The sequence below is a fragment of the Equus caballus genome, chromosome 2 (assembly GCF_041296265.1).
Source record: "Equus caballus isolate H_3958 breed thoroughbred chromosome 2, TB-T2T, whole genome shotgun sequence".
Taxonomy (NCBI): domain Eukaryota; kingdom Metazoa; phylum Chordata; class Mammalia; order Perissodactyla; family Equidae; genus Equus; species Equus caballus.
In genome coordinates this window covers 15,497,230-15,553,824 of record NC_091685.1, presented here as the reverse complement: position 1 = coordinate 15,553,824, position 56,595 = coordinate 15,497,230, and the positions used below count along the sequence as shown (strand labels likewise).

Genomic DNA, 56,595 nt, shown 5'->3' with positions numbered 1-56,595 from the left:
GAATAGATAAATAACTTCTATAAATCAATAAGAAAAAGACAAGTCCATTAGCAAAATGGACAAAGAAATGAGGAGTATTTTCACTCAGGAGAAAGCACGAGTAACCCGTAAACACATGAAAAAATTTTCGGGTTCATTTGAAATCAGGGAAATGTAGGTTGAAACCACAATAAAATCCAAATTTGACAACCACCAAATGTCAAAGTTAGATAATACCAAATGTTAGCTAGACTATGGAGTAACGGGGGCTTTCAGATGTTGCTGATACTGGTGTAAATTGGAAAAGCCCCTAGGAAAATAGTACAGCATTACCTTAAAAAGTTGGACATGCATGTACCCTACAAGCTAGCAATTCTACTACTAGATAAATGTCCTACAGAGACTCTCTCACGTGCACACCAAGAGACGTGTAGAAGAATGTTTACAGTAGCATTGTTCACAAGAGCAAAACAAACAAGGATAACAAGAGTAACTGGCTTTATGGTTTTGAGATTTATCTTTATTGCATGACGCTGTGTTCTTTGACTTTTACTGCTCTATTGTACGAATACTATTGTATTAGAGGAAATGCCACAACTTATTTATCTAGTCTCTTCCTTAAAAGCAATGAAGTCAGACTGTTTTATTGGTGAATTTTTACTAGCCTTTCAAAGGAACAGATAATTCTTAACTTACACATGTTATTCCAAAGGGGACAAATTATCCAACTCATTTTTAAGAAGTTAATATAATATTGATGCCAAAACTATTTAAGAACAGTAGAATGGACAATCTCATTTGTGAACATGGATGCAAAAATTCTAAATAAAAATATGAAATTTTAAATCCAATAGTAAATTTAAAAATAATGTATTACAACCAAAGTACAGCTTATTCCAGGGATGTACGGATTTTCGAAAATTAGACACTCCGTCACTGTTTTTGGCTTCTTCACCTAGTCCCACTACTTCTTTGCAGGCAATAGCACAAGCCAGGAGAACAGTCAAAGCAGTCAGCGACGACAGTTACTCTGATCCAGGCCGAATTACATAGGGAACGAATGTCTGGCGTTCATTCACACAGCAAGGCTAACAATTTCAACACACAGATAAAATAGATGTGCAACCGCATAAGTGACTAACTTAAACTGACTAGATTGAAATCGACAGGAGACTTGACTGTTTTATAGATCCAGAACCCAGAAGCTCTCTTTGAGTGTAAAGACCTAAGATAATCTTTTCTTTCATGACATCATGTCTTTGTCTTCTGCGTAAATCCCTTGTAAGTGCCTCCCGAGACCTTCTCCCAAGGTAGAGCTAACTTCAGTGTAATGAATAGATTCAGGTAAGGATCATCAACGGATGCTAAAACCATTGGGTGAAAGATTGTTGCAGAACAGAATACTTACACAGAGTATCATTCCATAGGTTACTTGATTAACTACAAAGGGGAAAAGTTACCTTTAAAATTGGGACCTGAACCAAGTGATCAAACTTAACCATCCCCAACAGTGAGACAAACTGACATTATGTGCCTCACGATGTGATGTAATGAGAAGTACATAACATCATGTATGCAGTATTTTTGCCAAAAATGGTTAACTTGAATCTAATTGTGGGAGAAAAGTGACCAAATCCAGACTGTGGGACGTTCTAAAAGACAACTTCCCTGGATTCTTCAAAAATAGTAGAGTCATAAAATACTATCTATGTGTATGCGTGCACACATGCACATGTGTGTGTGTGCTGTTCTAGATTAAAGATAAAGATTAAAGGACACTAAAAAGGCTTGACAACCAAATGCAATACGGGATCCTTAATTGGGTCTTAGATCAAATAGGAAAAAAGTTATAAAGGTAACTTTGGGAATGACTGATGAAATTTTAGTATGTTATTGTATATTGGATATAATTATATTAATGTCATATTTCTTGGCTGTGATAAGGGTATTACAGATATGTAGGAGAATGTTCTTGATCTTAAAAAGTTACATGCTGTGTATCCAGGCATAAAATGTCATGATGTCTGGAACTTTCAAATGGTTCAGCAGAAAAAGAAAAAAATATATAGATGGATACCTACATAAATAAAATGTGGCCAAATGTTAACAACTGGCGAACCTAGGTGATGGATAAGCTATTAATTCGTTGTGCTATAATCTCACCTTTCCTCGGGATTATTTTTCAAAATAAAAAGTTCAGAAAAAACAAAAAGCTGGAAAATGCACCTATTGCAATTGGAAAGAGGAAAGGGCAGCAAAGAACAGAGGGGACGCAGTGCAGCATCTCTGAGACTTCAGTTCTGCTTGGTTAATCACCCACTGTGTTCCTGAAACCTTCACTTTTGTGGCCGCAAAAATGGAAACAGTCTGTAATTTTTCCTTGTTTTTTTCCTCTCTCTTCCAAAGGTCTGACTGATCTGAATAGTTTCTCCCAAATTTACTGACTTAATTAGTTTCATTTCTTTTAGTTAACCCTGATGCCTTTTCCTCCTCCTATATGATAAATTCCTCTTCTCAATTTCCCCTCTTTGATTAATACTGTCCTTTCAAAAGATGGAATTCATCTTAATAAAGGAGGAAAACCACATGATCACCTCCCTTGATGCAAGGAAAGCATGCAATAAAATTCAGTGCCTCTTCAAAAATAAGAAAAGAAGAGAAATTCCTGCATGTAAGAATGAGCATCTATAGCAAAACCTCCACCAAACTTCATACTTTAAAGTACAAGTATGCTTCCAAACCTTAGAGGTATTTCCTTTAACTTTGGTAGCTAAACAGGCCAATAAGATGGGGTACTTCTATCACCACTAATACTCACCATGATATTGGAGGTCCTGACCAACATAATAAGACCACAATATGAAAGAGGAAGTATAAAGATTGGAAAGGAAGAGATTTATTTGCAGATTATGTGATCATTTGCATGAAAAATAATGATAATAAGAGTAGTTAACATTTCTTGAGCACCTAATATGTGCAGGGGCTGTTCAGTAAGCATTACACATATGATGCCTACTTATTCCTACTTTTTTAAAAACCTAAGGCGATAGGTACAATCATTATCCCCATCTTACAGATAGTGACACTAAGGCACAGAGAAGCCAAGACATTCACTTGAGGTTAACCTAAGCAGTCTAACTCTAGGGCCTAAAATTTAACCACTGTTCTGTATTATAACTTTCCTATAATCAACACAATTTGCGGCAGACACGGAGAGGTATGAGAAGTGTTCAAGATCTGATGCAATAAAATTCGTATGTCTCTAGAGCTAGAGGAGAAGACATAACAATGGTTCTCAACCTTGGCTGCATGTTAGAACCACTTGGGGAGCTTTGAAAATCCTGATGCTCAGGCTGCACCCAGAGCAATTATTGGGAATTCTACAATTACATGGGAATCCTGGAAGAAGGGTGGAAAGGCCTCCGTACTTTTTAAAGAACAACTGCATTAAAATATCTTAGATAGCTCAAGAACCCACTCAAACCATGAGAGGTTTCCTCTCTTGCAACCTGGGTGAGGTTGCAAATTTGCACCAGGTGAATTACAGAGGGTGTAGTTTGAACCCAGGAGGAGGATATGGACTAGAAGTCCACACTTGTTACGGTGACTATAAAAAGGGCTCGTGGTATCCACATTCGGCTCAGGTAGATTCATCCTGGAAGCCTGCAAGGCTCAGAACCTGCTCCCCAGCATCAAATCTGACGGATAATGATCTTACTGTGTTAATAAACTGTCAACCCAATAGCCTCAGCTTGTTTTAAGACGTGAACCCCAGCCTTCCTGAGAAGGTAACTGTATCACCGCCATGAATTGTTGAGCCGGTCCCCTCAACATGGCCCCCCAGAGGTAACTCTATCACGATGGTGAATTGTTGACCCAGTAATCTAACTCCTTGGAGATGCTAGAACTTCTTTCTCAGTGAGCAAGTGGCTTTTCAAAACTGAAAAGGCTTAGAATTAAAATAGAGATGACAAGTAAATCAAACCTACCATATTAATGCTTTTGTGTTTGAAACAAGCTTGTGTGTGTGTATATGTGTGTGTGTTTGGCACTTAAAGTGTAATTCTGAAATAATATGGCAGATTGAAGAATCTGATAAATTAGCCTAATTTGATGGATTAGACCTGTGAGCTGTAAGAAAATTTAATTGTTTGTAAATAGTATTGGACTATTTGACAACTAGATCCACTAGATACATATGTTATTTATATATAAGTAACCAGTTTTTGTTAAGTCCTTGGGAAGGACTTGCTTATTCAGGATGAAGCCTGATTGATCAGGCATATGACAGGTGTGAAATGAAAAGGGAATATGTGAAATTTACAAATTCAGTTTAAAATGCTTAATGCAAGTACAGTTTATAAGTTTAAAAACGGGATCAATTATTTAACGGAATTTAGTTTGTTCTACCTAAGTTACTTGAACAATAATAAAAGATCCCCTTAAGCCTAATTATTATTTGATATAAATATAATCAACTTATAAATAGAACAGTATACTTGTAAAAACTGAACTTTTAAATCTTAAATAAAACCAGGGTTTTGAGTTTGTAGATGAAAAATTTAATATTGATTTAAAACCTAAGATGCTGTAAACAGTCTTTTGTGATCACAAAATCTGCCTTGAGACAAGAAAAAAAATCACATTGACGCTATTATTATCTTCATTTAACCAACGAAGAAACTGAAGCTCAGAAAGGTTAAGAAGCCAGCAGTCGACTCCATGCACGCCTGCCTCTAAAGCCTGTGCTCTTAACTAGTTCGTATGTGGCTTTCCTGACCAACCGACCCCATGGAAAGTCAAGTGGCTTCAGAGCAATTCAATAAAACATTTGAAGTGACTTAATCGATGTCCGCTAATATGCACTGCAGGTTGATTTTATAGCTAAGCAGTCAATTTCAGCTCAAGGAAAGAGACTATTGGCTCACGTAACTGAAAAGCCTGGCTTCAGGCAGGGTTCCTACAGACTCAAACCCTGCTTCTCTCTGGCCCTCTGTCTGTGTTGGCTCCATTCACAGACAGGCTTTCTTTCTCCTGTGGTGCAAGAGGACTGGTGCTATCCGTCTGGGCTCAAGTACAGCTAAAAACTGCGGCCTCTTTCCCAACTGTTCACACAAAAGAATCATTGCATCTCATTGACTCAGATTAGCTCACACGTCTCTTCTGGAACCAATCACTGTGTCTGGAGGAATGTGATGTTTAACCGGCCGTGCCTGGAGTCAACTCCACCACAAGGGTGATTGGATGACAGGCAGCAGAAACAGATGTCTACTGCAGCAGGCAAACTTACCTGTCTCACTTCAGGTTCTTGGGAGTACCTCCCTACATTACTCAGGTTTACTGCTAACTCTTCCTTTTGGCCCAGAATCACTATATGCTAGAACTTACTTGTGTATCCTTGATTCTTCCCATCGCTGCATTTTGAAGGCAGGGATACCTGTCTTGCCTTGCTTCAGTGACTGACATGAAAGCTGTTTAGGGACTGGTCTAAATGAACAAAACCCAGATTATAGGAGCCTGAGTTTGTTACCTCAGAAAAGAAAGGAAACTGAAGATGGAAAAGTGTTTTTATGTTATTATGGGTGGTAGCTATGTAGTGTAAGGATGGAAAGTCAAATTCATCAAACACTTATTGATAACTTCTGTGTGTTAGGCTGATCCCCGTTGGGGACACTGTTCTAGTGGCCTTTAAGGAGCACCTAATCTAAGGGAAGAGATACATGGAAGGTATTAGTTACTGTGATTGGTTTTGCCCCAGATCCAGGTTAGAATGGGCCACCATAGAGCGCTTGGTAATGGATTGAGTCCTATAGAGGATTGGGTTGTCGTGTGTGATGTTGGGTGGTTTAAGGTTGTTAGTTTGTGTCTATGGAGCACCCCCATAAAGTTCCTGATGCCCAAGGCCTGGGGCATGGGGATAGGCAGGTCAGAGGGCTCCCAGAATAGGTCCAGGTCCTGGCTCAGGGTTACTCCTATTAATCTGTTAACAATGTGAAGAACCTAGCCACAAATCGACCCAGATACCCACCAAACCATAGACATAGAGGGCAGACTGGGACAAATCCGAGACCCATGCTGCCAGACACCCTATGAAATGGAGCACTGTCCCAGAGACAGCACATCTGCAGACATGGAAGGAGTGCTGCTCAGTTCCAGGGGAGGGTGTGTGGGGTGCCTGGACTTGAGCCTCTGTGAAGTGCAGTTCCTGACATTTTTCACTTGGGCTGTGCAGAGGAAGGACATCTTCAACTGCACCCATTCCAAGAGCGTGGCAGTGACCACTCAGAAGCCAAGCCTTGCTTAGGAACAGGAGCAAAGCTGCAAGGGAGACATTCAGGCCCTAGAGAGAGCCGTTCATTCCATTTCCCTACCTCTCTGAAGTGAGAGGCTAGTGAGAGAAGACAGCCCACTGTGACACACTTTTCTCACTGTGTGTGGGTCTGAAATAAACATGGAGAGCTTCTTCTGAAGGTGAAGAGGGACCAGCCTACCCTCCGGCCAAACACAAACCCTGCTGCTTCTATATGTGGCCCTGGGCAGCTGCGTATCCTCATCACTCAAGGCCTGCCAGACGCTTCCCTTGACCTGCATGTCCCTCATTCAATATTAAGCACACCCTGTGAGATAGAGTCAGTTATTATCCTTATCTCATAGCGAAAGAAACAGAGTCTGAGAGGTCACAGAGTCAATATGCAGCATTACTTAGATTAAAACTCTGTGCTTCCTATTTCAAGATCATTTTCTTAGCCACCACACTTCATGTACATAAGTAGCTGCACTTGACAGAAAGCACGTAGCACTGCCCCTAGGGGTGATGATCTGACAAGAACAGAGCTGCTGGACTTCTTTATGTCTCAGTTTGTTCAGCAATAAATGGAAATAACTGCCTCTTCTTTTGGGCAGAGTAATAGGAGATAAGAAGATGGGTTTTCCCTCTCGATTTGATTGCCAAGGAGGCAGCTAAGCCATGATGGAAATAGGAGGTCGGTCAAGAGTGTGGTTCATGTTGGTGGCCCAACTGCAATGACTTCATCTACACAACGGGCCTAATCATAGTATCTCCCTCATAGGTTGTCGTTAGGATTCAATGTATTAATATATGTCGTGGATTTAAAATGGTGCTTGACAAATATCACTCACTACCTAAACATCAGCTACTATTGGTATTAAAGACAGAAACTTCGCCACCAGGGATCACTGTGGCCATAAATATAGGTAACCTCCAAGCAGGGATGGCAAAGCTGGCACTCACCTTGGCTTCCTCAGTAGGCGTTTAGTTTGGGAGATCAGCTAGCTATAATCTTGGCCAATAGAAAGCAGAGCTCAAAGACATGACAGGGATGGAGAAATAAAGTGTCAGGAAATAATAATAGCTCCTATTTTTACCATTTTTATGGTCAAGCACTACATTAAGAGCATATCAACTTGGTCTTGTCTAATCCTCATAGGCACCCGGGGTAGGTATTATTAACTGTGTCCCTTGTCTTAGCCTCCACTCCCACCTCTGTAAAAAGACAATAAGAAGTGATGAGGTTTTGTCCCTAAGCGACATGACCCAGAGCCCACACTTCTCACCTCTACCCTCACTGCTTTTTGAGGTCTACCACTGAGAACCAGATGTCAGGGCTGTAGGGGGACGGAGACTCACTGTAGTTACATCCCAACCTACACTACGGTGTGTGGAAAGAAATTATAAGCCCCGAATACTTTGATGGACCTTGTTTAAAATTAGATTTTAAATCCAAGGCAACAAGAGTCAACGGTACGTCATGAGAAACTTTGAGTAAAGCCTATTGGCACAAGCATTCTTGAAAAGACAAAGCACCAACAGATCTTGTACCCTCTGCTTGGAAAGAAAGGAGAGAGGTGAGAGAATATTTACCTACCAGTTTTTATAAAGTTTAAGTTAAATCTATACTTATTCTTTATACTTATTTTCGTCTTAGAGAGCAATTGAATTCTGAAGACTCCTTGCTAGAAAGGGCAACAAAATTACTGTAATAGTCAGAGGATTGTTTTCCTAATTATCTTCCATGGGTTGTTGTGACCTTACAGCTGTATTTTTATCATAGATAATTATATATTTTGAAATGCAAGGAATGGTGTTGGTCGCCTCAAAGGTGTAAAATATGCCATAGGAGGCTGGATTTGTTCACCAACCCTATAATAACGAACCTGCTGACTGTAACCGCTTATAATTAACACAAATAAAATAACAAAAGTGTCAAGTCTCTTCTTACCTTAAAAAACAGAACAAAACAAAAAACAAGGTCCTCGAGTGATCTACAAGGCCCTGCATGATCTGGCGTCCTGCCACCTCTGTGATCTCACCTACCTGTCACCTTGGTCCAGACGCCCTGGCCTCCTTGCTGGTCCTCCAACACACCAAACGTGGTCCCGCCTTTGGACCTTTGAATTTCCCGACCATCAGAGCCAGAGATGACCTTGGGAATGGAAGAGATCCCTGGGAATTCACAGAAATCTTGGGGGTGATTTTCTGAATAGTGTGGAAGGGGGAATATGGAGTAACTCCAGCTGATACCTGCACTCCACATACATTATCTTATTTCATATCACGACTGATGAGAAGACTGAAGATCAGAAAGGTGAAGTGACTTGCTCAAGGTTATTCAGCTAAGTAGCAGAGCAAGAATCTGAAATCAGCTCTATTTGACTCTAGAAACCATGTTCTTTCCAAGACAACACATAGCTTAGGAGAAAGATCGGCAAAGAGTGTACGTTAAGTGCTCAGTTAAGCAACAGTTGAAGGAATGAACAAATGCTTCATGGAGAAAGTGACAGTTAATTTGGTCTTTTTTAGATCAGACAGACTTTGGAGAGACCAAAGGCAGACCAGGAGAAAGAAGGAGCTTGAACAAAAAGTTTTAGGGTGAGACAGTTAGGTGAGAAGCTGTCCAGGGAACACTGAGTATGTCACTTGGCTGGATCTTAGGGTGTTAAAGGAGAGTATTGGGAGAAAAGGTCTCCAAAGACCAGAATGTGAAAGATCTTGACTGCTAGGTTAAGGAATTTGGGCTTTACCATGAGACAGTGGGGAGCATTAAGCCATAGAGTAATGTGGTCAGACACTGTTTTAGGAAGATAATTCCGGGGTGCCAGGGACAGGGTTTCCAAATGGATTTGTTGAAATAGTCCTAGTAAAGGGTTATCTCCAAAGCAATCTATTCTCTCTGAACCCCTGAGAGGTTGAGGTTAAAACCTGCTCTGACCTAAATGTTCACACAACAAAGAGTAGTAGCAGCAGTGTCCCAAAGAATGATGAGCCAGGCCCCAACTAGGAGTTTCCTCAGCCAACTCCTTAGGCTGTGATGGGATGTGATTACCTGGTGGAAAACAAGAGTAGCTGGGAGAGCAGTCTGTGTAGAGGGAACCCCAAAGGCTTGTAGGGGAAGGAGTACATGGAGGTCAGAGGACAGAGTAATCAATGCCTGGAAGATGGTTGGTGATGTGTATCAAGGCTGCCCCAGGGAGAGAAGCCCAAGGCATCCTGCCCTACATACCGATCTATATCATCCTCCGGGAAGCATAGAACGTCCTGACCTGATCTGACCTGATTCTTATCCAAACTTATAGGGCTACCCAATAACCAGACCCCACCTGCACTGATACCATTTTAACGATGTTTTTTATGATCTTTCCTTTGTCTTGTAAAGAAATAACTCACATACTATGCCTTATAAATTTAGCTTTACCCTCAACCCATTGCAGCTCGTCACTGCCCTGGGTCCTGTTCCCATGCTATTCTCTGAATAAAGGAGCACTACTACCAGACCTTGAGAATCCAGGAAATCTTTCTTTCGACTCCTCAGCTCACTGAGCCCGTATCATTTCTTCCGGTGGCCCATATGGGGATCTTGCTTCATCGGCTTGTGATCTTAAGTTCTGGAAAGTGCCCTTTTCTTCTTTGTGCCTTCCTCTTTTTTAAGGATGGATCTAAATTCACTTTTCCATCGGGAACCTTCTCAGACAGCTGTATGAATCCATGTTTGCTGCCCATGGCTACTCTATGGGGCAAACCATGGCATCCAGCTCAAAGAGAATCAGTACCTTAAGCATAAGGGTGATGAAGAATGAATTAATCCATTCCTTCCTAATCCTATCTCTAATATATAAATTTTACATGGGCACAGGTTGACCACTTAAGTCATTAGGACGGTTGCCAATCTCCAAGACTCCTGTGGCAGGTTTCTTTTCCTAAGGTTGGATTGGCATCCCTCCCTATGGCTCCTGACCACACTGAACTGTGGGAAAGTCCCAATCAGGACTCTGGTTCAAGGAAAGTACCAAACTCTAAACTTTGGTTAAGTGTGGGAACCCCTTCTTGGGAGAATGGGTCCAGGACACAATTGGGTAGAATATCCCCCAGATCAGTGGAAAATTCCTCACTGTTTTTCTCTATTCTTTTATCTCTGGAACCATTCACCAGGCACCTATTACTGCCAGGCACAATAGGGAAGACATACAAGAGATGCAATGCAGGGGGAGCCCCCCCCCCCATCACCCCTTGCTATAGGAACCCCACAGGAGGAACAATGGGTAGGATGCCACCCTAGGTTCAGGGAGGATTTTCAAGGTAATGGAACTTTCCTTTCATCTCTTAAAGTTACAGTGGCCATTTTGGTCTCTGTTTGAGCTTTGCAACCGAGAAACAAAGGAATCTTCAAAGAGTCAAAAGCTCCACCCCTGAGAGCTCCCACTCTGGTTTCTGGGCCTGATCACCCTGGCGACCCTAAGTGGGGCGCCCTCTCTTGGCAGTTGACTTGTTGAGTATTTTAGGTGCCTACTGAGTTGGTTATGAGGATAGGAGACCTGTGATTTATTCTGTGAACTGTCCTGCTGGGGTTGTGTGCCCCAGCATGGGAACTGTTATGTGACTCTTATCTTGATAACCATCGGGAAGAGGCCAGGAGGGGGAGGCCTGATCTCCTCTTTTTCTTTCTGTGTCTGTTTCATTCGTCACCACCTCTGTTGTCACCAAGTTGAGCTTAAGTTCAGGCTGGACCTGAGCAGAACCTGGACTTTCTTTAAATCAAAAATTTAAACCTTGTGCCACTATAAAAACTGAATGTTGTGTCTATATTCCTGACCACCATCAAAATATCTCTGGCTTCCTATCTCATATAAGCCACCAAATTAAATCCATGTCTGACCCTACCCTATCCCCAAATGATTGGTTGGACTCCTGGTCAGGTCAAGGCCTCTCGACTACTATCAAAGCGTTATTCATTGGGTTAATCACATTGCTGGTATTTCTTATTATAATTTGTTGTATATTTCATTGTCTTCCACATGTCAACAGTTTCACCTCCTGGACTCCTTCTTGTCAAATGATTCTCTCATCTCCAGAGGATCTGTATACCTTGTCAGCCTTGGACTCTGGATGCAACCTTCCTGTCCACTGAACTTTCTGCCTGTACCCCTATGGCCCCATTTAGGGACAGCTCTATGACTTTGTACAGCTGGAAGTAGTTAAGGAAGATTGACCATAGTCTATATCCCCAAAAGATTTCAGGGCCAAATGGGTTCAGGGGGGATTTTATGATGAGGATCAAGGCTGCCCCAGGGAGAGAAGCCCAAGGCATCCTGCCCTACATTCAGATCTATATCATCCTCTAGGAAGCATAGGACGTCCTGACCTGATCTGACCTGATTCTTATCCAAAGTTATAGGGCCACCCAATAACCAGACCCCACCTACACTGATACCATTTTAACAATGTTTTTCATGATTTTTCCTTTGTCTTGTAAAGAAATAACTCACATACTATGCTTTATAAATTTAGCCCTACCCTCAACCCATTGCAGCTCTTCACTGCCCATGGGTCCTGTCCCCATGTTGTGGCTCTTACTGCTCATGGGTCCTGTGCCCATGCTATTCTCTGAATAAAGGAGCACTACTACCAGACCTTGAGAATCCAAGAAATCTTTCTTTCTACTCCTTGGCACACTGAGCCTGCATCAATTGGGGTGGGGTCGTGGGCAGTGGTGAGGGATGAGGCTGCATCTGAGAGCTAGAAACTGATGGTGAATGGCCTTGAATTTCCCGGCTAAGGAAGCTGGACATTATCTTAAGGGAAATGGGGACCCAGGCAAGGTTTTAAGCAGGAGAGAGACATGACTAAATGTGCATTTTAGAAAGATCACCAAGAGTGCAGCGTGGAGAATGAGAGGAAAGAGACAGGAAGCAGAGAGAACAGTGAAGAGGTGCTGTAGTGGTCCTAGGAGAGATGATGAGTGGCTGCACTATGGCCAGCAATTGCAAAGGACAGAAGGGGTCAGATTTGTAGGAAACAAATAAAAATCATAGTTTGAGAGAGGGGGCATTAAAAATGTAGTTTTGACAGGCGAGAATGAATATTCTTTCCCTATTATTAAATACACATTCTGAATTGTTGGGTTGTCTGCCTAAAACCACCCTGAAGAACTCAGATTGTGGAACCACTTTGAGTCTAAATTCTCGTGCATTCATTCAACACTCCAGACCATACTCTGTGGTGGGAATTGGAGACAAAGGGATGACTTAGAAGTTGCCTCCCCAGTCTGGTGGAAGGACAGTCAACTCTTGTACAGTGTGGAGAGAGCTTTGATGGGGGAAACAGGACTCTTTGGGGTCCAGTGGGGGAACCTGATCTGGAAGGTTTCGAGGGAAAGGCGACTTTTAAGCCCAGGATATCAGATAAACGATGTCACAAAACTGTCACCGAACTTAGCGCTGGAAAAGATGACGACCTGGGAGCAGCCCCATTACCTATTCACCCCTTTCGTAAGAAACCGTAGACGTCACTTTGCGCAACAGGTAGCCCAGGTGAGTTACACTCCCCAGAGTGCTGGCGCTAAAGCAGCCACCGTGGCTTGCTCCTGGAGCAAACACATCTCCCAGAAGACCCACGTGCACAGTACCCCTAACAGCCAGCGCCTGGATCGCCGCCTGGGCCGCCTCCCGGAGCAGCGATTGGTGGAGGCCTGGAGCCCGCCCCTCGGCATCCCAACCGTGCGGCTCTGATTGGTAGAGACGCCGCATAGCTCCGCCCCTCCTGCGTGTGGACAAAGGGAGGCTCGCGATGTGGGTACGCGATTGCTGAGCCTGACGTGGAGCATGGCAGTTAGGGTCTGCGGGGGATGGATGATCGCTCCGGCCCCCAATCTACACCCGCGGTGGACTGCGGTCCCTAGAGAAAAGGCGTCAAGGGACCGGAAGCTGTGCCTCCCGGAGCATTGTGGGCCATGACTTGGGCGGGCCCCGGCTCCCGGCGCCTGCGTGCGCCCCGCAGTTTGGGAAATGGCCGGCGCTCGGCAGCTAGGTGCGAACCCAGTGCGGGGAGGGAACCGGGGAGTGGGCTCTCGGTACTTTTTAGATCCAGGTCTGGAACGCTGGACCGGGGTGGCGCTGGGGCGCCGCCAGGCTCTGCCCGGCTTCAGGGGCTCTGGCGCACGGGGGCCAAGTTGCGGCACGGGGTCTGCGCGCCATCTGCTTTGCATCCGTACGCTCTGGCGGCTGGCGCGCCCGCCCAGCCCTATCCCCGCCCCCGGTTTGTGTCTTTTCCATTCGGTGGAACAGCTGCCAGAGTGCCGCCATAAATTTTAACAGCCCCGAGTGCACCCCTGGCAGGCTGGGCCTGATTCTTCTCTTTGCACTGTCCCTCCGGGGGGCCCCCTCGTAAAGCTTAGAGATAACTCCTTTCAACAGAAGCTTTTTTGGGTACACGTAAGGCTTCCTCCGTCCCACCTGACCCCAGCCCTTCTCTAAACCTCACTCCTCACTTGTGAGATGGGGAGGGGTAACTCCTCAGATTCTTTGTACCTGATGATAATACACGTAGGTAATTACATTTATTAAATCCGTTTTCCCTTCTCAGCCCCTCCTTAAAACCCCACTTCATGCCAAGATTTTATAGTTTTGCTTGTGTGCAGTTATGAAGGCTTCGACAGGCAAATTACCGGTCTCCACCCCCCACCCCTACCATTGTCAGCCGAGTCTCGGGACAAATATCCTTGGTGTTTTATTACATCAAATATTTTCGGAGTGCTTGCTGTGTGCCAAGCTCTGCACTTAGTGCTGAAGACCCAGATGAACCAAAGGGAGACTTCTTTCGTGAAATTGAGATGTGGGAGAAATTGGGCCCTGCGATAAAGGGTGGAAGGGTATAGTGTCACAGGAAAGGAACAGATGAAGCGGTCTTGGAATTCAGGGGTGAGAGACAAGGGTCAGAAGTCTTTAAAGCGGAGGCAGTAACACATGAGCTGGAACCAGAGGGGGCATTTGCAAATGAAATGGGTGGGAGAAGGCAGCTTGACAGCTCACTGGGCCCAAGAAATGAACATGTTTCATTTTGCTTATATGGGGGTGTGGGGAGCAGCTGGATATGGGGTAGGGCTTGTGTAGCATAATTGCTAAAAGCAGGGGTTTTGGCTTATTTGCTGTGACACTTCAGGCACATAATCTCTTTGAACCTGTCAAATGTACATATAGTACTTACCTCACATTCAAGATAAGGCATGTCAAGGCCTGGGCATCAAGCTTAGCACATAGCTGTCATTTTTTGAATACCATCTATCATATGCGAAGGAAAATGGGAATGCCTTGAATGCCAAGATATTTAGATTTTCTCTGGGTAATAGGGATCATATAGCTTTTTGAGCAATAGAGTAGAGTACACCAAACAGAGGTGCCTGGAAGGGACTGGACCTCAAGTCAAAAAGTCTGAGGCCATTCCAGCCGTTGCTTCTCTCCCACACCTCAACCCACAAGCATTTCAAAACCACATTTCTAAAAACCAGCCATTTATATCTGTTTAGGTAAGTTACAGAGGGAGTAAGGTGGTGTATTTACAAGTTGGTTTGTCCAGAAATACTATAACTTAGTGTCTGTATTTAATATTGACAACCAAAAAAAATATATATATAAATATTTTCCATCTATACACAGCAGGGCAGGAGTGTCCATGTCTTCTTGAGCAGTGAGTTATCAGCCTCCCCGTGGCCCTCCTCTCATAGTGATTGATCATCTGGCCCTCAGTGCAAAGGAGACTAGAACCTGGCAGCCCATTCTGGCCCTTCCCCTCTCCTCCCTGCACTCCAGTGCTTCCAACTGGTCTCAGGCAAGGAAAGATTAATTCGAGTGGTTGGGTAGGAAGAGATGGGAACGGGCAAATCCTAATGGAGCCTGACCTCTAGGGTGGGGAGATCCAGGCCAACAGAAGGGAGCGGCCAGAGCCACCTCGAGTAGAAGCCTCAGTCCGTGGTTCGATTAGTGTGTCCTTGGTCACAGGTCCAGCCCTACAGATTAGCTTGGTGAAGAAGGCAAGTGTCTAGGTAGGGCTTGGTCCCCACCCATAGGCACTGAGCCATTCAGGGTGAAGCCTGGGGGGTGGGTACAGGAGACTCTGGCTGATAAAAAAATAATAACAAAATCAGTAATAAAAAAAATTATAAAACCTGTTGCTTGTCTGAATAGATCTGAGCAACAGTCTTGCTTTTGTTAAAATCCTGGAGCCATGAAAGTCCTGAATATTCTTCTGGACATCATTGCTGGCTGAAGAAAATAGAGCCCCAGGCCCGGCTCCGTTGAGATCTGTCAGTTTGGAAGTCTCATCCAGCTGCCTGTGCTCCGAGAGATACGTGGGGCTGCTGGGAGCAGGCCGGGCTGGTGGTGCGGGGCGCCTCACACTTGGGAATCAGCCCCCAGGGGGTGGAAGAGCTCCTCGGGTGTCTTGTCACTTTGGCTGGCTCCCCCCTGCCGGAAACCAGAAGCAATCTCATCGAAGGTCCGGCCTTTGGTCTCGGGAACTTTGAAGTAGGTGAAGATGAAGAACAGAACCAGGAGCACGGTGAAGATGATGAAGACATAGGGACCACAGAGTTGCTGAAAGACACAGACACACTTGGTTGGAGCCCTGACCCTGGATCCTGGTTGTAAGACCTTGGCTACATCACCTTACCTCTGGGCCTTTGACCTGAAAAAGGGAACAGCCACCCGCAACCCGGGAGTGCCGGATAATTGAGACCGCCTGCACCTGGCACGTACCAGGCTCCAGGGAAGGGTTCCCACTACAGAGGGGAGTGGGGACAATTCCAAGCTAAGGAAAGACCCCTGGAGTTGAGGTCAGGATTCTTAGCGATGTGACTGGGTTTCTGAGCCTCAAGTTCCTCCTCAGCATGATCCCAGTGAACAGCTAGGACAGCACTTTGCACAGCACTATGGGGGCCGGCATGCAGGAGAGACACGGTGAGTGTGGAGACAAGCGTTCTCACCTCCACGTACTGGAAGCACATGCCCACAAGGAAATTTGAGGCCCAGTTGGAGAAGCCAGAGACAGCAATGGCAGCAGGGCGAGGACCCTGGCTAAAGAGTTCAGCCACAATGAACCAAGGGATGGGGCCGGGGCCCACTTCAAAGAAGGCCACAAAGCCAAAGATGGCCACGATGCTCAGATAGGACATCCAGGGCAGCTGCTCCTGTTGAGGACAAGAGAGGGGAGGACAGTTAGATTGGGCAGTGATGGATTCTCAGAGGAAACAGAAACTGCAGAGGCAGCCCAGGGCGGGGCTAAGGGCTCTGGGCTAGAAGGCAGGAGGCCTGGGGCTGTTCCTGGATTTGCAGTGTGACTTGGGTACCCTGCACTAGGTCTCACTTTCCTCATCTGAACAAGATGATCTAAGTCCTGCAGGGTGACTGTGAGCTCAAGTCTACCCTCTGTGCAAGTGGGAGGTGCTAAGAGGTCCCTGTGGTCCCCTGGCTCTGGCTGCAGAGCAGTTGGCCTGCAGCAGGAGGATGTGGGAGAACATTCCTGGGGGTGAGTGTTAGAAGCCGGGAAGGTGCCCAGCTCAGGGCTGGCACAGAGGAAACCCTAGGCATGTGGTTCTGTACATAATCATTCTCCTCGAGGAGGCCACAATAGAAGAGTTACAGGCTTTGGTTCAGATCCCAGATCTGCTGCTCATCACTTGCCACGTGCTGGACCTCTTGGCAGTCACCAGATTTCCTAAGCTTTAGTTCAGCTGTAAAATGAGCACCTGAGTGTTTTCCTTGCCCTGAGGTTGGAGAAATGAGTGTTCATGCACATGAAGCACCTGGCAGAAGGTTATCCCCGAGGTTACAGTGACAGGCTTAGACCTGAGGTCGATTCCTGGCTTCGGCCCTTATCTGCTGCTTTACTAACCTCACTGGGGCTGTTTCCTCCCCTGTGAAATGGGAATACTCATTGACCTACCCTGCCAGTCGTGAGGACTGAATGAGATGGGGCATGTTTCCACGCCACTGCTGAGGTGGGGAGGAGGGCATTACTTTCTAGGGCTGTTCTGAAGATGAATTGAGGCTACAGATGAAGACTTTGAAAGGTTTGGAACTGGGCAAAGCACCTCCCTGGGGAGAGGGAACTTGGGGTCTGGGGCCAGAGGTGCTGTTGTGAGAAAGCCCCAAACAGGAAGGAGCCAGTTCAAGCCAGGGCATGAGTAGGGTGGAAGGAGACAAGCTAAGGAGACAAAAGGTCAGGTCCAGGCCTGGGGGGTGGAACTAGGTGGAGGGCAGCCCCACCTGGCCTCTGGGTGCTGCTGGCCAGGCTGGGGCTGAGACATGCCCTCTGGGATCTAAAGCCCGTGTGAGCTTTCCACCCACCCCCTGCCACCTCCCCGCCCAGAGCACGGCAACTCACCAGCAGTGCCACGGCGATGGTCATGAGCACAGCACAGCCCGCCATGCCACCCAGGCCTATGAGGTGCAGGGTCCGCCGGCCGGCTCGTTCCACCACAAACAGCTGTGGGTAGAGACGGTGTCAGTGCCACCCCTGCCAGGTGCCCCTTGGAAACACCCCGCCCAAAGGCTCACCCCAAGTGCTGGGAAAGCCATATGGCACTGCAGAGATGAAGGGGAAGAGGGTACCATCTCCTCCCCAGGGCTGGGCTTGGGGACCACATAGGATCCAAGGAGGAGAGAGCTGGCCCTGGAGCCCGACAGCAGTACAGAAGGGAGAGCTGGCCTTGGAAAGTCAGACAGCTGAGCATCCTGGCTGTGACTGTGGGCGAGCCATTGCACTTCTCTGAGCATCAGTGTCATCAGCTGTTTGATATGTGTAATGGACTTGCCAAGTTGTTGAGGGTGAAATAAGATAGCACTTATGGAGCGCATGGCTCACAGTAAACACTGCCATTCAGTCATGAGGCCCTGCCGCCCTGAGTTGGACCCTGGCTGTTGACTGGTGGGGGGCAATGACACCAAGACTCACCGACACGACAGTGAAGGCTGTGTTGACAATGCCAGCGCCGATGGTGGCGTACACAGGCTGCTGCACCCCCGCTTTCTCGAAGATGCTTGTGGAGTAATAGAAAACCTACAGGACAGAGGAGTCGTTGGGGCTCAGCCAGGGCCCTGCCCCTGCCTCTATCCCAGCGGGATAGGACACAGGATGAGTAGAGAATGAAGGGGACACTGCATAGTGCCCTTATGGGTTCAGGTTCTAAAGGAAAGCTTCTCCTTTGGCAGGGGCCACAGGAAAGGGTAGGTGGGGGCACTCACAGCGTTGATGCCTGACAGCTGCTGGGACAGCTGCAGCATCACAGCGATGAGGATGGGCTGGCGGTAGGTGGGCGAGCGGAACAGCTCCAGGATGGTGACCTTCTTCTCCCGCATCATCTGCCGACTCTCCTCCTTCATCTCCTGAAGGTCTCGGGTCACGTCTGCCGTTCCGCGCAGCTTCTTCAGCACTGGGGGGACCGGAGGGAAGGTGGGGGTGGCTCAGAGCAGGAAGAAGGGCAGGGCCAGGGGGTGGGGAGGAGGGCAGGGCCCTGCCCATACCACTCTTGGCCCGGTTCTCCTCATTGCGGTTGATGAGCAGGAAGCGGGGGCTCTCGGGGCAGAAGGGCAGCAGGACGCACTGCACCACGGCCGGGAGGAAGGTGATGCTCAGCAGCAGGGGCCACAGCTCCTCATTGCCCATGATGGAGTCCAGGCCGAACACCTGGGGGAAGCAGGGATGGAGGGGGGTTGGGGGGAGGTGAGGGAGAGTGGCTGTGAGCGCCCCTGCCTTGGTCCCCGCTCCACCCACAGAGGCCTTCACCTGCTGCTTTAAAAAAAAAAAGCCCCAGTTCTGGAGGCTCTGCCACTAATGTGAGGCTTAACTTCTCTGAACCTCAGTTTCCTCATCTGTAACAAGGGGAAAGCAGGACCTACCTCACTAGCATTGGTGGGAGGACAAATGACATGGCTACAAATGCGTTCAGCACAGGGCATGGGGGCTGCTACTGTGCCACAGGACGATTTTAGGGATGGGGAAGGGAAAGTCTTCTGGAGAGAGGGGAGTGTATCTATAAAGGTATCAAGGCCTGGAGGCCTGGAAGAGCCTGGCACGCTGAGGAACCAGTGGGATCCCCAGGGTGAGAGGAAAGGACCGGAGGCTGAGTGGCCTGGGATGAGCGGGTCAAGTCATCTGGACTTGCTCTCCAGCCAGGGAGACCCTGGGAGCACTGTGAGTGGTGGCGTGTTCTCTGAGCCCTATGCCTAGGATGTCTACTACGAGGCTGCCTTTGCAGGGATGTGGAAAACTGCATGAGGTCTAGTCAGAGGACTGTCTGGACACAGGCCCGAGAGCCACTGAAGCGGTGGGGTGGAGGCAGTGCTGGGCGAGCAGACCCGGCCCCTGCGTACCTGGGCGATGAGGATGCCGATGACGACACTCAACTGGTGCAGGGTGCCCAGGGCCCCACGAAGGGCCGTGGGGGACACCTCCCCCACGTACATGGGCACGAAGCCCGTGCTCAGGCCGCTGTACACACCGATGATGAAACGGCCCAGGATCAGCATCTCAAAGGACTTGCCCAGTTTTGAGAAGCCCATGAGCACAGCGGCCACGAACGCCAGCAGGTTCACCATCAGCATCGAATTCCGCCTGGGGGTGGGGTCACAGGTCAGGTGAGTCCCTGGATCCCCTGGGACTCCCTAGGGACTGGGTCCTAGGGAATACCCTGGAACAGGCAGGGAACTCTCCCCTACCTCCCACTCCCATCTGGGACTCCCTGGGCAGGGCCAAGACCCCTTCTGCTCACCGGCCAAAGCGGTTAACAAAAAGGCCCACAGAGAAGGCTCCAAGCATGCCCCCTATGGAGAAGATGGCCACGGAGAGGGACCAGAGCGTGGTGAGTGTGGAGGGCAAGATGGGCTCCCCGTAGCGGTGGATCCAGGTCTCGTTGTAGAATTCCTCGATCACCTGCAGGGGGAGAAGCAGCCTGGTGGGTGGGGCCAGGACCCAGCCTTCTTTTCCACTCGCCCTTGCCCTCCCCGCGCAAGCGCAAAGAAGGCCATTTCATCCCGAGATGCTGGAGAGGGCCCTGCACCCAGCCAGGCCTGGCCCCAAACTCACAGCATGTTCTTGAGCCAAGTCCCTCCCCTTTTCCCAGCCTCAGTTTCCCCAAGAGAGAAACACTGGACTGGGCTCCACCTCCGAGAGCGGTGTCAGCTCTCACGCTTCCCCCAGGTGTGGTTTCCAGTGCCCTGTGGTTTCACACGCTCGACAAGACTTGCTGGGGATGATGGCAAATGACCAGTGGTGGAAGTGTGGGCATTGAGCAAAGAGAGGTTCAGAGAGGAGGTTCTTCTTCCCACTTGCCCCTTTTCTCCTCAAGGTGCTTAAAGCCCCAGCTCCTGCTGCCCCGCCTTCTCCCCCCTACCCCCTCAGCCCCAACCCCCATGGCGGGGAGTAAATACAGCTGGACAGACAGGTTCTGCCATTCTGGAGGCCCTGGGAGACAGGGAAGGGTAGGTTCACTGACTGCACTCAGGGCCCGGTGTGACCAACTTGCACACAAGCCATGCCCATGGGACGCTGCTGTGTTCTGTCCCACAGGCCCAGCTCCTCGTCATGGCTGGCCAGGGAGCGCCACCTTAAAGGACCTCTGGCCTCCTCCCCTCTCCCAGGTGCCCAGCTGGGAGGTAGGGGGAAGGCTGTGGACAAGGAAGCAGTTCCAGGAACTGGAGACACCTGTCCTGACACGGGCCTGCTCGCCAGCCCTGCCCCCAGCCAGGGGAGGGCCTGGCCGGATCCTAGCAATGTGGCAGGCGGGCAGCACCGGTTCTGCCTGAGCACACTCACCCTACTCTCAGGCAACACAGACACACACCCAGTGCTATGGGACTGGCCAGACCCACCCAGCCATATGTGTCACTGGGCGCAGGCCCAATGTATTCAGAAACAGCTTCCTGTGTACACATCCCATCACACACACATACTCGTGCTCACATAATCAGAATACTCCTGGCTTCAGCCAGTCACAAACCTGCATGCCCCTCTTCCCCTTACTGTTTGCAGCTCAAGCTCAACTCCACGGGAACCCAGCCCATCCCAGACCCCTCCCCACACACGTTGCTTGGTGATGCACACACATCAGTAAGCAGTCACCTGTACAACCTCCACCATCACTGCTGTTGGTCCTCCCAAGCCCTCCTGAACCCCAAGGGTCTAGGAGAAGAGGAGGCTGTGGGTAGCCACAATTGCCAAAGGGGAAACTGAGGCCCAGTGCCAGGAATGCTCGTTGAGTACACTGGGCCTGGCCCCACAGCTGCAGTGGGTCCTTGGCCTCTAACCATCCTTTTTCTGCCCTGCTGCCCATCATCTGTCCCAGGTCTGGAGACAGCTGACAGAGGCCAGGCTCCAGGGGGTGAGGATAGGTTGACACGGGGATGGGAGGAGGGAGAGGCAGCCCTAACGATCTATTTGTCTGTCCCAGGGAAGCCAGACAGTGCAGGGGTTAGGAACCTGGACACAACCAAGTTCAGATCCCAGCTCTGCCACTCATCTCCAGTGTGACCGAGGGCAAATTATTTAATCTCAAATGACGACATGAACAATATCTACTTCATAGTGCTGCAGGGAACTAATGACACATCCTTACAGCGCTTACCCGGTGCCTGGCACCATCACTCAGCCCAGGGACCCCACCACATTCCAGTACTGACTCGAGGGCAGTGCAGGCCACTGACCAAGTCGAACCAAGCCTGCATCCCATAATTCAAAATCAAGGTTCCTGCCAGACAGCAGTCCGATCCCCCGACCTCCACCATCTCCACCTTTGCCCTTGGCACAATTTCCCCCACCCTCCCTGGTTTCTTGGCCTGGAGGGCCCACCCTGCCTTACCACGCTGAAACCTTTTGAGATCCAGCTCAAAGGGTCCCAGAAGTGTGTCCTCCCTGAGGGCAGGAACCCCAGTGGAGTCCCACCAGGGCCTGTCCCAGAGCTGGTGCCAGGGATACCTGGTGAGTAGAATTGAGGAGTCAATGAAGAAGGACCTAGGCTCCCCTCTTGGGAGCCCCTGGCTTCTGCTGGGGGCAGAGGGAAGGCAGATTTTAACAAAACAGAACACAAAGTGTTTGTGTTCTTCAGTGGACAAACCAGCCCCACAGGAGGGCTGGACGGGCACAGGAATGCCTCATGCATCGGGCTCTGCAGAGAACAAACTGTCCTGGGTAAGGGAGCTGTCCACACAGACGACACTCACCCTTCTGAGGGCCCACGCCCTCCCTGACCCATCCTCTGGGCGGAAAGTGTTCTCCCTCCTGTCACTCTCACTTCGCTGCCCACGAGCAGGGCTCCAGGGCACGGATGTCCTTGGGGCCCTCTGCAGGGGCAAGAAGGGGTGTTTGCTCCAGATGGCTCTTCATGTTCGCCTTCCGTAGTTCTCAGGGTCTGCCCTCCCCGCTCCTCCCGTGGTTCAGATGCTTGTCTCACAGAACTCTCCACGTATCCTATTGAATTTTGCCAACAAGTCAGCTAATGGAACTTGTTTGAATCGTGTGCAAGAAAGAGTCAATAAGTAAGGGCTGGGGAAGGGCTTACTGCCTAAATGAGCTTAAGGATGTGGGGTGAGGTTTCTGTTTTGGCAGTTCAGGTCTTTAACTCTCTTCTTAGGGTGGGCTGGAGAGGAGGAGGCAGCCAATAAGAGGACCGCGTGCTTAAGTGAGGTGTTACCAGAGCCCCCGAGGTAAGTCTCCTGCCTGTGGTAACAAGTCAGAGGGACCACACCTTGTCCAGGGCTTGCTCCTCTGTGGCTCGTGAGCCCCTCTGCTACTCAGACCACTTTATGGGGTTGAGGGGAGGGGAGCGGCCAGCCCCCTTCACCTTTGCCTCATCCTCTCCACACCCCTGTAGCACTTCCTGGCCAAGCCAGGGCTGTGCAGTGGGTTCCTCCCTCCGGATCTGGTGCTTGAGATTTCTGAGAAGAAGCTATGCCTGGTTTTCCATTCCTGCTGCTGGTATGGACGCTGTGTCTTCTCCCCACTGGGGGTCCATGCCCCATGTGGGGCTCAAAGCTGGCCTCAGGCCCAGGAGAGCAGGGAGTCCCTGGAGAATCAGAACCCTACATGGGGAGAAGTTCTGAGGTCACCTCTTCCGCTCAGTCATAGCCCTCAGCATCCATCCTAGCAGTGGCTGGGTACCACCCACGGGAAGAGGAGCCTACTTAGGTAGTAACCCCCAACAGGATCCCACAGAGCCCATCTCCACAGCAGGGATAATGGCAGCCTCCTCAGCCCCGTTTGAGGCCAGGGCTGGCACGTGCCTCTTCTGAACGCTCCCACCTCATGTGCTCATCACAAGCCTGGGAGATGCCCTTGATCCTGCCGCGGCCCCCATCCAGTCAATGACCAGGTCCTGTCGATTGTGCCTCCAAATTTGTCCTCCTCTCTACCCCTCCAGCACCTGCCCTGCGGCTCACCCGGGCTCTGACTCCTCCCATCCACCGAAGCCAGGTTCCACTTTTGACGATTCATTACTCCCCAACATGGCCGCACGTGGAATGCCCCAGGCGCAGCCTCCCTCTGCGTCTCTGCTGCCTTCCCAGCCCATCCCCAACCTCTCCACCCCGCGGAGGGTCTGTGAGGACATGCACGCTGGGGAGAAAGGAGGGGCCCGGTCAGTGTGAGGGGGGCTGTCACGGCGTCAGCCCGTGTAGGGTCGGGAGCTATTAGCGATCTCTCCCATCACCCCCTCACTGCACCAGAGGGCAGAGGCCCACTCAGCGACACTGTAGGGGCCAGCGTGCAGAAGCTGAGATCACGTGGACTGGAGGGTTTCCAGGAAAAAGCCATTTCTCACCCCGGCAGTTCTCCTGGGGTCGGGGGAGGAGGCTCACGTCCTGTCTGACTCCTTGGGAGTCTCCCACCCCCACCCCAGGCCACTGCGGCTGAAGGACCACACGTCTGCCTTCTGTGCAGGAAATTCCGACTTCCTCTGTGTGCAGGCTCTGGCTGCAGGGAGGCCCTGGCTGTGAGGCGGAACATGCTGCCCCGCATGGAGGAGGTCGTTACTCTCACTGCTGTTGTTCTCCAAGAGGGAGGTTGCCATCTTCCGAGGAGCATTACGGACAGGGTTTTCCATTATAAAATTGCTGGAAGACAGAGCATTTGCTCTAAGGAACTTATAGCCTAAGAAAGAACCTGAAGGAACTCGGGGCCTGCCTCAGGGAGTAAAGCTCTAGCTACAGACCCTGCCTGGCTGCCCCTGGCAGAAGGACCCAGAATTCTGCAAAGCTCCAGGGCACAAACTTCAGCTCAAGGGAAAGAGCTTTCTAGGCTTTGGAGGATGAGATTACCTGGTAGTGAGTTCCCTGTCAGTGGGAAGCATGCAAGTCAAAGTTATCTAGAGCAGGGACTGGTACACATTTCATATAAAAGGATAGATAGAAAATATTAGGGTATGCAGACCACATATGGCCTCTGTTGCTTATTTTTCTTCTTTTTTTTCCCTAATCTTTTAAAAATATAAAAACCATTCTTAGCCCACAGGCCATACAAAAACAGGCTGCTAGCTGGATTTGGCTCTCCTGCCAACCGTTGATCTAGAATTCTAGATTACTGCCAAGAGGCGGAGTCTATGTTTCGGAACCTCCGTCTGGTCTTGCCCTCCTTCCCTGTGGGCATTCCTCTATCCCAGGAGGCCTGGGTCTTCCAGATTACCCCAAGAGGGAGTCAGAGCCCTCTCGTCTCTCTCTCGTAGATGTTACTGTGGGGATAAAGGGGTTAAACAGCCACCTGAGCCTTGAGCGCCAGTTAGGAGGCAAGGCCAACCTGTCCAGTTCGGTCCCTCAGCCTGGCCTTGAGGCCTATTCCCTGTTCCCCGCCTTCCCCTCCCCACCAGCTGGGGCTGCCCCCATCCAGCCCAGAGCTTATGTCTCCATAGCAACCCTCAGCCACACCCCAGGGGCAGCTGGGAGTTCAGAGCCAGATGCTACAGGTGGGGCTGGACAGAAAGCCCTGCCTCCCTGGGACCTGGGGGAAGAGGCCATGGCAGCCGGATGGAGCTAGAAGCTGGGCTCCAACCTCACAGCAGAGGATCGGACCACCCAGGCTGCCTCTCCAGAAGAACCCTGAGGTGACTTCTCTCCAAACCCTGGCCAGGCCTTCTCTCCGGCCCCTCCCTGCTCCCTGGTCTCCAGGGCTCCCCTGCAGACATGGGGCTGGGGTCTTCATCGCCCTGTGCAGCCCCCAGCCTTCCCTGCCCCTACCCCTACCCTCAGGATGAAGTGGCTCCTCCCACTCCCACACAGCAACTCCCCCTTCCCCCCTGGGCACCTCGTGCCTCTGCATTTGCCCGCGTGCTGCTTCTTCGCCTTTTCCCTGGTGAGCTTTCCTTCCAGAGAATGCACAAACACCTTTCTGGAAAGTCTTCCTGATAACCACCCCTCCTTCCCTCCTGCAATGCTTCTCACACGGGGCGACTGGGCCCCCAGAGGACATCTGGCATCTAGTGGGGAGAGGCCAGGGATGCTGCTGAACATCCTACTATGCATGCGACAGACCCCACAACACCAAAGCACTGTCTGGCCCCAAACATCAATAGTGTTGAGACAAACCCTGCTCGGTGGGCCAGGTGCCTTCTCCCTCCCCTGGCCTGTCCAGGTTTCCAGCACTGCCCGGCGACAGTGAACTACAAGGTACTGTGCGCTCCCTCCAGACTAAATTTCAACATGGGGACGATATGAGTCATCCGTGTCTCTGGGTCCCAGCACAGGGCTGGGGGTAGAAAGAAAGGGCGGTCACTAGTTGATAAACAAGCCATGCCTCTGAGGGACTTACGAGATGATGTAGCTGTGACAGGGTGCAATGTTGAAAGAGGTTGTGCAACTGTTGAGATGTCTATACATGACTGAGCTTGACTCAGCTCAGAAGCCAGAGCGGGAGGGACTAGCTGGGCAGCAGGTGGGTGTGTGAAAGGGTGTTTCAGTGCCCATCTGACTCTAGGAATAACAGCCATTCCTTCTACAGTGGTCAAGGACGCAGAGTGGAGCCGGACTCCCTGGATTCAAATCCCAGCTCTGCCACTTACTAGCTGTGTGTCCTTGGTTTAATTGCTTAACATCTCTGTGCCTCAGATTCTTATAAAACAGGGATTATAGTGCCTACCTAATGGGGCTATTATAAGAAACAACTGCATTATGATTTCTAAAGCACTTAGAACAATGCCTGGCACACAGTAAGCTGTGAGGGTTGGGATTAGAGGAGATGGGTGAAGGGGAGAGGGGACCCAGGATTCCATGGATCCAGGCAGAGCTAAGGAGATGGTGCCCAGCTCAGCCTGAGGGGGCAGAGGCCTGGGCTGGGAGGCAGGCCCTACTTTCAGTATTTTCACTCACCAAGTGGGTCATCTTGGGCAGACCTCGTCTGCTCTCCAGACCAAGTCCCTCCTTTGTCAAATAAGGAAGGTTGAGCCAACGGACCATCAGGCCCTTTTTAGCCTAAGCTGTCTGGTTTCTGAGGATGCCTCATTCTCAGACATGCCTGACACTGTCCCTTGGCCAGGAATTCATGGTTTCTAAATGGGCTTTAGTCATCTCTGTTGGCAACTAAGCCACTTGCGGGGCGGGGGGGGGTGGGGCGGGGAGGCAGTTCTCCATCCACCCACTATGCCGGTCAGGATGCCCTTGTTCATTTATTCACTCTCTCTGTGGCTGGGCTTGCCTCCTCTGCCTCCTCCCCTCTCCCCGGGAGAGACAGGAGGCCTGGCAGGGGCAAGACACAGGGATGTCGTCATCACTCATGCAGTATGGGGCAGGGGAAGGAGGGGCGGGCGAGGAGGTTTGAGGCCCGGAGTCCAGTCTGCGAGCCTCGATTTCCTCCATCATGAGACAAGGAAGATAACCCCAGCCCCACCCGCCATGTGGGGCTAGTGAGAGGAGATAATTTATGGGGAGGTGCTTTGTAAACATTTAAGATAATGTTATGATTAATTAACCACTTCCAGGAGGAAGCCCTTTGGGGCCTGTCTCACGAGCAGACCAAGCTTCTTGTAATTAACAGCCGGACTGGCATCCTCACCATTAGTAGGCAGTCTCCTCGGCAGAGCAGGCCAACCCGGCTGGCCCAGCAGTTTCCTAAGAGAAAGTCCTTCTAAACAGACAAAGGCAGTCGGCGTGTTCATCATCCCGCATCAGCGGAACACTTCCTGCCGCTGCATCTCTGCACAAGCTGTCCCCATTGCCGGGGACACCTGCCCTCCTTCCCCACGAGGCCGACCCACCCTTCAAGGTCTAGCAGGGTTGTCAAGCCCTTCCTCTCTCTCCCATCACCCGGCCCCAGCATGAGCCATTCCTTCCTCTTTGCTCCCACAGCACCTTGAAGCCCTCCTTGAGTTATACTCTGGCTTTCCCCAAGGGGTCTCTCCGCCCCTCTGATGGTGAGTCTGCAGGGCAGGGAGAGGGCCCAGCTCAGACCATGTGTTAGGCAGCTCCCCGAGGGCCAGGAGGTGCCTGCTGTGTTCACCCCTCTATCCCTCCACACTGTCTGGGACGGTACCTGGCACAGTTTTTGTGGAAGGGAAGTGTTGGCAGAAGTGAATCCCTGTGCCACCCCAGGACAATGGCTTCAGCGCCTCCATGAGCGGGCTCTGAGCTGCGCTTTCAGCTCTTACTCTTGTGTCGTCCTAGCCCCGCTTCACATGTCAAGTTTGTCACTTCTAATCTGCTCCTGGTTGGAAAAAACTACGGCCAAGCTTGTGTAAAGTGCAAAAGCAAACAGATGGAGCAGCCTGAGTGCGTGCCCCAGGAAATGCCGCTGGAGTTCAGTGTGTGTGCTATCGATGTTGGCCACTCAGGTCTCCCTTCGGTCCTCAGAGGCTGGTTTCTGATGTGACCTTTGGACAGGTGCCCACAAAGGTGCCTGTAAATGCCGTTTAAAGGCTCAGCTGAGCCCTCTGGGCTGCCCACTAGGCCTTGGAGACACCTGGCCAGCCGCCCCACCCAGCGTCCTCGGCAGTTCTCACCTTTCCCTGTTTCTGAATAGACAGGAGGCCCCAGAATTGAAGAACTCTGCTCTGGGTTTGTCCACATCCACAACCTAAGGAATATCTTAGTCCCTCCCGGCTTCAGCTCTGCTCCACCTCTACGTGCCTCCTAAAGGACCCCTCTCCCCTCCTTATCCCACCTTCTCCTCCTCTGTCGATTTTTTACAACCTGGTGAAAAATGAAGTCTTCATCTTAAAAAAAAAAAACCTAGTTGGACGACCCCTCCGGCTACCACCCCTTTTCTCCCTTCCCCACCAAGTCTCTCAGAAGGGCCTGGAAGGGCTGTCTCTACTCTTTCCCATCTTTCCCTCCCTCTTCGACCCACTGCAGGGAGGTATCTACCCACACGGCTCCACCTGGTCAGCCTTTGTCACCACAGGGTCACTGTCAGGTCTCATACATTCAGCAACATGAGGCTGATTTGTCCAGTTTGTCCAGGTCAACCTCTAGGTCACCTGACGCATTCCTTCACTCTGTTTATCCACCCACTACATACCAGGTGTCCCTTACTATGGGCAGGACTGTTCTAGGTGCTAAGGACATGGCCGTGAACAAACCATACCAACACGGATGTCTTCAGGTGCTTCTGTTCTCCTGTCTTTGAGGTTCTTGTCTCTGGCTTACAGGTGCCCACTCTTCTCTTCCTACCAAGGACCCTCTTCTTCTGTCAATGGGGATGTTCTCTGGAGCATGACCCTTACTTCTTTTTATTCTACACAGTCTCTCGACATCTTCCTCTACTGCTATTTAGATTCCAGTGACCAGCTCCCCACGCTTCTCCAGCTCACTACCCAGCTAAGAAACAGACCCCATGTCCAAGTGCTTCCTGTACGTGTCCAGCTGGGTCACACCAAACCTTCATTCCCACATCCCACAGGCACCTCTCAGCTCCTCCATACCTGCTCCTCCTCCAGATCCCACATCACGTAACCCGGAAAAAACCTAGAAGCCACTTTTGAACTGAAGACCAAATCCTGCCCATCTTCCTACTCAGTGTTTGTCCTTCTGCCTCTATGACAACAGCAGCTTTCTCGGCCATTCCCCATCTCTAGTCCCACATTCTCAGAGCCGTCCCACTGCGCCAGACTCCTGAATCATTTCCCTAAAATGCAAATCTGATCATATCTGGCCTCTTCAATGGGTGCCTACTGTCCCGACTCTGAAGTCCCTAGCCTCGAGCTCTGCCTACATGTTAGTGCCCACATGCCCATTCTGAGTGTGCCACGCCACGCGGGTGGCTGGCTATTTTGCAGACGAAATCCACCCATGAGGCTCTTAGTGGTCAGGCTCTGGTTCACCCTGTTGGCCTCCTAGCCTTCTCACCTTAGTGACACACCACACTTTCTCTCCTCTGGGCATTTTCTTCCCACCTTTGCAGGCCCTCTGCTCACCCTGATCTTGTTCTGTTACTGGAAAAGACCTCCTCTATCCTGACCTTTGAGTCCTCGTTCTGTCAATAACTCTGTAATCACTTAATCCAGTAGTTCTCAACTTTGACGACACATTAGAAGCAGCTGGGGAGCTTTACAAATTTGATGCCCAAGCTGCAACCCAGACCAATTAGATCAGACTCTGGCAGCATCCAGGGGACCCCAATGTGCGATCTAGTGGAGAGCTCCGCCTCCCTCTAACACTGTACAGACTTTCCATCTGTAAGGATTCCCAAAGGGCGTCAGCTCCAAGGCACACACCTTGGCAAGAGCTGTTCAGAGTACTTAGCAAAGCCAGGGCTTGGGGCTGTTCCAAGCATGGGCCCACAGTCGCCATTTCAGATGAGCCTGGAAAAGTCCCATCACCTCTGCTGCAGCTGAGTGTGACTCAGCAGGCCAAGCCTTCCCACTGACCGGCTCCCCAGCATCTGGTGTGGCCCCCGCAGCCACCCTCCGCCTATTTGGAGGAAGCCCAGCTGTGGCTCCCAATGCTGCCCAGCTCCCCCAGACAGGCCCCTGATCCTCGGGAGCCAGACGCACTCACTTTCTTGCTACACCCGTCTGGACAAAGAATGTGGTCCTGACAGGAAGACTGTCCACTCTCATTTCATCCTCTTCAGGAAGCTACAGATTTTCAAACTGACAAGGCGGTTGGTCAGGAAGACAGTCTGAGGTTGTGGAAACAACAGAGTTTGGCTTCTGACTCCGCCATTCACTAGCTATGTGACCTTGCCCCCTTGGTCATTATATCTGCCTGCCCAGGGCTTCTGTTTTCAGGTCTATAAAACGGAAATCACCACCCAAGCTCATAAACATATGCAAAAGGCCTGGTATAGCGGAGGGACTTGGGACAATTGCCTTTCCTGCCTCCTTTCCTCTTCTCTCCTCCCTAAAGCAGGTGGGCTGGGCTGGAGGTGATTGCTGGGTCCCTCCAGTCCTGACATTCAAGTGAACAAGTGAGGACAGATCTGGGATGCATCGTGGGGAGAAGGAAGTAAGTGCAGATCTCCACCCACTGCGGTTCCCTAGGGCAAGGCGTCATTTTTGCTTTGACTGGCACAGGGCCTCCAGGGAGAGGAGGCAGTTTCAACTGGGAACAACAGGACGCCTTACAAGGGAGTATGCTGCATGTGGACAGGTGTGAGCACAGGCTCAGGGACCACGTGGTAGGGAGGGCTCCAAGGCAGACTGGTGCTGGGTACCAGCTCCATCTCTGACTAGCTGGCTGATGCCAGGCAGTTCTCTTCTCGCTGGCCACTCTCCACACCTGCAGGATGGGAATGGTGATCGCTGCCTGTCTGCCTTATAGCGCTGTGTGAGTGGCAAGTGAGATAAGCCCTCTGTAGCTCCAGAGTGCCACATAAATGCAGCATCGTTACACCAAGCATTGCTTTGATTATTATCAATGTCTGTGTTGGGCGGGACGTTGGCCAAGATGACCTATAAGACCCTGTGATTCTGCAGGCCCTGAGCTCCTAGAAGTCTGCAGCCCCAAGACTCCAAGGCCAAAACCAAGAGTCTCTAACCCATTTAGGCCCAGAAAATCGGCTGGTGATGCAGATAGTGAGCTGACCTAAATGACTCTGATACCCAAGAGGCAGAGTGAGTGTGCGGCGCACAGCGGAGCAAGCTGGTGTGGATAAGCCAAGGCGGGCACAGCACTCACCTTCTGGGGGGCGTTGATGACTCCAGTGTTGTAGCCATACTGCAGGGAGCCAAGCACTGCCCCTCCCACGGCCAGCATGAGGCGGCCCGTCAGCTTCTGCAGAGGAAAAAACACACTGTTACAGGCATGTCTGGGCCCAGGTTACTCCAGGGCAGGCCTGGGCTGGCAGGTTCCCTTGTTCAGATATCTTGCCTGACTCCTGACACCAAACCAGTCCTTCTCCCAGGAAACTTGGCCACTTCCTGACTTCAGGTGTCCGAACCAGCCCTGCCGACTTCTAGATACTAGGCTGGCCAGACTCCTTCCTGGGGAGATGGGGTTAGGCTCTTCTCTCTCTCTGGAGCCAGGTCTTGGCTAGAGAGGAGCAGGTCTTGGCATTCTCTGGGGTCTCATTCCCCTGGTGGAACCATGTCTGGGGTTCAGGTGGCTCCAGACTCTCTGGCTGGGAGGGCCAAGAACCAACGCCCCATGCAAGGGGGGCCAAATGACATGGAGGAGCAGCATAGATGGGGGGAAGCACCTGGATTTGGAGCCTAAGATGCTGGCTTCTAATTCCAGACCACCTGCCTCCTTGCTCTGTGAATTCCAGCAGGCTAAGTCACCCTTCCCTGCTCCTCTAGGAGCCTCTGTTTGCTTGTCTGCAAAATGGGAACAGTCATGCTTATCAGCATTGGAGATGTGGTCCGTCCCCCCCTCCCCTCCATTCACAGGGTGGGAAACTGAGCCTCTGAAAGAGAGGCAGAGACAAGTTCCAGGTCACTCAGGGGTCTGCAGAGAGCCAGGCTGGAGCTCAGGGCTCCTGGTCCCCCACCCAATGTCCCTCACGGCGACCATCCCCAGACCATGAGCTTCCCAGGGTTATGTGGACACCTATGACGCACCAGCCAGGAATGTGCCTTGGAAAAGTATATAACATCGAGGTGAGTAAGAGCGTTGGGCCAACGTGTTTCCAATGGCAAAGGGCTGGAGGAGAAAAAGAGTGGTAAGTTTCTGTCCCCTAGAAGCTTAGGGCATAAAGGCAGCACACAGGGAAGAGGCCAGCCAGCAGGAGGGCCCTGGGTGAGCAAGGTGCCTGTGAGAGAAAAGGAGAGGACTCTTTTTTCTTTTAAAAGGGAGATGCCAAGAAATGTGACATCAGGCAGCCCCTTAACTGGGTGTGAGAGAATGGAGCTGGGGGAGGGACACCGAAGAAACAACTGGCACTCGCCAAGTGCGCCACACTGGGCTGAGCACCAGAGGGAGGGAGGGTTGGGAAGCACAGAATCCCAAGCCAAACCTGTGGTGGGGAGAGCCTCAGCTCGGCCACGGTCTTGCTATGGGCCCCCGTTTCCCCACAGAACCCAGAAGCAGCCCTAACTTCAAGATCATCAGATAGGCCTGGGCTTAGCTGTTAATCAGACCTGTTCCTGGTACGGCCTTTTCTTCTCTAGAAGCAGTCCATCAGGCCAACAATTGTGAAAGCCAAGGTTCTCACATCAGAGGCTAAGAAAGAGGAAGGAGGCATCAGCCAGCCCGAGTGCACAAGCCAGAGCCCATTGTTTGGCAGGGGAGAGGGCTGGGCTCTTCCTTCCCGCTGGGCTACCTGGCCCCTTCCTGGCCAGACTCACTCTGGACATCCACCCCAGATGCTGGGGCTGTCCTTGGGGCGGGCTGCACTCCCTTAAATCCTATCCTAGCCCACCTCGAAAACACCCCCTGCTCAGCATGCCCCAGGACCCCGCCAAGTCTCCCTTCTCTCAACTCCTCAGGGGGCCTTCAGACCGAGGGCTGTCGGTCCTGAGTGGGTGGTAAGCACCTGACCTCCTCTGGTGGGCCCTGGCCCAGCCCAACTCATAGGGTGACTACGGGGATTCAGTAAGAGGACGTGGGAAGGCACTGAGCATCGACAGAAGGAGGACTCAACAGCGGCTGTCGAACCCCAGCAGCGAGGGCTTTCTGCCCGTGAGTCACACGCGTTAGCTCAGGGTTGTCCATCGTGTGATACGAACGGCACACAAGATATTTCTTTTTCTAGTACATGCTAGAATAAATATAAACTAGTAATGCAAACCTAGGATTTCATAAAATGTGGCCCAGCTACAGGATGGAATACAACAAAAAGAAAGCTCTTTAGGTACTGACTTGGGATACTCCCCAAGTTATCTGAAGTAAAAGGCAAAGCTTCAGAGCATGTGTGTTGTATGCTACCTTTTATGTAAAAAGAAAAAAAAAAGGCTGGGTGCCTGGGGAAGATATAGATCTACTTACACAAAAGAACGCACAGGCAAAGCAGGGTGACATTGGAGCGGGGCCTGGCGGGCAGAGGCAGAGTGGGAGACTTTCATTTCATACCCTTTTGTACTTTTTTTTTTTTTTACAAGCCCTTTGTTCATATTACTTAGAACAAAGCAAGTTAAATAAAAACATAAGTGAAAAATACAGATGTTATGTGGATCTGGTAAAAATCACACTGGTCAGTAGTGCGTGAATGATGCTGCAGCAGGGCAGGGGCTCTGTGAGAGGTAAATACTATTACTTCAGGCCTTGTTTTCAGGCTGGCTCTGATGTTCCAGGGGTCTCTAGGCCTCCGAAGTCACCCCGGGGGTGCTGATGAGCAGCTGTAGCCTCTGGGAGTGGGGGCTGCTGGGAACCAAGGATAAACCCCTCTGAAGGACTTTGCCACCTGGTAGGTCAAGGTCAAACTCTGCTTTAGAAAACCTGCCTACCCACACCCTCAGTTACATCCACGTTCACCCAAGCAGGCTGCTGCTTTAGGAACTACTGAAATGCTCAGGGACCCGTGCCGCAGGCCCTGGAGGAAACAGGCCCCAATCCTGGCATCAAGGAAGAGCTTCTGGTCCAGCAGGGAGGCTCCTGTGGTCTGAGCTTCAACCAGGGGGTGGGAGAAAGCACTGTGGGAGGCCTGGAGGGAGAGACTTGTAATTTTGCCTGGGGAGAATCGAAGATGGGTTCCCAGGAAGGGACACTGGCGTTGGGCTGTGAGGAACATGCAGGGAGTATGCCACGTGAGGAAGCGGTGGGAAGACTGCATTCCAGGTAGACAGAACAGTATGTGCAGGAGGAAGGAAAGAGGCCCCACGCGGCTGGATGAAATGGGGTGCTCCGTGTGGCTAGATGCTAGATACAGGGAGGAGCATGGCGCCTGCTCCTTGGTAGGCAGGCGGCACTGAGACCAGTCACATATCCACACTCGCATCTCCTACCCCCACGGCTGGAGCACCGCTGGACTTGGAATCAGGAGACCCAGGCCGAAAGGCAGGGAGCTGCTTCCCTTCACCTTGGAGCTGGGATGCTTGGTGGTCGTGGCTCTGGGCCTCGGTTTCCTCACATAGGAAATGAGGACAAGAGCTCCCTCGCCAAAAGGGGTGTTGCTGTCAAGTTCTGTATCAGTGCCCATCACGGAGCCTGGCAGGGTTCACTCAACAAACTTGCTGAATCAGGGAAAGATGAGAAGCCACCCTCAACTGTGTCACCACAGCACCATGTACCCCCACCGGCCCTGCGGCTGGAACTGAAACACGGTGATGAAGTCCATTCACTGGACACGTATTTATTTAGGACCAACAAAGATGGACTACTTGGTGATGCCTTAGAGAAGGGTTTGTACAAACCCCACAGCTTCTGGCTTTCTTGTAGAAGCCTTTTTTAGGGATGGAGAAGCAATGTGGAACCCAAAATCTGGGACCCCCTGCCACCCATCGCCACTTCCCGGGGATAGGGCTCCCTCCTAGAACATTTCATTCCATCTCCTCCAGCCCTTTGCCCTTGTTGTGTCCTCTAGAGTCTCCAGCTTTTGCTGCAGGCAGTTGGGAATACCTGCCTGCTGTCCACCCACCAGACTGGACACTCCCTTAAGAATGGGATTTACAGTGTCCAGGGTGAGGCACAGCACAGAACCTTTGTAAAACAAAGAAAACCCAGCACTTCTGAAATTAGCTTTTGTGCAAAACTGGTTCTGTGAGTATCTGATCTGCCAGAATGGTGTTCATCCTAGCAGATTTTTACTCAGCCATTTACCAAACCCCTGATGAGTACTGGAACATCAGCTCTGAGAGGTGGAAACAGGCTAACGTCACTCCCCAACCTCCCACCCCAACCCAGAGGACTACAGAGGAAAGATGGCTGAAGTCAGGCAGACCCGAGTGCAAATCCTGACCCTCCTAGGAGGCCCAGGCTCAGGGTCCGGCACCCACCCCTCGCCATACCTATCCCAGTTCTGTCGTTATGGAGACCCCTGAGAGCTCGCCCTCTCCCAGGAAGGCATCAATGAGGTGTCAGCTTCCAGACCTCTCCTCCCACCCACTGGGATGCAGATGCCCCGGGCCATGTTGGCATAACTTGCTGAGCACCATGGCCTTTTGGTTCTCACCTTAGTGCCTGTCCCTGGCACAGTGCTCCAGCCCTGGGGTGGCCTGTAGCAGGCCCTTGGTCAATATTGGCAGAAGGAGGGCACGGGGCTATTGTCATTCAGAGGCAGGGCATTCCCTGCAGGAGGAGGGTCCTGGAGCCAGCACACTCCAGATGTCGCTCCCAGGCCCTCTTCCTCCCACAGCTTCCCACATGGCTTGCTGCGGTACACTGGAGCATGGGACACGGGCCTTTGTGACTGCTTGGTCCCCAGTTGTAAGAAGCGTGCAGAGAGGAGTTTATGGGATCCATGACAGCTCTGGCTCCCTTTTTATTTATTTTGTGTACATTTCTTTTCTAAGATTTCATTTGAACAAAATTCTGGGCATTAAAAAAGAAACAAGCCCAAGAAATTGCAGAATTGCCGTTAACACCCTCGAATGATAGATGGGGAGCCGAAGGTCAGAGGGCAGGGGCCCATGACATTCAGGAAACAAAAACCAGGGCTGGGACCTGAGTGCTCTGTATTCCGAGACAGGCGTTTTACCCTCTGACCTCTTCCATCCTGCCAAGTCTTTCCAAAAATAAGACCGATGGGTTAACCCTCCGAAGCCTGACCTTCAGCAGACCTCAGGCATTTACTCCTCTAGAAGCCATTCCCTTCAAGCCGTCCAGGGACGTCAGGGCTTCTGCATGGCTGAGCCTCCCCTGCACCCCACGGTGGCCCTGGAGGCAGAAGGTACTCATCAATCTTTAAAGCAGAGAGGAGAGGAGGGAGCTGCCGCATTTATCAGCCCCAGCAGCGGCACTGGTGGCACTGGGCAGCGTGCCAGGGGCTGCCTATGCATCCTGATTTAACCACCAGGGCACACTCTGGGGGAGAGATTGCTCCCACTTCACAGACCAGGAGATAGGAGGCCAGAGAGGAAAAAGCAGATAACCAGAAGGCCCTCGGCTTCTGCAAAGCTTCAACCTGGGGGGGGTCTCTGATACCAAACTCTATGCCCTTCCTGCTCGTGTCCTCCCCACTGCTTCCGGGTACTGGTCCCTGAAGGAAACAAGGTTTCTACCTGGTGCTTCCTATCGAGGTCAAATTCCATTCCAGCAACTCGCTGGGCCTTGTCCACTCTGAGCCAGGACAGTCCAGACCCGAGCTCAGAAATGTTTTGGCCATTTGGGTGGATTTTGCTCTAAGCCAAGGTTGGCAAACTTTGGCCCGTGGGCCAAATCCAGCTAAGAACGAGTTTTACATATTTAAGTGGTTGGGGGAAAAAAAAAAAGAAGACTAGTATTTCGAGACACATGAAAATTAATTCAAATTTCAATGACCATTAATACATCTGATTGGAATACAGCCATACTTGTTTGTTTATATGCTATTTATGGCTGCTTTTGCATTACAATGACAGAGCTGAGCAGTTGTGGCCCACAGAGCCAGAGTTACTCACTATTGGGTCCTTTACAGAAAAAGTTTGCCAATCTCTGCTTTAAGCCCCAGGTCCCCTGAACTGCTATGTGCAAACCCAACACAAGAAACTGCACAGGATTTTCAAAGCCTTCCAGGCAAAACCAAGTCATCCTCCCCAAATAACCGAAAAGGTGTTTGTCCTAAAATGGGATGCAAACAACTGGCTCCCTGGGCTGTGTGTGTGGTCCTAGGTCAGGACCTGGACATCTGGAGAGGCTGACGCCCCGAGAGGTACCTATTCGGTGGTGAGATGGGCACCCATTTGACGATGATAAAATTAATTTGATAAGACCATGGGAACATGCAAAGGCCCCCCCCACACTCTCAGCTTAAGTCCCAGCTCCCACACTTGTGTGACCTGGAAAATACTCCTTCCTCTAAGACCTCCACTTCTCTATAGGAGGAGTTTCCTAAGAAGAATAAATTATATTACTAAGGAAAGATAATGCCTTAAGGCACATTTCCAACACTATCTTTGTCGTTGGGGATTCAGCAATAAACTGAACCAAATTCCTGCCTTCGTGGAAGCTGATGTTTTAGTTGGGGGTGGTGGGGTGGGGCAGAAAAAAATACCTAAAAGACATCAGGTGGTGAGTGGTATGAAGAAAGAAAGTGATGGGGGTGCTATTTCTTAATCCTGGAGGGACATGCCTGTAATGGAATATTACGCAGCTGTTGGAAAGAATGCAACACATCTGTATGTACTTGATACGAAAGAGCTCCAGGGTAGACTGTTAAGGGAAAAAAGCGAGGTCCAAACAACATAGAGGATGTACATTTTGTGTAGGAAGCGAGAGATAACGAACTTGTACAATGCCAATTGCTTGTGCGCGCAGAAACACGGTACATATTTACCTCTAAAGGATGGTGGGTGAATAGGATGGGCCATGCAGGGCTGCACAGAACTATGGAGAAAGTGTGATCCAATTGCATAAAAATACATTTGTAGGCATCATACCCACGCACAAGAGGTCTGGAGTAAACACCAAACCATCGCGGCTGGGAGAAGACGCCTCCTCTTTCGCTTGGTACGCTTCTCTACAGTTGGCTCCACTACTTCTGTAGCAAAAAAATCCACCGTCTGACCTAGAGAGCTAGCTTTTATCCCTACTACAGCTGAGAAACAAGCTCCAGCAGGAGGTGTGGCTGGCCTGAGGTCAAATGGTAAGGCCCTTACCTCCCCAGTCCCTAATGCCAAGACTGGGCTGGGCGATCTGGGCAGATGTCCTGTCCAGCAGAGGCTTTAGCAACCAAGGGCTCCATAAGCTGGGGTCTGGCAAGAGCTCTCTCCCTTCCAGGGTGCCGAGGCCTTGGGGAGGCAAAAGCCAGCAAGGTGATGGTGCTGAGGCCTTAGAGATGATGAACAGTGCCCTCATTCTGCCCAGCTCAGGGCCTGGGAGCCCCACTCGGTTACTGCAAAATCCCAATGCTTATGCATCAGCTACTGCCTCCCTGGCCTGGTGGCTGGATGGCAGAGCTTCCGGCTCCGCTCCACCCCTCCCACAGAGGGAGGGAACAATTGGAGGCTTGTTTTGGTGGCCTGGCCTGGGCCTGCCAGTCTGGACAGAGCCTCTCTGAGCCCAGGAGTTCAACCAGGAACCTTCTCGGCTTCCACCATCCTGAGGACGCGGGTTACCGAACTGAGTGGCTTTGCCACCTCTACGCCCAGGAGTGAGGTGGGGGAAGGGGTGAGGTTGCAGGTCCCAAGCCAATGCTGCACACTTCCCCCTTTGTTCCAGGCCTCCCCGGCTCTGCCAGCCTCGGGGAGAGGAGAACTGGATGCCCGGCCCCTTGGAGCAGGAGCAGAGCTCTAGGTCCCGATATCCTGTGACCAGGAGGCACTGGGTAAAGCTGAGCTCCCTGAAGTCACAAGCTGATTAGGGGGGATTTGGGGCTGACCCAGCTCCAGGGCAGGCAGGGTCAGGTCCGTGAATGGCTCAGAGGCACAGGACAAGGATCATCATGGAGATGTTTACAATCTCTGCACACCCAAACTAGCCGCACAAAAGGTCTTTCCACTTAAAATAGCCACCAGCCTGATTTAGGGCACTGGGCCAGTCTCACCACATCCACAATGGGGGAACCTCCGTTTTACAGGGAAGAAAAGCAAGGTTCTGAGGAAAGCCACTTCCCCAAGGTCAGAGTTTCGTGCAGACAAGTTTTGTTTCCATGACAGAAGGCCTTCAGTTGTCGAGTTATATCTAGTCCAACTTTCAGACTCACTGCACCCAGAAAGAGCCTGCAAAGTCCTGGAGTCTGAGAATTCTGCTCTTTTGGGGTGAGTGGAGGGTGGCACGGAAGACAAGAGGTACGGAGAAGGCATCCTTTTTTATTTTTAAAATGGAGAATATTCCAAATTTTTTTGTGACAGCCTTATTGTGGACAAGTCTCTTTCCCTTTTCCAGCCTCAGTTTCCCCACCTGTCAAACGGACGGCTGGGCCATGTGCTAGAAGGTCCCTTCCAGCTCTGACTTTCCCTTATCCTCTTATGTCATCCTAGAAAGGCTGGCAGTGTGTTTTGAAGTGGGAGGCTAGTGTGTGACCTTGGGAAAGTCATTTTTCACTGGACCGTAATGTCATCGCAATTCGTTATCTCCCTCACAGGGAAGGCTGGGCAGCCACATGAGTTGACCCATCTCTGGGCCTGGCACTCTCAACCATGTGCTACTTCTGCAAACCAGCTTCCCGACAGACAAACCCCTGCTGGAGAAGAAATGGCCAGCGGGAGCTTTAATGATTTACCTGACCAAGTGCTACTCACGACCTCGGCATCCTGGGGCTCCCCAAATGCTCACATTGCCAGAATGCCAGGCTTCTGGACAGAAGCCGCAACCCAGGTACAGGTCACCTGGGGCCCAGGTAAGTGCAATGCATCATGGGAGTCCAAAGACGCAAGGAATATTTATGGAGCGTCTATCGGGACAGACGCATTTTTTTTCTGAATTCTTCAGACACTCTAGTGATAAAAATATCATTCTGCAGATGAGGTAACTGAGCTGAGCTGGAATTCAACACCACATTGCAGGACTTCAAAAGCCTATGCTCTTTGTACCACTGCGGGGCTGAGGAACCCTGTAGATTTCTGACTTCTCCTTTGTCTGCAGGGCAGAGGAGGCAGAGGCCCTGGGGTGGCACCAGGGAGGACTAGCAGGGAGTTCTTCACAAAGGGTTGGGTGGGACACCCTGGGGCAGCGCTCGCCCTTGCCTGCTGCCCAGGAGGGAGTCTGAGCAAACCCCTGGTAGGATGGGAGGGGATTTAATCTGCCCCCCCCCCCCCCCCACTTCCTACTCAGTTAAACTCATCGGTGAGTTGCAGAGGAGCTGACAGAACACGGGGAAGTCAGCCGAGTCAAGCCCCAGCTCCTAGGAGATGAAGAGGAACATAGTAGACAACTTCTGAGCCAGACACACCTGGTTTTCAGACCTTGTGCAAGCGATACAACCTCTCCAGGCCTCCAGGTAACATCCTGCACAAGAGGGCTATGCTGGCCCATCAAATCAGCAGTCTCCAAAGGGAAGGGCTTTATTCCAGAATGTACACAGGGTGAGCCATAGGATTAGCAAAAAAAAAAATGTATTTTTACTGTACCTGCTATCTGTATTTCTTTTGAAATTTTTATTCTATGTAGATGTATAATCTACTAGTGTAACAGTGCACGTATATCAATCTATAAATACAGATAAACCACTGGGAAGGAGGTACTGCAAAATTATTGACTGATGGGGCAGGCAGTCAAAGCCTGGAGGGTATTACATGGAAAACACCCACCTGCTACAGCACTTAGAAGCAGCTGGCACACGGGCAGCTTGCAGTTAGGCAAACTCTCTCCTCTCAGCTCAAAATTCAAGAAAGCCTCTGGTGCAAAGGGGCAGCAGAGGCGGAAAGCCCTTTCTTTTTGGCCTGGGCTCAAATCCAGCCACTGACCAGCTGTGTGACTTCAGGACAGTTACTTCCCTTCTCTGATCTCCAGGCGCAGGAACCAGCAGGACTACATGGACGGTCAGTGACAGTGACAAGCATTTTACCAAGAGCCTAGTAAACTGTAATGGGTTGGTGATTTTCTCTTCCACTTTTCTGTCTCCATTCAGAAGTCACTTATCAACTCAGCAATCACACGCTCAGGTCCTGCGGTGGTGCAGGAAGTGACAAAAGTATTCCTCTCTCACGAGGGAGAAACTGAGGCCCGGAGAGGTGAAGCGGCTTGCCAGAGCCCTGAAATAACACAGCAAGTATTTGGACCGCGAGGTCTCCAGGCCTTACCACTGGCTAAAATTGCTTCTCCTTTTCTTTTAATTTCATCACATCCCAACATAATGGCTCACCTATGATTGCCAGCAAATGTCTTCCGGGCTCGGGGTCTCCCCTCAAGCCCGAGGGCCAGGGCAGGAAGAAGCAAGCTGTCTGGATTCACCAGATATGAAGGACCTTTTTCCCTTGAGGGTACAGCCGAGTGTCACCGCCACACACCACTCGGCCCAGCCAAGACCCCGTGCAGTCCCACGGACACCTCCACGGCCCAGAGGAAGGGCAGGGCAGAGGTCAGACCTATCCCTGCATTCCAGGGGAAAAAAAATCGGCATCCCCGTGCCTCCCTCAGTCGAGAAGATGGGAAAATTCAAGAGGATAAAAGGGAGCGTTTCAAAGATAAAAGGGAGCGTTACAAGTGGGAAAAAAGGAGGAAGGAAAGAAACAATGCCCAGCACACAGGAGGGGCTTAAGAAGTATTTGTCGATGAGGAATCGTTCTGGGAAAGTCACAAAGATCCTCCGCGGGACAAACCCGTTTACAGACAAAAAAAGAGATCCTATCTAGGCAGCGGTTTGCTCCCAAAGGAAGAAGAGTCCTCATCTATTCAGAGGACGGAGTCCCTCGTTCCCCAGCCCCCAGGCCTGCGCTCTTCTAGCTCCACGCCAGCCTGGGGCCCCTTTCCGGCCCCGGCCGCCCGGGCTCGCGGCGGCGGCCCCTGGGGTGCTTCTCCGCCCGGCGCTCACCAGCCCCGCCGGAGCAGGGAAACGCGCCACCTCGGAGCACATCTCCCCGAGGGAAACACTTTGGGGCCCGCGCTACTCGGAAAGAAGGGCCTCAGAGGCCGGCTTTTCGTCTCCACCCTGGAGGCAGGCACCCTGGAGTTAGAGCCCCAGCCTTAAGAAAGTGTCCTCCGCCACGAAACCTCCGAGGGCTGGAGCGAGGACGGCGCCGGGCGGCGTTAAACGCCAAACCCAGGCGGCGCGCGTGCTGCGGCGCGGGGGAGAGGCGAGCAGCGGTTCCCAGCCCGCGGAGCAGCTACCGGTCCCGCCTCCTCCGGGCGCCGGGTTGGGGCCGGGCCGGGGGCTCGGCCGGCTCAGCCAATGGGCGCCGCGCTCAAGCCCCCTCCCGCGCGGGAGGAGTCAGCGCGGGGCCGCAGCCCCGGAGATCGTGAGCGACGTGCCGCGCCCCGGCCCCGGGTCCCCCGGCCCCTCCGCGTCGCGTGGACTGCGCGGCGCCCCATGAGGGAAGCCAGATACTCAGTGCGGCCACAAACTACGCACGCGGCGCGCTCGCGCCTGCCAGATCCCGAACTCATCCCCACCCGCATTCCCCCCCACGGCAGGGCGCTGCGCTCTAGGCCGGCGCCGAGAGGCTCCGAGACGCGCGCCGCCCACCCCGGGCGCACAGCGTGGCCGGGCCGCGGGGGAAGCCCAGGCCGGCGGAGGAGTGGGCAGGGATCCGCGCCTTTGTGCCGCGGGGGAGGCCCAGGCCAGCGGAGGGGTCGGAGGGGTCCGCGCCTTTGTTCCGGGCGGGGAGGGCCCGCGGGCGCGCTACTCACCTTGCTGCTGGGATCCATGGCCGCGCTCCGCCGGAGACTGTGGCAACGCCGGGTGCGCGGGCGACGATGGGAGGGCGGGCGGCGCTCTCTGGCTCAGGCTCCTGCCCCGGTCCTGAGACTCCGACTGCGACTGCGACTCCGACTCCGACTCCGATAGCTTGGCCTCCCGCGCGCTGGCGAGCTAGCTCCAGGCCCACGATCTCCACGCTTGCCGGGGCTACCTCCAGCTTCTTGGCGGCGAGCTCGCGGGCGGTAGCGTTTATAGGACCCCGGCCATTGGCTGCTGCTCTCCGTGTGTGTGCTAGGGGTGGGCAGACCCTGAGGGGCGGGGCCTGGGGCACGTCCGGGGCGGGGCTTCGCGGGGAGCTGGGCCGGGGACCCGGAGGGGGGCGGCGGCGATTCGGGCCGGGACTTCGCTCTGGCTTCAGGTCTCCCTAGCTCCATGTGCCCTGGGTCCGGGCAGCGCGCTCGCTGTGTGACCCTGAGCAAGTGTGCACGCCTCTCTGAGCCTCAGCGGCCTCTAGCAAAATGGTGGAGCTGGTACCCGGCTGTAAGGCAAATTGGGAACGGGATAGGGTAGCGCTTAAGAGCGAGGACTCTGGAGTCCTCGCTCTCAGAGTCCTCGCTCTGCCACTGGATAACTTCGGTAAACTAGGGATAATAATAGCACCACCTCATGAGTTTGATATGAAGATTAAGTGAGTTAATATTTATAAAATGTTTAGAATAGCGTCTGTTATGTGGTAAGTGGTATTTAAGTATTTGTTAGACTACGGGAGGTCTCGCTCCACGCTTCTCTCCCTTCCCCCTCTTTACCCCCCACATTCCTGTTTGTGAGCCAAGCCTTGCTTTAGCACAGGCTGGGCTCTTTGCCTGGAAATCCGTACCCAGCTCTTCTCTGGGCTTTAACATCACCTCCTCTGGGAAGCCTTCCTCTACTGCCGACAGTTACATGTGAATCTATGGTGACAGTGAAGTAGGAAAAATATATGAATGGTCAGAACACAGGAGACCTTGGGTTTGAACCAGCTCCACTGTATGCTACTCCTGGGTGATCCTAGGCAAGGGGCTGATCTATGAGCTTGGGTTTTCTTATGGGTAAAAGGGAATTAATACCACCACCAACCTCAGGTGCTGTCATGAGAGTTACAATTTCCAGAAAAGCTCATGAAGTGCTTAGAACACGATGACATGTGGTAAGTCCTCCTTTAGTGGTAGGGGTATAATTTCACCTGATTTTATCTGATTTCCTCATCTAGACCCATGCCTTACTTGAGACACAGTGAAGGAAAGACCCCAGTCCAGAAGTCTGGCCAGAATCCTGAGGTTAGGCTGAGGGTCCCTTTCCCTGTGGAGGGGCCGGGGGATGCGTTAGTTGCTTTGGAAAAGAAGAGGCTGAATTGACCGCATGACCCCTGGAGGCCTCTGCCCGTCTGTGTATTCAGTGCTGGCCCAGGGGGCACCCTGGCTGGGCATGGAGCCCTAGAAGGGAAAGCAGGCCCCTCCTGGGCACACCCCTGCCCATGGCTCCTATTTCTGTGGTCTCCCAGCCTGGAAAGCTTGGGGCCACCTCTCTCCTCTTCCATGCACCAGAGGCCATCAAGTCCTGCTGATTTCACCTCCTCCACCTCCTCCATCCCTCCCTGCTGCCTGCAGGGCCTCCTGCTCCTCTGGTCTCTCCTCCTCCAGTCCCACTCTCCTGCTTCTATGTCCAACACTGTCACAGAGGGAACAAGGCCCAGCCCAGCCATCACGGCCCTCAGGGCACCCATTTACAAGCTCGGCCTCACCCCTCACACCAGCACTTTCTACATCTCTGCCTTTGCTCAGCTTATTTCCTCTGCCTGACTCCCTCCACCTCCAGCTCAACATGCCAAAATGCTACTGATGGCAGAGAGCACCCCTGGACTGGGGCCTCCTCCGGGAAGTATCCCTGGTCCCCCAAGAGGGAATCTTTCTCTCCTTTACCCTTTGGTGTTTCTTAATGTGCTGCTTGGCCTGTCTGTCCTCCCCTGACTGAGCACCTTAAGGACGGCTCTGTAGCTGAGATACGTGGGCGAGGGAGTCAAGGACTGCTGGAATGAATGAACATAGGAGCAGCCAGTCTGCCTGTTTCCTGCCAACACTTCCAGTCTTTAACTACCTTTCGGGTTTTGCCCCTTCCCTGCTCAGACTTTCTCCGTAGCTCCCTGTTTCTTAGCGCATCCAGTCTGCTGTGTATGCCTCTTCCCAGCTGTGGGTATGCCCCTCAGCCCATGGGTCGCACTCACAATCAGGCACCCTTTCCTTCTCCAGGCCAGCCTTGTGCTGGCCACTTCCCCAGGGACAGGCGTGTGAGCCTCTTGCTGGCCTTATGGAGCCCTCAAACTGGAGAGGATGCAAGAGGGGAGATGCCCAGCAACAATACCAGGCTGAGCGTACAAGGATAAGAACGTGTACAGGAGCAGAACTTGTACCACAGACGAAGGAGAGGGAGTAGAGAGAGCTTCAGGGAAGGGAGAGGGAATGCTGAGCAGGGTTTAGAAGGCTGAATATGAGTTCACCAGGTGGATCAGAGGGAAGGCCATGCTTGGCAGAGGGAAGATAGCAGATAGGCAGTGAGTAATTGCTGAAGAGAAGAAAGAATCTCTAGACTACACTCAGAGATTGATGGTGGAGCCCTAGATTTGGACTCCCGGGTCAGCTCTGCTATTTACTTGCTAAACATCACTGAGCAAGCTCCTTTTCTGGAGTCTCAAGACCCACATCTGTAAAATGGATGTAACATCCCTCCTGGGACTGCCTGACGAGAAACGGATATACATAAAAATTTATCCAAATAAACAGTGTGATTCATGACGTCAGAAATTCAATCAACTCCCTTTCCCAGGTCAGGGTGGTATTTGAAGACAAAGCAGAATGGCCAGAAAAACAGCTTTACCCTCGCCCCACCCCACCATACCTGTCCAGACCCCCAGGACCTGCTCAAAATTCCATTTCTAGGTGATCTCTCTCTGTAAACGTTTTATGACCCCTGGAGGCTACTGTTTAGAGGTAAACTCATCAGAAGCGATTGACACTGGATCAGAGAGAGATTCTCAGGTGGACAAGTTTATTTTGGGTGTGGCTAAGTCCTGGGGAACAGGATTTAACTCCAACCAGGGAGGGAACACCGGAGAAAGCCCACGGAAGTGGCATCCGAGTCTGGAAAGTTGGGATGCAGGGGGAGGTAGGGCAGGAGCAGATGGCTGGAGGGGGACCACGAAGGAGCAGCTTGAGCCGGAGAGAGAGCCAGGCAAGGTAGCCCTTCTGGCTGGAGGGTACGGGGTTGGGAGAGAGAAGAGATGAAGACGGGGGTTTGAGTGAGAGGAGCTGAAGAGATGGGGTCACAAAGGCCCTCAAGTGCCAGGTATAGGAGTTAGGGCTTTATTCAGTGGGCAGTGGGGAACCATGGAGGGTGTTTGAGCAGCGGAAGGACAGGAGGAAATCTCAGCCTCCCCTCAAGCCTTCCCTACCCTGAGGCTGTAAAGGGGGTGTGAGGCGGCTGTGGAGCCCTACGGCTCAGCTTGGAGGGACGGGCCCCCCACCCCGCCCCAGCCCACTCCACCCTAAGCCGCGCTCACACTGGCAGCTTTGTTCCCTGGAGGCTACCTTCACCCCTGGAAGAAACGCGGGCTTTTTCTGGGTCTGATTCCAAGCAGTTCCAGCCCTAGCCAGTCGGAGGACAAGAGCTCCCCGCCGCTGGCGGGGCGGTGCCAGGTGGCAGGGCGATGCTGGAGCCTGGGTCGTGCCGGGGAGCACGCACGCGGTTCCGGCGGCTGCGCGGGGCGGGGCCTAGCGGCTTGCGAGTCACTAACGGGTAAGTGAGTAAGGCGGCCCGGGAAAAGGCTTTTCTTTCGCCTTTAAAGGCCAGCGTCCCTGGCCTCCGGGAGAAAAGGCTGTGCTGAGTCAGTTGCAGCTGCTGCAAGGGGGGCTTGCTGGGGCTGGGACGGGAGAGCCCCTAATCCGCAGGAGGTTTTGCAAGACAAATCCTCCCAGGCTGCAGGTAAACACGGTGTCGGACTCCAGGAAGGCCTGATGGGCCAAGCGGGACGTTTTGGGTGTTTAATATTCTCATTCGCACACCTGTTCAAACACCTGCTCTCAGAGAACTCTTCGGCTTCCCTTCTTTATCCTTCCGTGTGCCCCTCCCTGGTCGCCTGCAAGCGCTCTCATCAGGGCCACCACCTTTTGGCTGCTGGGGGGGTGGGGGTGGAGGGGGATACTGAAGGAACATAGCCCTCCTCCATTCTCTCGCGAGCTCCAGGCTTGTCTGTCCACCTGCCTCCAGGACAGCCCTCTGAACGTCCCACAGGTACCTGGCATTCATCATGTTTAAATCTAAACGTGGTCATCTTCCCCCATCCTTCCCAGTCGTCCCCCCCCCCCTCCCCCCGAGATGGCTCCTCTCTCCACGCAATTGCTCAAGCCAGAGATCTGGTATCTTCCTTGACTCCTCTCTCTCCTTCATCCCCAGTATCCAGTCAATTGTGAGGACGCTGCCTTTCCAGAATGTCGCTGGACTCCATCCCTTCCTCTCCGTTCCCGCTGGCCCTGCGCTAGCACAGCCTAGAACCCTCCTCATTCATCCTGCCTCCACACTGGTCTCTCTAAAACGCCCAGCCAACCGCATCATTCCCTTGCTTAAAAACCTTTTCATAGAGCGCAACCACATGCATACATCTCCCGGACATAATGCTGAGTGCAAGAAGCCAAATGCAAAAGTGGGACTTCAGATATATAAAGTTCAAAAATAGGTAAAACTTACGTATGGGATTAGAAGTCTGGATAATAGCTACCCTGGGCGGGGGGTGGGGGTAGTGATTACGACGGGGGCTGATAGTCAGGGCTGGGACTAGGGGGAGGCAGGTGAGCAATATCACTTCCCTGAGCTTTAATATGACTCATAAGCCACTGTTGCTAATCCTGTCTATATTTAAAATTTTGATATTTTGTCACCATGGATTTTTTGCATTCATTTTGATTTGTTAAAAATATGGCATTAAAAATATTTATCTTGATGACTGAACTTTTTGGCTCCCCCTTCAATTTTACTCAGCAAAGCGAGTGCCTCACTTGCCACACCCTGGTCCCGACCTCACTGGCAATGTTTTGTAATCAGGGTTCTGGTTACACAGTTTGTGAAAATCCACCCAGCTGTATACTACCAATTTTTGCATTTTTCTCTATGCACATTATGCTTCAGTTAAAACTTTCTTCTTTTACTTAAAAAGAAATCTTTCCGTGGTTCCAAGGGCATGTCTGCTGTCTGCTTCCTCTAGCATCCCCACCACCAAAACCAGTATCTGGCACACTGGGACTCAGTACCTATGTGTTGAATGAATGAATACAATGTTATTACAGTCAATTTAATCCCCGCAAGAACTCTATGGGATGAGTGTTTTTCTCTCCATTTTCTAAAAGAGAAAACAGACTCAGGGAAGTGAAATAATTTGCCCAAGATCATACAGGTAATAGGTGTGAGTTGTAGCACCTCGATTAAGAAAAATAAACCAACAAAAATTCTAACCTGCAGTGCTCAGTGGAGGCCCCTGACCCAGAACCAGCACAGGCAGCTGTACCAGGGCCTGGCTCTTATCACTTAAGTTCCAATTATTCGAGCCTGATCTTTCCCCAGATAATGACCTCCTTGGGGCAGGGGCTCAGGCATTCCTGTCTTCCCTCCCTCCAGCTAGTTACTTAGCACAGGGAAGAGGTTATAGTGTTTAATAAATGAATAAAGCAAAGAATGAATGAACGAGGAGGCCAACAGTGATGTGTGGTGGGTAGTGCACAGGTTTCTGAGACATGTCTGCTAGCTGTGTGTCTTTGGGCATATTACTTAGCCTTTCTGAGTCTCGATTCCCCCAACTGTAAAATGGGAATAATACCAGTACTTACCTCACAGAATTCTTGAGAATATGAAGTGAGAAAATGACTGTCAGGTGACTGGCATATAGTAAATACTTGAAAAATGGGGATGATTATTGTTATTTCCAGGGTTGTACATTCTCAAAGTCTATTTACTTCAGGGTGGCAGGGGTCTGCCTCTCTTTATGTCCTTGGATTGTTTTCTGGGGGAGTCCCTGGAATTGGAAGGAGGGGCCCTGATGCAGCTCCCAGGAGCTCTCTTCCTCGCACCCAGACAGCGCTAGCGCGCAACAGTCCAGAGTCTGGCTTTATGGCCCAGCTCCACCCTGCCAGGAATGCCATCTTTGATGAGTTGCTTCCTCTCATGAGCCGCAGTTTTCTCTCTGTAAAATGGAGCCCAGAGTAATTTTGACCTTGTGGGGCCTTGGGGAGGGTTCAGGGGCTTGTCCCTGGGCCTAATGCAGAGTAGGCCCTCCATAAAGGTTGAGTCTGAGGAACTAACCTGGTGCCCTGAGGCCTGGGGAAGAGCAAGGAGACTGGAGGGTCTCAGAGACCCTGAGAAGTCCAAGGACTGATGGGCAAAACAAGCAAATAGCCTGGCTGGGCTCTGCTTTGTTCTTAGAACCTTATTTCTCCTGAGAAGTGAAATAACCATGCCCTTTGTGCTGACGCAACTTTTTCACTCTGCAAAACACCTTCCCACACCTTGGGCTGAGGGCAAGACCAGGTTTCTTCACATCTCCACTGCACAGTTGAGGAATCTGAGGCACACGGAAGTTAAAGCCACTGGCTTGAGGTCACACTGGAAGAGGAATTTAGTAGCAAATTGAAGATATGAAACCTGGACCTCTTAACTCCTAGATACCACCATGTGGCAATCCAAAAGAAAGCACACGGCTCACCCTTTCCCTCCACCTTTAGCGAGCAGCCACACCGGCTGGCGTCTGTCTGTGCCCACTTCCCCCACCCAGCCCTCACCTGGATGCCACCTGGCAGTCACCTAAACATTGATCACGGAAGAGCTGGCTGACTCACCTCGTTATACTGGGGCTGACTCACTCAGAAGAGGGAGAGTGAGAACCATTTGAGAACTGGACGAGCCCTCCCTTCCTCCTTGAGGCTTGCAATGAATGCCCCAAATCCATGGTGGTTTAGCTCTTAAGAAAAAGAAAGTGCTGTGGGCTGGCTGAAGTCAGAGATCTCTGGGCTCAGAGAGTTCACTTCCACTCGACGCTCTGTTACAGGTTCACTGGGTGACTCCAGGCAAGTCATTGTCCCTTTCTAGGCCTCAGTCTCTTCAGTTTTGTAATGAAGGGGTTGCAACTGGTGACCTTCTAGCTCCGGTTGAGAAGCTGCCTCATATTGTCATGCATACCGACAGTTTATCATATGCAGGTGCGGGGCTAAGCGAGTGGTGTAAAATTATCTCCTTTAATTCTCATAGCAAATCCTAGATGTACTGTTTTATCTCATTAACAAAAAAGGAAACAGAGGCACATTTTCAGAGTAATTTGACCCAGGTCACGCAAGGGAGCAAGTGGTAGATCTGAGGACTGACCCCAGTCTGTGCCCAGAAAGATCATAACCTGGTCTACACTTACTCCCTTTATCCTGCCAGACCTGTTTCCTCCTTAAAAACAAAAAGATTGTGATAAAATATACATAACATAAAGTTGACCATTTTCACCGTTTTTAAGTGTACAATTCAGCTGCATTAAGTACATTCACACTGTTGTGCAACCATCATATCTACCTCCAGAACGTTCTCATCTTCCCAACTGAAACCCCTTACCTGTTAAACAGTAATTCTCTATGCTTCCTCGCCCCCAGCCCCTGGCAACCACCCTTCTACTTTCTGTCTCTCTGAATTTAACTACTCTGGTTGCCTCATATAAACGTTCTTCATCTTTAAAACTGCGAGAATAAAGATCAAGGATTATTTGATCCTTCTCTCAGTGGGGCAGCGGGCTCAGTTCCAGTTCTTCCATTCAACAGCTGTGCACCCTTGGGCAGGTTGCTTCGCCTCTCTGCTTCTCCCTTTTCCGCATCCCTAAAATTGGCCTAATGAGCCCTGCCTAGAGGGGCTGTTGGGAGGAACACAGGAGACAATGGGTGTGAAGGTGTTTGGGCAGCTCGATGCCACTTCCACAGCGTGTTGTATATTCCTTCTTCCTGGAGGGCTTGGAGCTGGACCCTGGCTTAGATTTAGAGGTGTGAGAGCTGGGAAGACTTGAGAAGTGGGCATTTCAACCCATTTACAGATGAGATGACTGAGACTTAGAGAGCTGGAAATGACTTGCCCAAAGTCACATGTGGACCTTTATGCATCCATGTGCGTCTGTGCTCCAAGCACAGTGCCCTGCATGTGGCAGGTGCCCAACAGATGTTTGCTGCTGGGGCTGGAATGTGGAGGCCACAGCATAGAGAAAGGGCCTTGACCACTTGGCTCTGAAACCCTCCCCTCAAGCAGCTCGCAGTCCAGCCTGTGTACCTCGTACTGTAAAGTGGCTGGGACAGCCTTTGCTTATAGAAGCTGCTGGGGTAACGTGCTTCTATCTTGGGTTGTTTTTCCTTTTACCGGTTCTCAGTGGCCTGGCCTTGTGGCTGAGAGTCTCATCTTCCTTATTTCCTTAGAGTAAAGATTGTTAGGACTTTTTGGTTGCAAGTATCCACATATTTAAGCCAACTTCAGCCCCCCCAAGAAGAATTCTTTAAAGGTTAGAGAAGTGTCTCACAAACCAGTGGCAGGGATGCAGCCAGATGCTGACAAAGATCTGGAGTCTATGAGTAGACTGCCCCTAGGATGGTCTGCAGCCCTCTTTCCTTTTTATTCTTTCTCTTCGCAGACAGGGATGCTCTGCTCCATGTGGCAGAATATGACCACTGTGCAATGCCAGAATTTACACCTGACCATTGCAAAAACCATCAAGGCTGACTTAACTGTCTCCAGATCCCGATTCTAAGTTTCTAGACCAGAGAAGTGGATTGTCCCAGTTGTGCAAGATGCTCATCCTGGGTCTGATTAGCTGTGGTCAGGCAGTGGGGACATAGTGCACAGATAAGATGGGTGGGGCTCACCTCTGTCTGTGTGGGAGTGAGGCTGAGGAAGGGTGTGTGACTCTTGATTGAGTAACACAGGGAAACGTGCATCCATTAAAAATGCTGTTGAATGGAGAGATACATTCATTGATATGTGAAGAAAGTTAAGATCTTTTGAATGAAAAAACAGGTTGCAAATCAGTCTATCACATTTTTGAAAGTAAATATGTGGATATAATTCAATTGAATTTCTGTACATATATGCTAAATGTTAATTGAAATTATGGGTAGTAGAATTAAGGGTAATTTTGTTTTTTGGAAGATTAGTCTTGAGCTAACTGCTTCTGATCCTCCTCTTTTTGCTGAGGAAGACTGGCCCTGAGCTAACATCCGTGCCCATCTTCCTCTACTTTATATGTGGGACACCTACCACAGCATGGCTTGCCAAGTGGTGCCATGTCCGCACCCGGGACCCGAACCGGTGAACCCAGGGCCACCGAAGCGGAAGGTGCGCACTTAACCTCTGTGCCACCAGGCCGACCCAGGGGTAATTTTTATTTTCTTCTTTTATAATATCTGCATTTCTCTCTAATGAATGAGCATCAGTTGAGGAATAATAAAGCAATAACTCTTATCTCACAGGGCTGCAGTATGTGTTAACTAAGACATTTATTCACTTATCCAATAAATATTTATTAAGTGCCTAGTATGTGATGGTGTTTGTGACAGCTGCATGATGACTGGCCAGTGTTGGAGCCTTAGTACCTGGGGTCACCCAAGGCTCTGCTTTCCGGAGCGCACAACGAGGCTGGATACTCAGAAACAGGGGCCTCTGCTCCAGTGGTCAAATTCATTCTGAAAATCTAGGAAATGAGAACAGCAGGGTATTTCAGCTATCTATTGCTGTAGAACAACCACTCCAAAAATTATTGGCTTTAAATAGCAACCATGTATTATTTCTCATGCTTTTGTGGATTGGGCTGTCCTGCTCCCCATGGTGCTGCTGAGGTTTCTCATCAGATGTGTTCAGTGGGATACTACATTGGGGCCATTCTCTCCATATGGTTTCACCTCCTCCTCTGTCTCCAGCAGGATAGCCTGGGCTTCTGTACAGCCTGCCAGCTGGGGCCAAGAGGGAGCCTTCTGAGCGGACGGGCCCTGATGTGGAAAAGCTTACGAAGCCTGCTCATATCACTGCAAACATTCTGGATGTGACTTGCTTTGTTTCAATCTATAATGAGCATTTTCTCTGAGTCAATATTATTCCCAGCCTGATTTGTAATGGCTGACTGATAGCCCATCCTTAATTCAACCAATTCCCTGTTGGTAAATATTTAGGTGGCTTTCATTTGGGGGCAGTTATAACAACTCTGTGAAGATCAACTTTGTACCAAGAACTTGGTACAAATCCCTGTAGGAGAGGGATTACGAGGTCAAAGGGTGGGGGCATTTTTTGGCTTTGCCAAATCGCCTTTCAAAAACATGGTGCGTATGACACTTCCACCAGCTCTAAAGGGACCTACCATTTTCACAGTTCTCTGGCCAATACTGGGTGTGGTTTGTCTTTTCAGTCTTTGTCATTGGATTGGTGAAAAATAGCATCTCGCCCTTGTCTTCAAAAGAGAGAAAATTAGAAGTAAGTTGCCCAGAGCGAGATGCTTAAGAAGAGTTCTTGTCTTTTACTCGGAAGCGGCCCTAATAAATCAATAGGGACGCGGGCAGCGCAATGCAGGTCAATCTGCCTGGCTGACTCAGGCTGTAAAAAGGAGACCAGTGCTGACTGCTGAGCTCCTGGCTCCGGGGATCAGGTCACTGAGTCCTCGCTGTGCGGTTGATTCGGACAAGCCTGCTGCTTTCCTGTCCTAGGTCTGCCAGTCTTCCGGTGGGCACAGGGCACACGGCCTCACCTGCCACGCCTGCCATGCCCATCATAACAATGGCCCTGTCCCCTCTGACTCTGGAGGGCCTGGTGCTGAGGTCTGGACATGGCCGGCTATGACTCATGAGAGCTGTGAGAAGGGTGAATAAAGCTGGACCCTGAGATTGGTCCTTGGCCTTGAGCAGGCAGAGCCATTCCTCATGGCCTCAAATACTTGTGCACAAGGGGACACCTTCCTGGGAGGAAGCGGTAGTCCTGGACTCAGAGCTAGCCCTGCTTCTTACTAACTGAGGAGCAAGCAAGGGAGCCTTTCTGAGCCTCAGTTTCTTTATCTAGAATATGGAGGCAATAGAGCTTTAGGGATTATGATGTACTTCCTCTCTGCCTGATACTTGTAATCCTCGCAGGACCCCTCAAAGTTGGGAGTATCCCCCCTACTTTACAGATGAAGCAAAGGGAGGCCCAGAGAAGGGAAATAACTTACCCAAGGTCACACAGCAAGTAAGTGGCAGAGCTGGAAAGGAGCTCAGGCTGGCCTGGAACCAAAGCCCATGCTAACTCCTTGTACAGACTTTGTAAAGATTTGGATGAGAAAGGACACGTTAGAGAGCTCTGCTACTTCTGTGACTTAAAGAATATCTGCAAGGACAGCAGTTTTTAAAACCTGCTATCATCTGGCTGGAGGGTTAATTAGGGTTATTCTCATGGATGGGATGGCTGGGCTGGGGACACACGCTGGAGGGCCAAGTTTGCCCTGGAATTCTTCAAGAAGGAGCCTGATCTCACACCTACGATTCTACTGCAGCCTGCTCTCTCCACAGGGGGAGGCAGGGCCCTTCACTTAATAATTGCCACCATTTACTGAGGGAGGTGAAGGGTGCTAGGGAGACTTCGTCTGCATCCAGTGCCTTGTCATGTCAAGTCTCACAATGATTCTACATGGAAGGTACTACTGGGATGCCCTTCTTTGGATGGGGTGCCAGGGCACAGGGAGGTTAGGAGACCTGCCAGGGCGGCAGAGCTGGGTTCCAGGCTAACTTGGGATCCCATCCTCCTAACCGAGAGCTCAGGAATGAGGTGCTCAGGGCTGGACCACCAGCCTTTTTGCCTGTGATCATCAGAGCCTCCTGTCAGCCCTGGAAGGCACCCAGGGCAGGGGCATTCTCTCTGCCTTACAGATGGAGAAACTGAAGCCCAGGGAGAGGAGGAGGCTCACTCCCTCTCCTTGCTCAGCGTGCTCGGTCTAGAATGGTGAAGAGGGAAGTCATGGGGAAAAGTTCACGAACAGTGCTGGACTTCTGCCTGCCAGCTGAACTGTGGCCTCAGTCAGGGCTGGGTGTTCCTTCCAGGGAACTCAAGGTGGGGCAGGATGCGTAGGACTGAGATCAGAGGGCAAACCAGGCCAGGAAGAGGGGAGGGCAGGCCTCTAAGGGGTTGTGGAAAGAGGAAGGAGCCTAGAACAGGCCAGGAAGAGGGGAGGGCAGGACTCTAGGGGGTTGTGGAAAGAGGAAGGAGCCTAGAACAGGCCAGGAATGGGGCTTGGCCCCAGGATTACTCTGATGGAGGTTTAAACAGGGGCCATGTGGGAGTGTGGAGCTCTGGGATCAGAGGCTCCTGGGTGCAAATTATGCCTATGCTTCTGATGTGGATGGTGAGTTTGGGCAAATATTTCCCTGAGCTCAGCATCCTCATCTATAAAGGGCCAAAGCGCAGTGGGAACACTGAGGTATCTTTCTCCACATGGAGCCTCCAGCAATTCTGCAATTACAGTTTAGGTTTTCCTACCCAGAACTAGTTCCTGCGGAGGTTTCTGCTCACGGGGTTCTGCTCTGGCACGTCGTTATCCTCTGTATTCACCCGTCTGTCTCTCCAAGTTTTGGTTCGCTGGTTTGCCCCGTGACCTCACTTCTCTGACAGATCTGAGGAGAGTGGTTGATGTTTCAGTTTCTTCAGCTTTCTTACTTGTTTTTAGTGTGGACAGATGACTTCCAAGCTCCTTCTGTGCCAGAGTGGAAAGCGGTGGTCTTGCCACCATGTAGTGAACACCCATGGGAAGTACGCACTTTCTCGATCTTATCTCCTGTAATCTTCACATCAGTCCTGTGAAGTAACACCGTTATCTCATTTTGGAGAAGTCGTTCTTGTGGGTCAGCAGGAGTGACTCCCTCAAGGTCACACAGTTAGAAAATAGGATTTGAACTTGGGTCTGTCTGATGACACAGCCTGTGCACGTCCCACCCGCACGCCACCTCCCGCAACGAGGCGGATTCTGGATAGAGCGTCAGGCCCAGAGGCAGACACAGGTCAGGACTAGAGACAGGGGCCCAGTGGGACCAGAATGGAGGATGAGACCCAGAAGGTAAGAAAGTTCCCAGGGCTCATTTCTGGCAGGCCAGACACCAGGTCTCCGGAGGTAAGGGCTGAATCCTGATTCTGCCCCTTCCAGCTATGGGATCTTGGGGTGTCACTTTACTTCCCCCAGCCTCAGATACTTAGTAAGTAGCCCAGAGCCTGGAAAATGACAACTGCTCACAAAATGGAAGATGTTACAGTTGTTGTAGGTACTAGTTAATTGCCAGGTGGGAAGCTGCAGGTGCTAATGCCCTTCCAGCCCTGGCCAGGTGAGGTCAATAGCGGGAGAAGAGGGCAGAGCTGTCAGAGACCACAGCTGGGATGGCTGGGGAAGGTGGAGGCATGGGAAGCTCAATGAGGAGTCATTTGTGGACTAAGGGGTACCGCAGCTGTCTGCCCGTGGGGCACACTGGTTAGCTCCTCCTCCTGGCCACTGCCCCGGTTGGCACCCACAGTAG

General features: G+C 51.3%; 1 protein-coding gene and 1 long non-coding RNA gene across 2 annotated transcripts; one reads left to right on the top strand and one right to left on the bottom strand.

The window, feature by feature from the left end:
* Nucleotides 1–14,969: 14,969 nt before the first annotated feature.
* On the bottom strand, nucleotides 14,970–43,124 carry SLC2A1 (solute carrier family 2 member 1). Its single transcript, NM_001163971.2, has 10 exons — nucleotides 42,979–43,124; nucleotides 31,357–31,452; nucleotides 20,037–20,197; nucleotides 19,639–19,879; nucleotides 18,790–18,952; nucleotides 18,511–18,698; nucleotides 18,221–18,325; nucleotides 17,651–17,752; nucleotides 16,251–16,454; nucleotides 14,970–15,861 (listed from the first exon to the last, which is right to left on the bottom strand). The coding sequence occupies exons 1-10, from the start codon at nucleotides 42,994–42,996 to the stop codon at nucleotides 15,661–15,663; spliced, it is 1,479 nt and encodes a 492-aa protein (NP_001157443.1). The 5' UTR covers nucleotides 42,997–43,124; the 3' UTR covers nucleotides 14,970–15,660.
* A 3,629-nt stretch (nucleotides 43,125–46,753) lies between these two features.
* On the top strand, nucleotides 46,754–53,557 carry LOC111771204 (uncharacterized). Its single transcript, XR_011436409.1, has 3 exons — nucleotides 46,754–46,816; nucleotides 52,278–52,453; nucleotides 52,999–53,557. It is a non-coding gene; the product is annotated as an uncharacterized lncRNA (long non-coding RNA).
* Nucleotides 53,558–56,595: the final 3,038 nt, after the last annotated feature.

Coding starts and splice junctions, on each gene's coding strand:
- SLC2A1 (NM_001163971.2), bottom strand. Junction 18,699..18,789: donor GGAGAACCGGGCCAAGAGTG/GTATGGGCAGGG, acceptor CGGTCCCCCCAG/TGCTGAAGAAGCTGCGCGGA. Junction 17,753..18,220: donor CAGCCTTCACTGTCGTGTCG/GTGAGTCTTGGT, acceptor CTCTACCCACAG/CTGTTTGTGGTGGAACGAGC.